We start from the raw sequence: 72,089 nt of genomic DNA, 5'->3' as shown, positions 1-72,089 counted from the left end.
CTCATTTGATAAAACCTGTGAAAACATAGTTGAGAAAAACTACCTTGCTTTGTATCCTGTATTTACTGTAATTAACTGCAGAGGTGGACAGGCTCACCATTGTGCCCATAATCACTTCGAAGGACAACAGCGTTACTGCCATAGTAACCATATGTTGTTGTTGGATGATTTAAATCTCCCATCATCCCCTTTCCCCTTACCTCTCTATCTCCTCCTCCCTCTTTGCTTCTCTCTATCGTTCAGCCTCATGAATACTGAGTAGCACATCAAATATTCATAGCACACGCACCCATGCACCAGGATACACGCACACACAGCGAGCCTGCACGCGGACTCTAACAAACGAATGGCACACACCCTCGCCCTCTCCGTCTTATGCACTTGAACGCACCCGTACACACATATACGTACGACTCTGCACTCATTCACATGCTGCGAGAGATAGAACCAGCTCAAACCAAGCGGCCATGAAAGTTTAATACCGGGTGTCCAACGGATTCACAAACAGACACACACACGCACAGATGCACGAGTGTGCACAGGCACAGACACACCACGTCTCTTTCTCTTTCACTCACAGCTATTAAAATTTAATCTAGGGGATGTCAAGTGGATTCATTTTATTGAGCTGTTTGTAGCACCTGTATTTTTACACTCCTTAAATATTTAAAGCATATTCATACTCCCGGATACAGCTGAGATCATCATCATAAGCCCACTTTAGGTTAGCCATGAGGACTGTTAGATGGATTCATATTCATCAACAGGGCAAAAAAGTAATATGGCGGAATTCATGGAGGAAATCCTTCAGGCACAAAGCTGCTCCAACTCATACAGTCTGTTGTACACACAGTTAACTTTTGCTCTACAAGTCAATTGTGCTTCCTCAGAGGCCTGTGATTAGTCAGTAGATCCACTATTAATGAACATGAACTTAACCATAAACTCACTAACCTGTTATTTAAAGGTTATGGTATTTGTATAATGCCGTGAGTGAGATGGCCATGTTAACATTTCACAAATCCACCTACCAACTCCTCTAGAGCTCACAAATTTACACATTGTATCTTGTTTGTTCAATCCGTATACAAACAGATGTAAAAACAAGATTTTTGTCTTTTTAGGGGAGTTATGTCACTATTTCTTAATGAATCCATCCGCGTTTCCAGCTGTAGAGCAGATTTCTAGATACAGTCAGTGAGCACAAACCCGGCATTCCGCTGTGACAATAAGATGTCAGGATGCTACGCACAGTCACTGCACCCAGCTGTTGTTCATCCAAAAATATTTCTAGTACATCATTCCCTCTGAAATCACAATTGTGATTTTTACATTTCTGTTTGTGTATGGATAAAAAGTGTTTGTATGTGTATTTTTGATCTTTAGAGAGAGTCTTTATGCTAAGTTAGGCTAACCACATTCTGACTCCAGCTGTCAACAAAACCCATAGAGATGAGATTGATATCAATCTTCCCATCTTCTCAGAGAGAAAGTGAAGCATATTTTTTTCAAAATGTTGTAAAGTAGAAGTATAAAACACAACCACAGTTGTGGTGTGAGCTGTAACAGTATTGATGCAATAGGTAAAAGCACAATATATGCATGGACTTTTACACAAATTTCTGCATAGGATCAAATCAGTATTATGGTCATATGATGTTCTTGCATGTGTGAAATGTTCAAATCTCTCATTACCAACAACAATGTGTGATTAATCAGAGTACCTTCTTCGTCACAAGACCTGTTGTTACACAGGAAAACAGGTCAGTGGACAATCTGCTCTGAGAAGAATAAATCAAGCACCATGTTCTGAATCACACCCTTATTCACCTAGCAGTAAATACAAAGTAAAGGTGAGGCTGATGGGAGTATCAGTAGTTTCGCAAGGAGACCTAAACTGAAGTATTAGACAAACTGAAATTTTGAAGCAATGATGGCACTAGATGAAAAGTCAAGGGACCCCCAAAGTCAGTAGGATTCATTCTCTGGAGACCATGAATATCTGTACAATGTTTGGTAATCTACAAATGGTAATCAATAGTTGTTGAGATATTTGAGTATGGACCAAGAGTGGTGGATCAACCGGACGACCGACATTGCCATCCCTTGAGCCATGACACTAGTATGGTTAAAAAAAAGTGTAAATGCTATGAAAATTACTTTTTGGGGACTTGTGGGAATTTCTGAAGGCACTTTATTACGGGTATATACACTCAAATAAAACAGCAGATTGTAAATATAGTGTACTGAGTAAAAATAGAAAGTGATTCTGAACACAGCCCACTTCTTTGTTGCAATCTACACAGCTGGAATAAGTAAGCATGTATTTAAAGCACAGGAGACATCTGCAGTTACAGCAGTATCCAAGCTTAAGTTATAAAGTTGCCATTTATTGAGTAAACAGAGGGCTCATCTGTGGACTTCCGTATGGACTTTTAAACAATTTGAGAATATTGATTTGTCTCAGTTTTTCATTCTGTCTGTCTATACACGAATGGAAAAAGTGGCATCCAGCCATGCACACAGTGGCTTGTAACAGCAGCATGCAGGATAAGTGGTAGAAATGTGAGAGACAGATATCTTTAACTATCTGCATGGCTAGCTATCACCAGAGGTAGGTGGGTGAGAATGTATGAGTTTTTTTGTGATAAGGGTGAAATGTCTCTTTAAAAAACATTACTCTAACTAGTAGAAATTTACCGTAATGACACCTTTTTAATAGGATTTTTTCATTTCTTCTAGTAATGAGTGGTGTAAGTATGGAGATGTCATCATTCAGCAGGCAAGTTCAAACACTTACAGTATATTAGCACACAGTTCCCCACACTTAAATGCCCTTGACAAGTTCTTGTCCCTACCAGTTCTTGGGGGCTGTTTGTTGCTACTGTCAACCTTCAACCTGAGCATATGATTTTCTTTGGGGAATAAAGAGTATCACTTAAAAAGAGGCAGGTTTCAGAGAGTCTCTGGTTTAAGTAGAAGACCGTAAAGGGTGCAAATGCAAGATCAAAGTCATGGACTGTGTCTGTTTGAAAAGGAGAGAAAGTGGGACAGAGGGGCGGCAATGCAATCAAGGCGAGAGGAGGAAGGATAAAGAAAAGAAAGGAAAAAATGAAATTAAGCGGATACAAAGTGAGACTGTAACACAATGGAATCAGTGCAGCCTTAACCTTAATTAGTGTACCACTTTTGAAGTATAGTGCTTCCATAAATGCAGATACCATGGCCAAAAGTATTTGGACACCCAAATCTTACATCCCTTTGTGGTGGTTGAACATCTTATTATGGAATTATAAGTATGGACCAGAAGGCTTTGCAGCAGATTTTGGGGTAAGGTCAGGGCTCTGTGCAGATCAGTCACTTTCTTCAAGTGGGAAAACATGTCTTTATGGACATGGCTGGAAGGACACTATTGTCTAATAAAATACCATTATGTAGCATTAAAATTCCCTTTAACTGGAACTAAGAGGCTTTACCCCAACTATGAAAACAGTCCTAGACTAAAAATACACTAAAGTATGTGGACAGGACTGTGTGCATATTTTTGGTCATAAACAGTGTATCTACATTTTTGATCTTTTCAACAAAACAAAAAAAAAAAAAGAACAAAATATGTTATACTGAATTAACTTTGCACAAAACTGCTTTTTTTTGGTTATGTTTTATGTGTAAGTGTGGAGTTGATGAGGCATGCAGTGAACTCAGTAAACTCAAATGAACTCTGCAGGCGCTTTCTCAGCATATTCCAGGTTTGAAGAACACAGGTATAATGAGTTTGCAAAAATATCCACAGAACTTCTCAGAGGGTATACAGCTACATATGGGATGACAATATGGCTCATTTTTGTTGTGTTCCACTGGTGTTGTTGATCTGGTGTTGTTTATGGATTTTTGCTGTTTTAATTAAAGTAGGGTCAGACAAGGTACCAGCTTTCAAAGTCTGTTTGAAGTGACTTTGTTTTTGTGTCTTTGGACTCAATATGATGTCCACTTGGTGATATTAAGTCTAGATTACTTCCAGTTTGTGTTACAGTAAGGACACACAGGTCTCTGTGGGTGGTTTTAAATTATCCCACACAGTCCAGACAGAACAGTCCACTGTTTCTCCTCTCCTTCTTTGTGATGTTTTGTGTATGTGCTCAGTGATTTACACCCATATGTACAGGTATATGAGCTGTTGGGGGATTTCTCTTTTGTGTATACAGCAATCTTCTCTCCACTTCCTACATATATACACTGACTACAGCTAGAAACACTGATAATCCCACAGTGCCTTATTCTCGCTTGTTTTTAAGATACTGACACAAATTTGTAGAAAATTCCTAAAATAAAAGGAAACTTTTGGAGCAATCCAGACCCCAATGTAGAGGTATGGCAAGAAACAGAGGATGGACTCAAAGCTAAGTACTATAATCTCAACCACATGACTACAACTGCTTAGACAGACTAAACTGCAGCACTGGCAATCTTCACAATAACAGCTCAGATATGCACTATGCTCTGAGCTCTGGAAGTACTCAGGTAGAATATGTCTGGCAAAAGCTCACTAGGAAATGGATCATCAACCAGGTGGACAGGATACTGTGAAACCTCAAAATGGAATGGAATGGATGTATTTGAGTGTAAACAGGGTTCAGTACCTTGGACAGCTCCTGTGGTGCTAAGTTGGGACCTTTGTGCATGATGCAACAACATGGTGATCCTGAATGGAACCACCATTGACTGTATATAAATATGGAGATCATGATGGCGCCCAAAAAATGAAGCCAAAATATCTCAATCGCCCTCTGGTGGCTGGCTGCACTATAGGTCATAAGTCCCGCCCCCTCAATGTTAGCAGATGGGACATGAGCCAAACCAAAAGAATCAAAGTATATGTCAAATAAATTTTTCCCAAAGATGGTTTCTGTCATTTTAGGTAGCTCTTGTCACACTGATGCTTGTTCAAGAGCTCATTTTCTGTTTTAAGTAATTTGACAATATAAAAAGGTGGTGTGACGTCACGATTGACAGCTGTGACAGCCGTACTCAAACCTCTGTCAGATGATGGGACGCCTGTGGAGGCATGTCCTGCGGGCTGTCATCCCGCCGCCCGACTCTACTACGCAGACTCTGGCTCCAAATGAAGTCACACAAGCAAGATGGCAGCTCCAAAGAGATATTTTGGCTTCACTTTTGCATAGTGGTAGGAAGTGGAGACACAATGTCAATATCTATATGCAGTCAACGAGAACAACTGAAATAACTTCACCCAATTGGCAGAGATTTTTCATGCTCAGTTTTTGAGGATGGATTGCTGCTGTCATACTCTTCCCACTTCTTAATGATTGATTTAAGTGTAATCCAAGGGATTTTCTTGTATCTATCCCTGACTTGTGCTTTTTGTGGAGTTGAGTGTTCCTTTGTCTTCATGGTGGATGTTTTGCCATAATACTCTCAAAAATTAGACCACCCAGATACACATGTGTTTATACTACAACAACTGAAACCCCTTGAAAACACACAGATTATCTCAATTTAACTAATTATGTGACTTCTAAGAACCAATTGATTACAGCTGGAAACATGATGATTCATATGTGTCCTATTAAAGGGGATGAAACAAGTATTTTGTATTTGTAATGAATTTAGATCACTTTCAATATATCTGTTGATCAGTGTTGTTCAGCATCATAAAAGCTATAATAGCATGAAAAATATTTTTTATAGGCACTGTATATTTGGTTTTGTCATGTTGAATGAGATCTCCTGTCAATTTTGGGACACCTGATGGAGTAGTTACTTCAGAATGAGAATGATGGTAAAGATAGTAACTAGCCTTGGTGATAGTGGTGCATCAATATCCATCTATTATTTAAGCCGTTTTCAGACCTGTGCAATTAAGTCTGGTTGAATTGGACTGAATAGAGCATGTCTGAACAGAGCAATTGTACTCAGGTGCCAGTGGTGCATCCAGGATATTTTGACTGGGGTGGCCAAGATGGAACACAGAGGTACTGTTGGATGGCCATGGCATAGCGAACCTTAATGAATGGCAGGTGATCAAAATAAGGAAATGCAGATGTTCAATGCATCACATTGCTTCAAACTGTGCACAGATAAAGTCATGTTAGCATCCATTGTAATGTTTGTACTGAAGGCCAGGTTGTTTTTATATTTTATAATACAGTGTTGAACTAAAGGTGCCATGCTGACCACCCACAACAACTAAATTTAATATTACAACCTAGAACAGCACTAATATACAGATACCATTCCATTCAGTTTTCTATTCCATGTACATTACATTTTCCATTTCCACCTGTCATAGTTTCTGGGAAGCAGTAGTTATTAAACATGTCTATTTTCAATCAGTAATTATGTTCAGGATAGGCTACATATTTTATAAGAGCCATTTCCCTGTAGTGGAGTAAATACACTGCCTGGCCAAAAAAAAAGTCACCACCTTAAAAAAAAGGTCACACACTCTAATATTTCATTGGACCACCTTTAGCTTTGATTATGGCACTCATTCGCTGTGGCATTGTTTCGATAAGCTTCTGCAATGTCACAAGATTTATTTCCGTCCAGTGTTGCATTAATTTTTCACCAAGATCTTGTATTGATGATGGGAGAGTCGGACCACTGCGCAAAGCCTTCTCCAGCACATCCCAAAGATTCTCAATGGGGTTAAGATCTGGACTCTGTGGTGGCCAATCCATGTGTGAAAATGATGTCTCATGCTCCCTGAACCACTCTTTCACAATTTGAGCCCGATGAATCCTGGCATTGTCATCTTGGAATATGCCCGTGCCATCAGGGAAGAAAAATTCCATTGATGGAATAATCTGGTCATTCAGTATATTCAGGTAGTCAGCTGACCTCATTCTTTGAGCACATAATGTTGCTGAACCTAGACCTGACCAACTGCAGCAACCCCAGATCATAGCACTGCCCCCACAGGCTTGTACAGTAGGCACTTGGCATGATGGGTGCATCACTTCATCTGCCTCTCTTCTTACCCTGATGCGCCCATCACTCTGGAACAGAGTAAATCTGGACTCATCAGACTACATGACCTTCTTCCATTGCTCCAGAGTCCAATCTTTATGCTCCCTAGCAGCACTGAAGCCTTTTTTACTTGTTCCCACCCCACACACATCTGACCAATGATGACATTCTCATGTGGCTTGTAGTGGTGCATTTTGGTTCACTTTTCTCTGTGTGAAAAGAAACCAAACCAAGGGGAAAAGACATCAGGTTTATCAACTCTGGTTTGGACCAGAGCAAACAAACTATCGGTCTAAAAACGCCTTTAGTGTATAATGATAACAGAATAAGCTGCAAATGGATTATTAATAGTATACCTTTGGCAGTTTTCTCTACAAAAATGTGTTTGTTAAATTTAATTAAATTTTTCACTTAAACATTATTCAACTTTATTGTCCATCTGTGATGCAATTTTATATACTGTATATTTGATCAAATGAATACTCACTTTAAGATCTGTTTTGCAAGAGCAAGTTTGAATGACACAGAAAATATAAACTCTGATAAGACTTTTAAACCTTTGTGGAAAACAACTGAGACTCAGTGCCTTGTGTTGAGTCATTTCAGGCTGGCCCTGGTTTTTTCTGTTCATCAGCAGGTTTCAGTGAGACAGACAGACATGCACGCAGTTGCCATGGGGAGAAATATGGGTAGACAGTGTTTGATAGTCTGCTCCACTCTCTCTTTTTTCTCCCTTTTCTTCACATTTCTCCTTCAGCCAGGTTGTATATTCCCCACCACCTTCTCTGTCTGTCCCCCCTTTGCTGTCACTGCCTTTCTTTCCCTGTCTTACATTTCCTGTCCCTCACTTAGCAAAGTGAAGAGCGACAACTCCACTACCTTGGCATTCCCTCCGGGGGCCTGTTGAAAAACAAGAACTGATATTGGTCAGATGTTGGCCTAGTGTAAGACAGTTTCCTCTCAAAACACTAAGCTATGAGTTATTACAGGCTCCCCACTGAGGCCCTGATATAAAATCCCATGACTTTTCAGAGCATGCAGCCTAAAAATATAATCCTATCCAGTTCTTTTAATGTTGTTCATGAGTTTAAAAGGTTGGAGGTAGTAAATAGTGAGGTTTTTACTCAAGTTGGCATGAAAATGACTAGTTAATGTACAAAAAATGTGTGGAAAAAGTAGCTCTAATCCCATATAGTGAATTATTTGTAGAATTTCCTATTTCCTATTTCCTTAGTGACGTTATTTAGTTTCCTGACCTTCACCATCTTAAACATGGTTTGCAAAACTCCATAATATTCCAGAAAGTCAATGACAAGGAAATGTCCTGTTATTAATACTTAAAGGGACCATATAAATCTGCCATTGGACATGCCTGTTATTAATTAATGTGCTAACCTGAGGGGTCTACCAGGGGGCCTTTTAGGTCACACCTGCATAAAACTGGTGTACTTTCAACCATATCCTGACATGATCATGAAAAGGCTGGCCTTGGATATGCCTTATTGGAATTAGTTAAACATTCACAGTGGTCATCCAAGGGGATCCCAGAAGCAAACAGAAGCTCCCCCTGGGACTTGCCTGACTGTAATTAGTGACCATAACATTAATAGCTCAAGGGGTCAAATAGAGGCTGTCTTACAACATGCCTGAATAATGTTGATGTAATATTCAAAGGGGTCATTCTGAGGGGGCTGAGGTCTTTGACGTCCAGGAAAATATTTGGGGTTATACCCATAGGGAGGGTCATTCTTGGGGCTTTACTGTGCAGAGGCTGTCCTGGGGCTGCCTATGAGATCTACAAGCAGGTTATAATTAATGTAACATCCCTTATATAGGGCCCACTGTGGAGTAAGAGCAGGAGAAGAAAGAGAGCCAGGTATAGAGAAGGTCTTTAAGCTTTCTCCACATCTTATTTCATTCCTTTTCTCTCTTAAACAGCTAAAAGGTCTGGTCTCAGGGGTGCTATAGGTGCAGAGATTAGCTTTTTAATATCACCAAAGTTCTGACTATTAAAATTGATTAAAGTTATCACTGTAATCTATCATTGATAGATGGGGGGGGGGGGGGCATTATAGGCCTGCCCTCATTAGCAAGTTAAGGGGATTCAGAGGGACAGGCAAGGAAGGAGAGCAGAGAGAGGGGTTAAAGAGAAAGTAAGAGAGTCAGGAAAAGTAGTCAAATGAACTGAGAGAGAGAGAGAGAGTGCTGTGTGAATTGGCTGCAAGGGAGATTATTTTTACACATTTGCAGTGTGCTTGAAAAAAGTGGTTCGCATGCTTTTCTGTACATTCACATGTTTCTAAATGCTTGTGCGCATGTGTTGCAGTGCTGAATCTATTATTTTAAAGGCCCTAGGCTTGATTCCTTTAGAGGCCCATTTTGAGTTAAAATAATACAGTTAACTTGATGCTGAAGCATTATATTGAATAACTGTTCAATTATTAAACAGGCAAACATGGTAACATATATTCATAATATATGAAGGTCAATGGTGTTCTAAAAACTGATTATCTCAACTATAGACACAAACAGCTGAAATCTTTGTCATCATTACTGGCATATTGTGCCAAAGATGCTTTGGATTTAAATATCAGTCAATTAGATTCTGCTTCTGCCATGTTATATCTGTAATATATATATGTAATACTGAACAGAGAATTCTTACATAAGCATACATACATAATGCTCTTCATTGCTCATCCAGTCCTTAAAGTCTCCCTCCCTTATTTTCTGTCCTTGTCTCCCCCCACACGGGTACGAAAACCAAAGGAGAGCAAAACTACAATACCCACACAAGGAAAAAAGGGGGGAAATAGGAACCTAAAAATAGCATCAGTCATATGTACCATAAACTACCAAAAATCAATACAGAGCATATCTGTTTCAGCAATGTTTCTCAGGAGTCCAAGTGCTGCTATTGATTAAAAACTACATTTGAAATTGAACAAATTCATTGATGCAGGCGATGAATAATGCCAACACTTTCCTGCCTTAACAGCTCCAGTCTGACACTGGTCTTTCCATGGATACTCACACACCCATAGCAAATGCCTCTTTTCAGGAACTGGGAATCATAAAAAACTACATAAGTTGTCTACCTACAAATGTAGACTATGTAGAATATGTATGACCAGCACCACTCATTTCTTTCTGGAGGAACGCTGATGAAAAAGTGTAACATGGCACATCCTATATCAGTAAAAATGGGGCCAGGAAAGCACACCTAGTTTACTTATTTTTAATTGCCACACGCGTATGCTACTTTTTTATTAATTTTAACTACTTTAAGGATTCAACACCCTGTGTTATTATTGTGAGTTGAGCACGTTGTATTATATTTTTCACAGCTCATATCAGGACAGTGAGGGTTCTCGCCTTAAATTCACTTGCAGCTAAAAGTTAAGAATTTAAATCAAATGAAATCAGGATGGAAAGTGAATACTGAACAAAGTCTTTGTCAGTGTTGAAAGCTAATGTGCCTCTCTTTTACATGCATTATTTTACATGTAATTTTCAGGAATTTTCCCGTTTCCATCATTCCTCTCCTGCCCACTGGTTGCCTCCACTGAGTATTTCCTCCTGTGAAGATCACCTGACCTAGATACCTGTCTACACAGCTGCGTCTCATCAGCAATCAGTCCGTGTGTTTACAGAGGGCAGTTCACAGCCACAGTAGACTCATCCTGAATCACTGAGATCGATTGATCACTCGCAAGTAATGCAACAAATTAAAAAAAGCACAACATTTATCTTATTATTAGATGGGAGCAAGAGTAAATGATAAAATCAATGATGACTGAATTCCATTTAGCTGCATCAGTTTCAGGGTCCTGGTCCTTGTGCATGCTGGCTCACTGTCACACTGTCATGGTTTATTGGGACACTTGAATACAACAGAGACATTGTTAATGCTATTAGTAACACATGAGCTTTTCCTACCATGAAAAGTGAAAATGTCTAATGTGAAAAAGGCCTCTAGTCCCTGGGCAGCTTAGAAAAAAGAAAAACAAACTTCATTTAAAATTTGTAGAAGAATTTTTCAGATTTAATTGTAATAAGGTCTTTTTTTTACCTCAGATGTTTATTCTCTAAGTAATTAATATGTAATGAACATCAGCTACTGAGTATTAAACATCATACCAACCGGTTAACCCATTACATGTCAAATGTTCTAATTTCTGTCACAAATGCTTTTACAATCATGCTAATGTGTCAGTATATCTTTTGTTATTTTACAATTAGGAAACAGGTCTTCCTGATTTCATCACCTATACTCATTAAAGCAGAAAGGCTGCACTGAAAAACTCAACTGAGGGTCTTTGTTAACATCATTATACAGTCTTACATCAATGTTACAACTCCTTTTTGAAAATTACTGCGCAGGCTTCAAAGCTTGTGCAAGATTATATATTTATTTTCCAAAACCTCAGGTTTACGTTGCAACTATGTTGATTATTAGTTATACATGACTGCCATCTTGTGGCAATATACTGTATGACACCATCTTTCAAATGCTGTCTGTTGTTCTACATGTGTCCATATTACCAAGACATCAAATAAAGAGGTGTTTTGCTTATACTTTCTGTGTCAAACACAATTAGTCATTCACTGAGTAAGGTAAGGATTGCTGATGAATTTAATAGACTGGCATCTATAAGTTGCTGACTTTTACTGTGTAAATGACAGCTGGAAGGCCAGTTAGTTTTTGCTATTACGTTCAAGGAAAACTTCAAGAGGTGTTATTGATTTTCTTTTGCACTGTAATTTATTTTTGGAAATTGTACAAAATTAATAAAGGCATACACTGCTTTCTTCATTCTGCTGGTTCATATCATTGATGCCTATAAATTATTAAAAACCAATCAATACTACACTAGTTGTCAATGAGAAACCTTTACTCTTGTGTGATTTTTTAATATTTTTTAAAAGACATAAAATTGGTCAGGTGTTAAAGCTGGTGAATTTCAGCAGGTTCAGCAGGTAATTTTTTGATGTAGGTCTCTGCCTTCAAAGTTTGTATTGATTGAATCCTGCTTACCAGCCTGTGGGCCAACACACCAGCATAACAGACTCAGGAGTACAGAACTTTATCAAAGTGGGTAGTACCTACATGCTCGAGGTAATGTGTGCATGTCTAGCGTGTGTGTGTACTGTCAATGAAATGCTTGTTGTTTTGTTTTTCACACATTACAATACATTACATTGCAGTCTTAAGTCATTTTTTGCTGTCTTATCTTCTCTCTCTTCACTTCCAAGAGTCAGTTGACTTTCCACAAAATACTCCCAAAGGAAAGAAACAGCTATTCCAGTCATACCTCTGCCCCAGAGACAAAGAGTGAAAGACAGCAGGGGGCAGAGACAGCGAGAGGGAAAAGGACAGGTATTGAGGGAGAGACAGGGCAAAGAAAGACACAAGGGAAGAGAGTAAAGAGAGAAACAGAAAAAAAGGGAGAAGCAGCAGACAGTGAGAGAGCTGATTAATTCCCCTGAGAACTAATTACACCATAACCACACAGCTCAGTTCAAGGCCACTTTAAAAAACTAATGCGGTGTCTTTTTTCCTCTTGCACTTTCTCTGCAACTGTTGATAAAACATACACAGCTCCTTTACACACACACACACATATCCCATGCTGACATCTAGTGTGGATTTTAAAAAGTTCATACATGTTACTGGTACATTCATAGAAAAGCTCAAATCTATCATCGCTGGAATAATGTCCTAATGTCAAATTTGAACAATAACTGCGCTCATAATTCAAGTTTTCAAAGCTTTGGAGCTCTAATTATTGTGCAGAGACTGGTTTGACTTTCTGTCCTTGCTGGATTTATAGCTCCTACTTGCCATTTTAAGTTCAAAACATTAATAATTAATGCAATAATCTACAATTCTAAACAGAGTGTATAAAAGCACTTCATAGTTCAGCTAATGTGATACTATAGCAGACTGTCATGGAGCATTTGAGTTGTTATTTAACACATTCACTATGGTTATTGTGAACATTTTCATGTAGCTATAAAGATTAAAAGTCTAAGCCTCTGTGACTGTATGGGTTATGTTATGTTCTACAGTCTGACAGTCCTCACCTGTCCACCATGTGCCATCAGTGTGTTTCTCTTGCTCTGCACACCTGTTGCTGATTGCCTCATTAACCCTAGTGGCCTCTTGTTTGCCTCCACAGCTGTTTTCTATCGTCTCGTTACCCTTGTTTTCCTGACCGTTCCTCACTGTGAAATGCTTCCAACCTGGCAAAACATTTTGTCTATGTTTTTGTTCTGGGTAAAGGCACCTTTAGACATCAATCGTGTTTTGTGCACATTGTGTGCAAGATGCCTCTGATAAAATCTTGGTCACAATCTGTATCAGACTGTACAATATCGATTTGAGGCTGTCAGATTGTGCAATGAATGTGTGGTGAATGTTAGCGCTATTTGTAAATAGGAAAAAGTTTTTGAAAGCAGAGAAATGTCAGCAGAAATGTCCTGTCCCTTGGCGCCCAAACAGGAAAAAAAAACAAAACAAAATTCCAGCCTCAAGTCTCCAGTTTTTAACATTACCTGACTGTTCCAATTCAGCAAAGGAGCTGGCATCTGATGTTTAACCATTAAACTTTTGTTTATACAGTAGTTTAAATATGCGCACTGGTCAGCCACATTGGTAATCAACGTTTTTTAGTTAGGTTAGCTCCTCTTGATTCCTGAAAGGTACGTTAAGCTAGTTAACAACTTACATTGTTTATGCTAATTAGTCAGCCAAAGGTACACTCATACTAAATTATGTGCATAAATTATGTGATTCCTCATATTCTCTTCTGTTTTGCCTTATAGAAAAATGACAGATTAGGTGAGTCTTTGCAGATGAGTATCACATCATGAATATGCACTTAACATGAGATTAAAGGTGTTTTCTAAGTGAGTGAGCGATAGGTTGTATTTATCAGAGCTTCCTAGAGCTGTGCCATGACTGAAATCTGGTATTTTATTTTCATTTCAGGTTTGTTTTATGCAAAACGGATAAATTATTAAATCAGGGCGCCATGGGCTTAAATGTATTGGTGCTTGTTTACTATTGCTGGCTTTGTTTTTCCAGTCATATGAGTTTTGTGATGCTGTTCGTGAGAACTGTTTATTGCAGAGTTTTTCAATCCTTGTCCTGGGGCACTCCTGCCCTTCATGCAATAGATGTCCCTGCTCCACCACACCTGATTCAAACGAATGGCTCGTTGTCAGGCTTCTGCAGAGCTTGATGATGAGGTTAGATAATGTATATAAAAATAATAGTTAATGTAAGCAGAGCAGCCAAAATGCAGGAAATGGACATAAATTACTTTATTTACTGGGGAATAGAAGAGCCAGTATAAAAACATGTATTTATAATATTGTGACACATAGCTAAAAATGCATGCAGGTGTTTATTATGGTCTATTATAGTGTATGGTGTTTATATTATAAGCCCCTGATGTTTCCACAAGCCACCGTTGATCTGGGATGTTTTATTTGTGCAACAGCAATGATGTAATTAACTGTGCAGAGAAAATTACCAGAGTAATGTCTGAAAGGTTTTTTTCATTTCGCCAATGAGCACACTATATAGAGCAGGGAGTAGTGAATGAGTGAATGACTTGGGGACACAGCCTTTTTGTTTACTCTGAATGCAGTTTACGCATGATGGTTGGCTGTTAGCAGTATTTCAATCAGGAGGGGCTTCATTAGATTGAACAATTATTTTATTGACACATGCACAATAATGATGAGAAATGTGAAAAAAAGTCTTTGGACTCCAGACTCCATTGTGTCATCATTGTATTTTTTATAAAGGGGGTAGTGAAGCTGTGAGTAGAGTAAGATATCCTCTGATGGACTCTAGACACTGGTGGTAGTGATGGATAAAAAAGAATGCTGAGATCTGGATGATGAGGAGAGAAGTGGGCTTCTGGTGAGCTCAGAACTGGTCCTGATGGGGTGGAGGAGGGTCACAACAATTCCCACTGAAATGACAACTGACAGCAACAGAGAGGAGAAAAGCTAATCAGCTTAATCAGCTCATAAGACAAGCAGGAAAAGAGGGAGAGAAAGAGAGAGAGAGAGAGAGAGAGAGAGAGAGGAACGAGAATGAATGAATAACATATAGTCTTCCTGTTTGAACTTACACTAAGCTTCATTTAAAATGCAAGAATATAAAAGACTTGCTATAAACTAAATGCTACGTATGCTAACCTTAAATCATGTGGTCAAGTCCTGCAGATTTGTAACAGAGGCTGGCAAAGTTGGCATTAAATATGTATGTCTCTGCTGTGACTTTGACACCACAGTAATTTTCATCAGAGCTCCCTGCATGCTAATCCACTGTTTAACAGGCTTGTATCATCAAAAAAATGTATTTCATACATATCACCACGTCAGTCAATAATACTGGCATATATCCTGTAATACTGATATATATCCTCAGGCTAGACGTGGTGCTGCATGTATGAATCTGTGATGTGATGTGATGTTCTCATGTCAGCTGCCAGTAATCAGTCCCTGGTATGTGTAGGTGTATGGAGAGGAACAGCAGCCCTGTTTTTGATCTGGAAATACTTTGACAAACTTGATGAATTGACAGACAAGGGGAGGCAGGCTGTGTCTGTGATGTGAAAATAAATTTCAGAAAAATATTACAGGTGAGAAAGTAAAAGAGCAGAGAGAGCAATGTCATAAGAAAGACACCAGGTTACTGACGATACCATCATTAAATCATTTATATACACCGTTTACTGTTCATGTGTGTACACATTCCTAGCATGTTAAGGCACCTGGGGAACATGCCACAATTTAATTGGTCATAAACAAAGCTGTTAATTAACATTATTGTGCAAATAATTATCCAATAAATAAACTGCAAATAGAGATTTCTTTATGCTAATTTAGCTTTGTGTATAATGATCGATGGAGTGATTTTAATGTGGATTCATATAACATCTGTGTAACACAATTATGTTTTTTTTATATGTATATAAATTATATGACCAAGGGAATTAACATTACTGTGGTTGGTAGGCTCAATCTTTACATACAGTATGAATGAAAAGGAAGAGAAGGAGAAATCCCATTTACATTGTGGTGACCCCATTAACCTCCATTAATAACATGAACCATGGGTTATTCATTAAGTTAATATCATTCACTATATCAAACAGTATAAAAAGCTTCACATTGTTAATGGAACACATCCTCATAATTAAACAACAGTATAGGTCTAAAATTCACCCAGCAAAAACAACCTGTAGTTACGTTTACACCATCGAGCAGTCATAGTAATGCACTCCAGAATGACCCATTGCACAGTAATATGCCACTTTCAAAAAATGTTACAAATCACTGTTAAAAAATAATGATGTTTCATGGTATGACATGCTGTGGTTAATGTCTGGTTAGGTTTGGGCACAAAAACCACTTGATTATGGTTAGAGAAAGGGTTTGGAATGTAGTTTATACTTCCTTAAAGTTGTCATGGCAACAGTTAACACCACAACATTATGGTTTTTAAATTTTATTAAGCCCTAAAGTTATGCATAATGAAGGACATGGCTGCTTTGAGTGACAGATCCGCTAACTGCTAGGTGGCTTGTTTCAGCCATTCAGCCCACCTCTTTGCCCATTTTGGATTGGCCGGGAGTTAGGCAGAGTCACACACTGCCAAGATGGCAACGACCGGAGCAGCTCACTTTGAGCTTCAAAACCCCTCGTTAGAAACCAATGGGTGACATCACGATGACTACGTCCATATTTTTATACAGTCTATGACCAAATCTGCTTCCCCCTAATAAGGCAAAATCATCTTATCAATTCACTTTATATTGACGTCATCTGAACTGAATCACTTCCATGGGTCATAATTATTATGGCTACTAGAAAGTGTAAATGTTACTAAAGGTCATTTTTGCCAGCCTGAATTTTGGACCTATACTGTTGATTTTCTTGTGAGGATGAACTGGTTAATGTTATAGAATAAAGGAGCATGAACAACACGATGGACATGTAATGGAATGATTAGAATATGATGCACAAAACTTCACATGAAGCTTTTATACGTGCCTTTAAAGTGAAAAATGATCAATTATTTTTGCCTGTAACTGCATTTTGTAACAGTATTTAGATAATGATAGCAGATATGAAGACTTTATCACTACATTACGTTTACAGCATTTAGCTGATGCTTTTATCCACAGCTACTTACTCTGAGTGCAAAAATAGATTAATCTGCTTTTCTAGAAACACTCAGGGTTTTAATGTTACAGTACTGTGACCATATGGAACAATCGTATGCTAACAAAGTGCTAGGAAAAGAATATTGAATCACATGGTAGATCAAGCTAATAATGGAATTATAGTCAAACTCTTGTGATTTTTGTTTTGTTGATTTATTTTGTGATGATTTATTATTATAGATTCAAGGTCCTGCATCCTTGTACAGGTGTCTGCTGTCATTGTGGCCGATTAGCCCTGCTCAGGTTAGAGTTGTACAAAGCCATGATGGGATTTACATGAGGTCATCAAACTGCCTGTGCACACCCACATGGTCATGAGAAAAGGTCTAATCAGGCAAAATCAGTGAAAATACCTGTGGTGGACTGCAGGGGCCAGATGCATACTCATAAAAACCTTGCATACGCCATTTCCGACACATAAACATCTTGTCATCTTGTTGTGCCCTCATCTCCCACAATGGTTCAATGCGCCCTGAGTGGAGAATTAGCACCAGCAGCTGTTTACCTCAATGACTGAACTCCTAATATTCACATAACGGCTGCGATTTTCTGGAAATTTGGTTAAAATTTGTGTTTCATTTGGATGGAAAACTAGCTACAGTGGTATTTTTTGAAATGTTGAAATGTGTCTTTTGGAATGTAGATTTTCACACAAACTGGCTGCAATAAATCAAATGTATGACTTAAACCGATCAAGTTATGGGAAAGGAATTAAAAAGGTGTGTAGAGAGACCATCATTTATCTGTCAAGACAAGTGAAAACACACATTTATCCATATACAGAAAATCTCCTATTGGTTTACAAAGTGATGATGTCTACAGTCTAAATACACTGTTGGTCACTTTGTCAGTGTGTATTTCTCCCACACTGTTGTCAAAGAAACATGATTATTCTTGTTATCTCTGTCAAGGCATAAATAATGTATAGATGTTGAATACAATCTGCCCTCTTGAAAATATGCAGTTCTGGGAAGAGACTGGTCATTCCAGGTCTGTTCTTGCTCTCTAAATCTGTCTTTCACTTTCTGTCTTTATATGTTTCTCTCTGTATGTAGTTTCTGTCTGTGCATGTAACATGAACGTGGTATCCATGGAGTTATTCTTTCCAGTAATTATACTTCAATCTCAGTTTATGTAATCCTTCACCTTCCAGTCTTGACCATTCACTATTTATCTCCACTACTGAGGAATTGGTGCATCCCAGATTGTTGTGTGTGTGTGTGTGTGTCAGTGTAAATGCCAGCAGCATCATTCAGACTGAAGGCCAGACTTTTACACTGACCTTTAAACCCTCATCAACATCTCTGTCTAACTGCACACACACTCTGTCTGTCTGTCTCACACACATACACACAGCCTTCCTGTGTAGCAGCTGAAAAGCCTCTGTTACTCTCAACTGTTTTCACCTCCACTTAACCTGGAGGTAAATATCACAGAGTCCACTAACAGTGCTTCCAGCACTCACTTGTCCTCTCCTCCTGTCTCAATTCAATTCCATTCAGTCTAATTCAATTTAGTTAAATTCAGTGTTCTGTCACCATAGAAACCAGTGGCTGCCAGTTTTCACATGCAATGCACGTGAAAATGTTCATTAATGTAAAGTTTAAGATGTGTAATTAATGGGCTAAAACATGCAAAACCACAAATATTGTCAACTAAGATTAAGAGTAATCTTTTTACCATAAGTGGACATTTATTAAAATTAAATGAACTTACTCATTTGCAAACAAAAATTAAAATCCACTTTCTCTCCTTTGATAACTACATTACAGAAAAACACTTGCAAATTCATTTATTCATCTGGATGATTGGGTTTATGTTTTTACAAAACAACATGCTGCTGAGTGGATTTTAACAATAAAATTGCTGTGTGTAAAGGACTGAGACAGCTCAGATGTACAAACAGTCATGCAGCAGATACTCTTGAGACAGTGTCTGTGTGTGTGTGTGTTTTGATTTACAGGTGAGCTAGAAAATGTAGCATGGGGTGGCAAGAGGTTTTGGCAGGGTGGAACGGGAGGGTGATGGGTGAGGGCCCTCAAATAAAAAAATCACCCTCTCTGGCCTGCAGTAGTCAAAATATGAAAGCATCTCTTGGTTAAAATCAGGGCTTTATACTATAGTAGATGGTCAAATCACTTAACAGTAGTGATACTTAGATTGTGGCTAATAAACTCTTAGTCTGACTGTGAAGGATGCAGCCTGCAAGTGCCATATCTACATTTTTTTGCCATGCCCTCCTCTAGTTTTTTCTTGTTTTACTAAGGAGGTCAGTCAGTATATTGGCTCCCAATATAGGTTAGCCTTTTTATAATTACTCTCTGTTCGCCTTTAGTTTTGATAATCTTGTTCGTATTCTTATTTCTTGTCTATGTATTAGGCATATGTATATGTATGTATGTGTGTATGTATGTAGGTATATTTATATTTGTATGTGTGTATTTTATCCTATATGTGAAGCACTTTGTAACTGTACGTTTTAAAAAGTGCTATATAAATGAAGTTATGATTGTTATTATCATTATCATTATCATTATTATGTTGCTGCTTCTTTGTCACCAGTCGCAGAAGAAAAGAAATCAGGAGGCTTTGAGGTGCAACAGAGTGAGATACTGTTCAGCAACACCAACCGCTACCTCGTGGATTTAAATGACAAGGGACACATCAGCAAAGTTGCCAAATGTGTGAATCTGATCACAGCACAGGACGTGGCCCTCAAGATCCTCAAAACTTAGGACAGCGCTGTCATAATAAGAGAGGTAGATCACTAATTATATTTACTTTCTTGCCTATATTATGTTTAGTTGTTTAATAAATGAACTGCGGATACCATGCTGTGTCACTTAATCATGTAATTTTCCCTCTTATATGCAGGTAAAAATTCTAGAGGTCGCGAAAGGTCATGACCCAGTCAAGACAAACGTTGTACAGTTCTTTGAGACACTCACGTACAAAGACATACTTGTCTAGCATTTGAGATACTAGACAGAAGCCTTCATCGGCTAGATACTACGAGCCGCTGTCTCTTAGTAAGATTCGGTCAATTACACACCAGGTAAAGACTATATGGCTTTAATTACTCTATTAACAAGTCATGGAAATACACTCAGCCAGTTGAGGAATGAGTTTGATATTTAAAATTCATAAATTAGAAACAGAATGTTAACTGTGTACATACACATAGAAAAATATTTAAAACTATATTTCTTGATCCTTATATGCCTGCACCCTGGTCAATCGTATCACTAACTGTCTATTTTCTTCCTCTGTCCCTGCAGTTGCTGGCGGCCTTTGATGCCCTGAAGGGCATTGGAGCCATTCACTCTGATTTGAAACCAGAGAACATCATGCTGGATAATCATGAAAACCAACCTTTCAAAATGAAACTCATAGATTTCAGCCTGTCCCTCACTACCTTTGAGGCGACACAGGCACATAGTTTCACCATTCAGCCTCTGGGTTACAGGTAGGTTCGATCTGCAAAGCTAATCGTTCAACATGTTTGCAGCTCAGTGTTTTAGCTGTAAATGATCTGTTAGAAGTCCTCCATACACATGCTGAATTTGATAATGCACTTCATAGCTCTTGTGAGTCTTGTACGCTACAAACAGGGTACCTGAAGTGCTTTAATAAATCTTGTTCCATATAATGTTGTGTTACATTAGTTTGTGGTCTGGGGAGGAAAATGTGTTCTTTAGGCCCATAGTACTGCAGCACTATGTTGCACTGTGGGTAAATGTTGACTCACTGTGCACAATTGTTTGGAACAGAGTTCCCCAGTAGGCACAGCAGCATTATCCCTTTGGGTTCTGCTGAGTTTGTCGGTTTTGCAGGCTGCAATAAACTTGGTTACAGCGGTTGCTTGGGAGCATGTCTGTAGCTCCAGGGAGATGCTAGATGTGGCTCTCCTGCACTATTGGGATTTGGTGCATAAGTAACTGCCGTGGACCTGCATGAAGATGGGATGAGTTTAGGTGGTAAAGTTTGGGATAATTAGACATTTAGAGGGAACAAGGTTCCTTATAAGGCCGTACATGCATGGTCGTCATTATTTACCTACAGGTTTGTTGTAACAAATTGTTGTGGGTCTTGTTTGTCAGAGCATTTTTTAGATGGGTGCCATTGCTGATTTTGTTAAAACTCCATCAGAGGGTTTTCTGGACAGATGTACCAAAGACAAGTTACTGAAAATTGCGGAACGTCATAAAATTGACATTAATGGCAAGACTTTGAAGGACAACTGAGGTCATTTTGAAGGCCTACTGCTGGGTTGTCTCTGCAGTTTTTGACATCCATAGGTTTGAGCAACAGAAACAATTACTCAGTTACAATTCGCTCATGGAAGGTGTGACAAAGTGGGTAAGACCACACCATTTGTCCCCATTACATTTTGATGTACAGACGGGTGACAAATTAAAGGAAAAACTGGCACAGGCCTGAATGCTTGACCCCTACAGTGAGGGGATCCAGTGGCTCTGTTATGCTTTGGGGGGCATTTTGCTGGCATGGTTTGGGAATGGTGTTCATCCCCCCAGAAGAGTTCCAGAGACCTGTAAAATCAATGTCACGGCTGAGGAACACCATTCTTCAAAAAGATATTCCCTCATTTGGTGTTTTGATGATGGTGCTGGAGAGCGCTGTCTAACACATCGGTCCAAATCTCCCACAGGTGTTCAATTGGGTTGAGATCTGGTGACTGCAAAGGCCATAGCATATGATTCACATCATTTTCATACTCATCAAACCATTCAGTGACCCCTCGTGCCCTGTGAATTGGGGCATTGTCATCCTGGAAGAGACCACTCCCATCAGGATAGAAATGTTTCATCATAGGATAAAAGTGACGACTCAGAAGAACTTTTTATTGATTTGCAGTGACCCCTCCGGTTTAATATTTGTGTGAATTTGTACTCAGTTTTGGCATATGGTGAGGAGTACTGGGTGGATAAAGTGTATAAACAATATTAATTGATACAAGTGACATTGTTATGTACCAGTTATTGGCATAAGGGAAAGTGGTTGGTTTGAGGTTGTTGGTTTGAGGAGAACAGAAAGACGATATGCATCTAGCTGTGTGCATGTGATCATACCTAAGTTTGTTGAGTTTTTGTTTTTTTCCGTTACACAGGTCACCTTTTTTTTAGAAATTCAACAAGTTTGAGTCTGCGTCCTGTCACCGTCCTTGACACTCTGGCTAAGCTCCCCCACAGACAGTCAAAACAACAGGCTGAAATTAGGTTGCTGTAGAAAAATTGCAGCAACAAACAGCAGGAAAAACTACATTTGCTGCAGTATAAACTTTATTTAATTTAGCATGGTAAAATGGTAGCTGAAAGTGCTGTAGAGCTTAACAATTCCTCCTCTCCCACTGAGTTCTCTGGTGAGAATTTTGATAATTTGGGTAATTTGTAGCTTTTTGCCTATAGGCTTAAACACACACAGGCAAGGCACAACAGGCCTACTTATCTTTTTCTTCTTCAGATTTTTAAAAGTATTCTGCTGTTAAATCAGCAGTACTGAAGGCATACGAGTTAGTTCCTGAGGTATACTGAGGTTCTGAAAGTGGGAGAAAGATGAGAAACAGGCACATCTTGAATTTGCTCACGATTTGACAGCTCATTTCTCTCGTGGCATGTCAGTACTTTTGATTCACTGTGTGACTTAGTAGTTTTAGAGCAGTTCAAAAATTCAGTACCAGAGAATATTGCTGTTTATATCATGGAGCATAAAGTTAAAAAGGTAACTTTAGCGGCTGCTTTGGCTGGTTTCGGTGAGCTTTACTCCAGTGGAGATAGCCATAGGTGAAGCTTATTGTTCTGGCGGTCCTGTAAAACCTTTCATGTCAGAGTCAAGAAATGGCCGTGGCATGCATGATGTAGACAAGGTTTGCAACTTTTATACAAGACATTTAAAATCAAATGAGTTGATTACTGTGAGATTCCCTTAGCAAATGCCCCCCATAGGATTACCCCAGTTCATTCCAGGCAACCCAGCAGCTTTCCTCAAAAAAAGAGAGAAGGCATCTAGACATTCCTTTTGTTTCCTACGCACTGAAACAGTTTACTGTTATTTTGAGCAGACATGGTAAATACTACCTCCCTACTACTAATTATTGCTTGTCCCCTGAAATGCATCAAGCATGTTTCTCACCATCAGGGGTGGGTCTAGACATGTTTAAATGTGGGGGAGCTAACTAAATGTATATTTAAAGTTAAACTGTTTTTTCACAAAAAACCATAAACCCTGAACGTGCTGTCAGTGGTAAATGATGTCCTTTTTTTAACTGAATCTACGCATCAGGAAACACTTCTGTTTGTGGACAAGGACAGATACTTGTGTAATGTAATGAGCAATGAAAATGTGTCTCCATTGTTACTGTCATTTGCCCTTATTATTAAGGCTATCTAAAGGGAATTTCTGGTTTATTTTAACCTGATATATTCCCATAAATGTGGCCTGCGTGGCTCTACGGCTTATGCCAACTTTGAATTCTCAAGCTCTATTATAAAGATTCAGAGAAACAAGTGTACCTGAGCAGAGGGCTCATAAAGACCATGTTTATTCAATACAATAAAATGACACAAAAGGAAATACAGTGACTTGAATGCTAGAAGAGGGGGATCACTTGATGATCTCAATAACTGTGCAACAGTTGTCATTCTCCCCCTCCACCTTCTCCTCAGCCAATTTTGCCACAGTGCCTTCTGGGAGAATGATGTACAGATGTAACACTCCCAATCTCTGCATTCCCATCATTCCCACTGTTAGCCTCCCTGTGGCGCCCCTCTTCCTGGTAACAGGGAGCCCGACCTTCCTCCATGTGCTGGTGCATGGTCTGGTCATAGTCACAGAAAGACCTCACAGAGATCACTTGATTGTTGTTGCTGTTTTCATTGGCACAATCAATAGGGTTTCGCAATTTGGCCTTTATCTTATGTAGCAATGACAATGAGCCCAGGAGAACACTCAAGGCAATCACAGCCACCTTCAAGTTCCTGACCACAGTTTTAGTGTCCTCAACCTGGATGAGGTACTGGACTACCATCTTGCGGTGTACTTTGCCATTCACCATTTCCTCTGTCTCACAGGTGTAAAGGTCAGCATCAGACAAGGAGGGTCTGATGATAAGGCCCTGGCTGAGCACAGTGTGACGGGGGCCAGGAAGGAGGGTGCTATTAGAGAAGCGCCAGCTGACTGGAAGGTTGGTCTCAGGGGAACATGGGAGAAACTGGGCTATCCCCATGATGAGATGGACGACGTCAGGTTTCCTTTTCACTTGAGGAAGACATCAAGCACACATCCATTCACACCTGGTCAATGTTTAACCTCCTTTCAAGAATATGTCCCGTACCATATAATTAATTTAAAACATCCTCCTCACTGTCACAGAGATTTTATTGTAACATACACACCACCTATTTTTATCAGCTTTAAATTCATATTTGATATTGTGTGCTGTAGTGGCATACAGGGAACTTACAATCAGAGATCGGGCACATCCTGATGTCTCCATCACTTAGACTCTGAATCCTGCAAGAGGATAAAAAACTTTCTTAAGCATAACAAACAATCACATTCTGGAAAGCAAAAGATCATAGGAGTTTCATCGTACATAGACCCAAGTGATGCGCCAACAACAGATGCACACTGGCCTCTGATCTTGTCCCAGCCACAGTATGGGTCTCTGGCAAGAAGGCAGTCATCGCACGATGTGTAGTGGCTGCATTCCCTTACATTAACCTGAACAGTGACATTATTGGCACCGCTGTACAGCTGGCCCTGCAGATATACAGCAGGGTTTAGACAAGTTGTCTCCCTACAAGGACGTTTTAATTATGATGCATCAAAGATCAGGTAAGGTGTTCATTAAACTAAAGTCATAACAGATCTGGGTAATTTACCAACTTGAAATTGCATTCGGAAAACAACACTAGTGAATCAGGCCTTACTGTTTTGGAGGAGAGCTGGAGAAAGTTGACAGGCTGAGGAATTTGAAACAGCTGCAGCTCCTCAATGATGCGGCCACCCTCGCCATCAAACCTCACTGCCTTCTGCAGCCAACCAGAGTCTAAGAGAGAAGAATTAACACAACATTGAATTCATCTGTCAGTGTACCTTGTGTGTGATTTGTGTTATTGATGTTAAGGCATGTCTGCACATGTGCTTCAACCTGTGCCAATAAGCATAATTTGATGCTGTCGCCCATCCAGTGATGCAACTTGATCCACAACAATTTTGGAAAATCGTGTCCCTATCTGGAACAGCAGAGGCTTGCCAGTTATCGGTGTAACCACGCTCTCCATCAGAGGGTGGTTCTTCACAAACAGCAGGGTTTCGTCTGAGAGGTCTAGGGAGGTCATCACACCTTTGGCCCGCATTTCATCATTAATGCACTATAACAATGATACGCAATGTTGTTTTAAATATTTAAACCAAAAGTAATCAACCTTAATAATGATGAGATATTTAATTCTTCTTGGCTTGATACTTACTGAACCAGGGTAAGGGACAGGCTCTTCTCCTGTGTATGTGTCCCACCTCCCAGCATCCTTCTCAGTCAAAAACCTCCCGCTGAACACCTGGCTGATGTCTGACAGCTTGTATGCACAGACAGCAGACTGGTTGCAAGCACCTGAGGACTCCCTGTCATAAAGGGAAACAGAAAATATATAATCCTTGTTATTTTCTGTTTCCACATATGTGTAACCTCTTTACATTTTACATATACACATGCATATACTGTACATAAAGGGTAGCTGTGGCTCAGGAGGTAGAGCGGGTCATCCACTAATCATAAGGTCGGGGGTTTGATATCTGGCTCCTCCAGTCTGCATGTTTAAGTGTCCTTGGGCAAGATATTGAACTCCAAATTGCTCCTGATGGCTGCGCCAGCGGTGTGTGTGTGTGTGTGAATGGGTGAAAGAGCTTTGAGTGGTCAATAAGACTAGAAAGGCGCTATATAAATGCACTCCATTTTCCATTTACGTAAAGGAGTTACATAGGTACATACTGTAGCTACACAAGTTGCAGAACATCTGTACAAGTTGTTGGGATGTTGCATAAAAACGCTAAATCCTAAATATCTTGACAGATTTGATGATATAAAGAAGCTTGGAAGAAGAATATAGAATAGAACATGAAATGTTTCAGTGAATAATGAATTAAATTTCAACGTACGAGTTGGAAGTGAACGTGGCATAGAAGATGCTATCCGTCCAGTTTTTTAGGTCTTGAAGGAGGAAAACGTCTTGGACGAGGGAGGGCAAGCCGACACCACCAAATGGACAGTCCAAACGGGCTTTCAAGAATGAAGTCCACTTTCTCTGCAGGGTCCTACTGCCCCCCAAGTCACTCTAATACACATATTAAATAACAACATTGATTTCCAGCCATATGAAGATGGTACGGGTATTTTAATGGGAGACATACCTTACAGACTCGGGCTATTCTCGACACCTGGATGTTGTCACGAAGTTCCTCTACAGCATTCTCAGTGAAGAACAAAAATACACTGTCGTCTTCACCGTTCTCACTGTCTTTGCTTGCTTCAACAAGCTTTATGGAAATCATGGTGGGCTCTGAAATCAAACCGTTTAGAATATGAGATCAAAAGGCACTGACATTTAACAAGGTCTGAAAACAAAAAATAACAGCAGAAAATTCTATGATTTTAGTTTTGTGCAGTGAAACAGACTGTTTACTGCATCTTAATTTAGTAACATGTTCCCGAATAAGACAGCTTACCATTGAACCAGGAATGTTTCATTTCAGTCTTGAGAGGGTTCAGTCCATTTCTCTGAAACACCAGCTCTGTGCCCAGAAAGTTGGAGGAAGAGGCTGAGTACAAAGTGTTTCCTGTGAAGTAGGGGGGAAAAAACAGTGTTGTATCATTATTGCTGTCATTTTCAACTTTTGACAGTTAAAGATTTATTGGAGGAGAGCAGACATGACAGACCAGTGATGAAGCGTTGAGAAATGGAGAATATGTTGATAGTTGTGTACTCACCAATCATAAGGGAAGCAAAGTGTTGGTCAGGGTCAAAAGGAACTATTCCTCTACCTACGTGCTTGTTTCCGTCCAGGGCAACTTTTCCATTTGTGAAAGTCTGGTGCAGTAGACATTCATAATCACTGTGATATATTTCCCATTATAAAAGCATTATTTTCCTAGAACTTATTACCATATTTGCTTTTTCCAGCTGTTTATTGATAACTTATTACACTTATACCAAGTGAAATATTGACAAGTTGTGTCCATTATTGTCTATCAGTGCGTACGAGGTTAAAGGGTTAAGAGGTCACTTACCATGTAGTCACATGCAGGATTGAAAGCGTTCGTCCCACAAACTAGCATTTTACCATCCTCTGTTGTGTGCAGGGTCCTGATGAAGTTATCACATTCCTTTTAGAAGAACAAATGTGATTAAAATTAATGACTTTATGAGCTGTGTGTGATGAGAAAAAACTGCACAAAAGTCTGATGACGTTCACTTCTACTTCACTTATTCCTGTACCTTAGTGTCTTTGCCCTTCCTCTGACAGAGGGCTTTGTCTGCTGGACTGACCATCCAGTTGGCCTGGAGGAATACAGAATTAGCAATGATGTGGAAACCCTCATGTGAAAATGTATAAAAAATATATATAAATATAGAAAATTATTCTGACAGCTATTAGTTGAATAGTTCTCACAGCTATTTTTGGTACCAAAAAACACCTCTTCAGAATGACTGAGAAGGTCACAGTTTTCAGTGGTGAAATATTTATTGGTCTGATTTAAAATAGTTCTTTCTACTTCTTGTTTAGGGGGTGTTGTGTATGTTTCTTTACCTTATATTATATTTCACAAAGACATTTGTTATGCAATTTAATAAACTTTACTTACATTTTAGGAGCCACTCTGGGTTTTTTATTCCAATGTGCCATTTAACAAATCATTAGGGCTGCAACTAACGATTCTTTTCATTATCGATTCATCTGCTGATTATTTTCTTGATTAATCATTTTGTCTATAAAATGCCTGAAAATAGTGAAAATGCCAGTTATAAATTATCAGAGTCCAAGGTTACATCTTTAAATGTCTTATTTTGTCCAGAGCCCAAAGATATTCTTACTATATATATTTACTATCATATATGACAAAGAAAAGCATAAAATAATGACATTCAAAAAGCTAAAAACAGCACATTTTTTAGCATATTTTCCAAAAATGTTTTGCCATATTTTAAAAAATGACTAAAACAATTATTTGATTATCAAAATAGTTGCGGATTAATTTTATGTCAATCAGCTAATTAACTAATTGTTGCACTTCTACAAATCATAGAACTTTTTTTAGTCATTATGGTTCTGTATGGACCTATTGTATCTGAAGAACTGATGAAGAGTCGATCTTTTTCTGTCATTCTAGATTTATTATTGTACTGGTGTTTGAACTTAAACTGCTCATTTTTTGTGTGTTGGGTACAACGGCCCAGTCCATCCAAACAATGTTCTTACCTCACTGGTCTTTTTGGTGATGTCATCCAAGTTGAGGGTGAGCACTTTCCCTCTGGCTCCGACAACAAGTAGACCAATGTCATCTCTTATCATCAAAGAGCTCAAACTGCTAAAGCCAGACTCTTTGAACTGTTTCAAGTTCATGTCTAAACCAGATAAAAGAACAAGAAGCTGGAGATTTCATTTGAAATCCATGTCTTCTATAAAGTTAAGATGTTCAGTGTTATTTTCACACTGCATACCTGGTCATTTTACGCTGCACATATAGTATGATTCATTTAATTACAGTATTATTTACTGCTGCTGCCTACTTTACGTTACTCCTAATTGTAAACCACTGTATTTGTTGTTTTGATCCTGTATTATTATAAAGGCAATGCACTAAGCCCAAACACACATCAGTATAGTCTAAACTGACAGTCTGCTGTACAATCCACTTTATATATGTTGTAATATGTGCAGAACATTATGTATGTTGAGATTATGCATAGTCTACTCTTAGTATAGGCCACAGTCTGTCTTTTGCCTGTTCATCTACAGTAGATGCTTTACCTTGGAAGGAAATGCTCCTGCGGGGTTTGTTGTTTGCTTCAACACCCTCACTCATGATGATGAGGAAATAAAAGAAGAGCACAGTAGGTCTCATCGTGTCCTATAAGATGGGGCAAACACATTTAGACACAATTGACATCATTTTTCAATGTTGTATAAGAAATTTATGTTGGCAGAAATTAAGGTAAAATATTCACCACTAAAGTACACAGCTTCATTTCATCAATTTTATGATTTTACAGGTTGTTCAGTTAGGATAACTGACAGCGATTCACTCCATCTGTGCTTCTCGTTTTTATTCTTACCTGATAGGTCTTGTTTTGTGAGAAGAAACTCGTGAATAAATCACAGGATTTGTTGTACTGCAAGGAGCAACAAATACCATGGCAACGGCAGTGCATGCAGATGAAGGAACCTATAAAAACACAAGACTCCAATAAGAGGAGAGGAGGTGGACTCTGTGTTTACATCAATGATGCTTGTTGCTCAAACGCAGTCAAAGTTGATGGACAATGTTTACCAGATTACCAGTTTTTAATGTTAAAATGTCAACCATATTATCTGCTCAGAGGATTCACCAGTGTGTTTGTTGTTGCTGTTTACATTCTTCCAGATGCAAATTCAAAAAATGCACTACAGGAATTGTATGAGGTCATTAGCATTCACATGACAAAACAACCGGATGGTATTTTTATTGTAGCTGGTGATTTTAATCAAACTGACCTCAGAACTGTTTTACTTAAATTCCACCAACATGTCCACATCCCCACCAGGGGAAGTAATACCCTGGACCATGTTAAACATTCCTGGCAGCTACAAAGCCCTCCCTCATTCCCATTTTGATCTATCAGACCATATTTCCCTGCTTCTCCTGCCTACTTACTTTCAGCTGATAAAAAGGCTCAAAATATCAGTAAAAACTGTTAAAGTGTGGACAGATGAAGTTATAGCAGCTCTACAGGACTGTTTTGAGTGGCACATGTTCAGGGACGCCGCCACACAGGGGAACCACATCAATCTTGAGGAATATATATCAACAGTGACATCACACATCAGCAGATGTGTTGATGATGTGGTGATCACAAAGACAATAAATTCCAAACCAGAGAGCCTGGATGAATGGAGAAGCAAGGGCTTTATCCTGAGCCAAAAAAGCTGCCTTTCAGTCAGGTGATAAGGAAACATACAACACCGCCAGAGCAAGACTGAAAGCTGGCATAAAGGAGGCAAAGCAGAGAGACATGAGCAGAGACTGGAGAGAGATTTCAACACCAATGACACCAAAGATATGTAGCAGGCAATCCAGAACATCACAGGCTACAAAAGCAGGAGTGCCCCCATATTGTGTGAGGCCACGTTGCCAGATGAGCTTAACTCATTCTATGCTCGCTTTGATATCCTCAACAAAGAGTCAGCTGTAAAGGCTACTCCGCCTCCAGAGGACCTGCCACTGTCAGTATCCACAGTGGATGTGAGAAGAATCCTGTTTAGAGAGAATATGAATAAAGCTGCTGGGCCTGATAACATCCCTGGCCGTGTACTAAAAACATTTGCCAACAAGCTAGTTGATGTTATAACTGACATTTTTAACATATCACTGTCACAGGAGAGTGTTCCCACCTGCTTCAAGACAGCCACCATCATCCCTGTACCAAAAAAGTCTGCGTCTGTGTCTAGTCTAAACGACTACCGCCCTGTGGCACTCACTCCCATTCTGATGAAGTGCTTTGAAAAACTGGTTTTCAAGCACATCAAAGACAATATCCCAGACAGCCTGGATCCTCACCAATTTGCATCCAGAACCAACAGATCCACAGAGGATGGCATCTCCTCTGTCCACCACTCAGTTTTCACACACCTTGAAAATAACAACACCCACATCAGAATGTTGTTTGTTGATTTCAGCTCAGCATTTAATATAATCTCCCCCATGAATCTGATTGGAAAACTTAGCACTCTGGACTTAAATACCTCAACTGGATACGGGAACTGGATATTGGACCTCACAAACAGACCGCAGACAGTTTTGATTGGTGGTCACACCTCCTCTACTCTCGTGCTCAACACCGGAGATCCACCAGGGTTGTGTGCTCAGCCCCCTCCTATTCATGCTGTACACCCATGACTGTAACCCCCAACATGGAGAGAACTCTGTTGTGAACTTTGCGGGCGACACCACCGCCATCGGCCGGATTTCAAACAATGATGAGAGTTCATATCGGGAGGAAATCAACAATCTTGCAGAATGGTGCACAGAGAACAACTAACTGCTCATTGTCAACAAAACCAAGGAGCTGATTATTGATTTTAGAAAAAGGGAGGTAAAGACACACACCCCTATCTACATCAGTGGAGCTGAGGTGGAGCAGGTGAACAGTTTTAAGTTCCTGGGTATCAGCATCACAGAGATCCTGTCATGGACATCACACATCTCCACCCAAAAAAAGCCCAGAAACGACTGTACTTCTTAAAGAAACTTAAGAAGGCAAAATTCCCATTTCAGATTATTGCTAACTTTTATAGAGGAGCAATAGAAAGCAACATGGAAACATCACAAATTGGCATGGGATGTGCAGCGGGTGATTAAAACCACACAGAACATCATTGGTACCCATCTACCAAGCATCAGTGACATCGGTGAGGTGAGGAGCCTGCACAGAGCCCAAAGGATACTAGAAGACAATACCCACCCCAACCACAGCCAGTTCACCCTGCTGCCATCTGGCAAGAGATACAGAAGTCTCTGCTGTCATACTACCAGACTACAGAGCAGCTTCTTTCCTCAGGCTGAGACTCCTCAATTCATCCTCTGCACTACAACATAAAAAATAGTTTTGTATTTGTGACTTGTTGTTTGTTGTTTGTTGTGTGGTTTCAGTTTTTGTGTGTAGCATTGGGAGGCTACAGACTACATTTCATTGTGCAACCTTCTGTTGTAAAATGATAATAAAAAATCTTGAATCTTGAAAAAAAAAAAAAACTTGTTTTCTGGTCTTGTTAACTTGAATCGTGGATCAGAGCTGTGTTCATTGGCTGTGGCATCACAAACAGCGGTGCAACTGCGCACCACAAACTCTCCAGGGCTCCATTTAGAGCTGAGGTTGTTTTTGATTTGCACTTTTTGATTAAATCAGCTGTTTCTATCAAGTTTTCAAGTCATCTCGCCAATAGGAAGTAAACAATTGGGACTGAAAACATGACCTCCCTGGCAGATCTAATAATGCTTATGGAAGTTTAATTGTAGCCTTCCTACTTGCTCTGTGTTAATGGCATATTAAACTGGCTTCTCTGTCATTAGTCCGCATTCAGCACTGAAGAGTGCTCATTGCTTCTCCCCCCAATTGCACAGCTCTCCTTAAAATATGTTGCTTTATTTTATTTAGTCGTGATCACATCCGTCAAGACGCGTTAGCTGCAAATTGACTCCCTCTGCTTTAGAAAAAAACAGCTGCCACAAAGTTTGTTGTTGAGGAATAGACATCTTGCTTTCTTGAGAGATGCCTCTCATTATTGACAAAATAATTTACCTGAAAACATGTTTGTGCCCCTACAAGGTTAATCTAAATTGGCAGATTTTTAAAATGATATTTACTTTACTTTCTCTGGAAGAAAAACACAGATACAAGGGGATCCATTACTCAATTTATTCTGTAGCAATTTACTATTTTAATCACTCTGGATAGCCGGGATTACAGTAAATATGCATTCAGTCAGTTTCAAAATCTGAGGGGAGCAGTATGTTTTCATGGTGGATTTTTGTGCATCACCTGAAAATCACATTTTCATTTTGAAAGCTCCTACTGTTACCATTTGCTATAACATTTCTTTTCCGGTGCTGCCCTTCACCTGTGGAGGGAAAGGGGCCCGCAAGTCTTCATTTCAACAGAAGGTAATCTCAGAGATTAGTCCCTTCCCCTGTAGTTTTTAGTTTAAATGAAAATGCATACATTTTGGGATCACTGGGACCTTGTGCCACCAGAGGGAGCAGCTAAACTGTGATTTCTACTACAGAAATAAAGAGTTCTGCCATGACTGCAATGTAAAGTCAAAATCTATCACCAGGAAAATTATTTTTCCTTATAAAGTGGATTGAGCTTTAGCTTCAATGCCACAGCAAGGTTTATTTGCTGTAAATGGGCCTTGATTTGAATGACAGTGCAACACAGTGAAAGAAACCTTCACTATGATGCCGGGAGACTTACACTTACACTACATTTTCCTCAAGTAGGCTACATGATCTTTGGACCACCTTCATATAACAGAAATAACTTTCCTCAAACCACTTGCTACAATTCCTTAATACCTTCATATAGTCAATACGAATACTGTATGTGCAGATAAAAATCCTTGCAAATAAATTAATTAACAAAGAAGCTTAATTAAGGCCCTCACCAACATGTCAAGTTATATCTAATACATCACAGTGCCATGGAGAAATATTAAGCATGTACGTGGCTTCTGGTTTGAGCAGTGTGAAAGAGTTTTTTTGTGGATTTTGCTTTAAAACTAAAAAGCTATAACCTGAAAACACATCTTTATGTAATTTTTTTCAAGATTACTCAACAAAATATGGCAGTCCCTAAAAAGTCATTTGGATATGAGAAATTTTCATTTTACCTAGATTTTAGTAGATATAAATACTTCCAAGTTTCCAAGTTTTCATGTTTAATGGTGTGTTTAAAGGACCAGGTGAGGTTGCAGATTGCAACCAACTGAATACCCTCCCTTCCCCTTCCCCTTGCAAATGTGTAGGAGAACCTACAGTGGCTGCGAAACTGCAAAAAACACGAAAGGCATTCTCTAGAGCCAGTGTTTGGTTTGTCCGTTCTGGGCTGCTGTATGAACATGGCGGTGCAACATGGTGGGCTCTGTGGAAGAGGACCTGCTCCCTATGTAGATATAAAGGGCTCATTTTATGTTAATGAAAACACAACGATTTTTATTTTCAAGTGATTATACTTGAATGAAAACATACTTATGAAAATATATTCCATTTCTGCCCAGTCCGGTCCGCTAGATGCCTCTTAAGCAATATTACACAAGAGGGTGTGCTTTACCATCATTGTTGGCACGACAGTGATGCAATCAGGAATGAGGCGCTTGACCGCATCACACGCATCACTCGTGTTTAACTATATATCTTCAAACGTTACAGTTACGGCTGAAAATGACAATGGAAAAAACAAGTTTGCCAACTTCACATATCTCTGCAATTCAAATCAACCACCAGTCGTCTACCCAGAAGTGACTGTTGTTAGCGCGACATCACAGTCTGTAGTTCTAATGAATGGCGGAGTAATATTTTTAGTGGTGAGGCTTTTTTCATTTGAGCACGGGTAGGTGTGTTGTCATGGTGATTTGAGTCGTCTACCCAGAAGTGACTGTTGTTAGCACGACATCACAGTCTGTAGTTCTAATGAATGGCGGAGTAATATTTTTAGTGGTGAGGCTTTTTTCATTTGAGCACGGGTAGGTGTGTTGTCATGGTGATTTGAGCACGTTCTAAATGTCTAGTTGACCAATCAGATTGCTTGGTTGGAACTACATGTTGTATAATAAATCTTACACACCGCACCCTTAAGGAGGGAAAATAAATATTAATTTCAGTTGCATTTTAAGCAAATAACAAAAAATAAAAATAAAAATAACAGGAATATTATGAGATAATCTCAAAATGTGGACTCAAATATTAAAATTTCAAGACCTATTTTTACAGTATGTGATGCCCTTTAATATTTAATTATTTCATTCTTCATTCTTGTGACGCCATAATAGTTTTGACTTAATTTACTCAATTTGCATGTTAGCTTTTGTTAGTTTGTTGCTTTTTAAAGGTACTGCACATGCCATTGGATTCTATTTTATTCATCCTATTTTTTTGGCTATTGAAATAGCCAGAAAATATGCATTTTATTGGGAAATTTCAGAACTTGTTTTTACAGTATGTACTTTCATAATTTTATTTCACTTCTTTGGTTGTATTTGCATTTGTTGTTTATTTGTATATTTATTTATTCATTTGCTTTTCAACATACCATACATGTTTATAATTTCATGAATGTATTTATCTCTGCTGTCAGGGAACTCTTGAAGCAAAGTGCAGTATTGAACTGTCTATTTGTCCCCTCTTAAAGTGCCATAAAGATTATTAGATAGTGATAAAATGGTTAAAACTGTCAATTGTTGGCAGAGTTCATGTTCACTAAGCCCCGCCTTTGTGTACATGTGAAACACATGGCCCCGCCCCCTCCTGCAGGCGTGATGTATGGGCGTTGATTTCCGGTATTTAGCGTCTGGATTTTCAGGTTTCACAGTGTGTGGGTCCTGTGTGTGTGTTGTCTGTGTGTATGTGTGTGTGCGTGTGTGTGAGAGAGGGAGAGTTTGTAGTGTGGTTGTAAACGTCCTCACCAGCTCGGATACTGTCACCGCTTTGCACCGCAGGCAGGGCTCCGTGTTTCCTACATATGCAAGTTACCGTCGCGGCTCCACAATCGTTGGCCAGCAATGACCGAGAGCCCTGCGACCAAGCCAGCCAACGGGGAAGTGTGTCAGCGTGTGAAGAACGGACTAAAGCCGGAGAGAAACGGCTGGGTGAAGAGCCTCCACCGCTGCCATGAGCGGCAGCCCGAGCACCACTGCCACCCCGAGGAGGAGGAGGTGAGGCCCGGGATGGGACGGGGAGGAGAGGCTGGTGAAGCCGGGAAACACCCGGACGATGCTGTCAGTGCTGTCATGTTCATCAGCTCCTGCTGCGTTATTAGGATATATGACATTATAATATCTTAAAGGCGGTAAATGCTTCTGACAGTTTGTTGTCATCGAGCAATGGTTCTCACGACCGCCTTTGCACAGAGTAAACGCCAAACTCCATAAAAAATATTCAAGTTTAAATAGTTATCGCGCATCCTTAATATCATATACGTCCTTAAAATATAAGTCAAAAGCTTTTTCTGAAACATGTCGAGACGCTTTTTAATTCGGCATAATTATATTTCACCAGGCAGCACCTGAATTTATTAAAATCTCAGCTTTATGAATGGGTTTACACTGTTCTCCACCGCCCCCTTAGTTGCATTAGAGGAGGGAGGTTGTTTAAAAAAGGCGGGTTGACAACTCTGAAAGTTGAAATTGCATTGAATTGTATCACCGTTTAGTTTATAATGTGTGTGCCGAATTTAAGGAAAGGTCTGAAGTCAAACAGCCAGCGAGATTTCAACTTTCTCTGCAGTAAGTTTGAGATTGCATCCTTATCTCATCAGTTGAGAGTGTGTTTACCTTAGAGGGAGTAGTGTGTTTAGTAGTGGATACTTCTTCCAGCATGTTGGCTACGCCTTACTCATTAATGTTCCCACCTCAGTGATGCTTGAACAGCACAGACTGAATTGAATCACTCCGGAAAATATCATATCAGTGTGTTTATTGGTTGCATTCTTTGCTGTAAAAGTTTGGAAAAACTCATTTTTCTCAGTCTCTGACTTGTAAACTCCCTATTCAACTGAGACTAAAACTGTGCTGGTCTGTAATCAGGAATACTCTGAACCAGTGCACCTGTTCAGTTAAAGCTGTCCTTTGAGACTGCATGCATGCTGCTGAACAGCTTTTTCCACTGTGGCTAATGAAATTTCCACCCTTGAGTGCATCCTGTCCCAATTAACGTGTCCCCTCAGACTATGTAATTAGATGCTGTCACACACACAAGAACATTTTACACTCACAAATATGTTATGCTACAGAGTTTTAGGGGTGGTAATGCTGGTCTGTTGGGCAGTCGGTTGATCCACCACTTTGGTCCAGACTGACATATCTCACTTAGTATTGGATGCATAACATGAAATTTTGTACAATAATTCATGGTCCCCAGAAGTCAGTAGGATTCATCTAATGACTTTTCCTCGTGTTCCACCAGCATGTTCATGTTTGTGGTTTTAGAGTGAGATATCCTGGATTGCCATGAAATGTACAACAGGTGTTTAAGGTCCCAAGAGGATAAATTCAAACGACTTTGGTGATTTCCTGACCTGCTGGTAACACTAGGGGAAAAGTCCGTTTACACTTCTATGAAATATCTCAACATCTACTTGATGAAATGGCTCAAACCTCTGTATAGACATCTACGGTTTCCAGATGTTTTTCAATGAATTTGGTGATCCTCTGACATTTCCTCGTGCACCACAGGGTTTTCTTTTTTTTTTAACTGAAATATCTTAACAGTTTGCAGTGAAATTTGGTTCCTAACCCCTAACCCTAACCCTCAGGATGAATTGTGATAACTTTGATCCGCTGCCTTTTTAACTACTAGTGCCATTATCAGGTCATTTATGACCAAATACCTGAAAAGCTAATGACATTCCCATAAGCCTTAGCTGTACTTTGTTTAGTGCTAACATGCAAAACTAAGATGGCGAACATGGTAAACATTGTACCTGTCAAACATCAGCATGTTAGCATTGGCATTGTGAACACAAAGCACTGCTACTACAGAGAAAAGTCAAACACAAACCAGTTGCTGTTGGCATCTTGATCACTGTGTTAGTTGTTGCCAAAAGTAAATTCTGAAGGAAAATAAGGGAGGAGACACTTATTGTAACCAGACATTGTGGTACTAAAACCACACAGACTGTTCTCTCTGCTGATGTTGGAGTAAACTGGGTTGGTAGGCTAAGAAACTGAGTGCCTGGTGACTGAAACTCAGCTGATTACGGTTCATGCAGATGTCAGCGTCGCTACTCCGTAAGGTATTTGAGAGAGAGGCATGACCAGTCACATGTAGCGCCTAATAGCCATGAGCCCAGAGACATGATGCATGATGGGAGGGTGAATTGCATAACACTTTAGAGTAGTAAGTTTCTCTTTCTGTCCTTCACTTATATCAAGATGAAAAAAATGGACATGTGAAGTTAATGTTCTGTGTCCACAAATCCATTTTTTTTAGTTGTGATTCTTATGTAAATTCCTTTTCAACTGAATTTTATGTATAAAAGATGCTATACATGTGCAAGTTTATACCAAGTTTATTCTAATTATAGTGTGGATATATCTCAGATTGCATGGATTTACATCAACACAACCGGCTCTTCCCTTATTTGGCAGTCAAATCCTCCGTCTCTGGCCTCTGTCACACAGTGTTTTCTTCCCTGTATAGCTGGTGTACAGCTGAACCAGAACTTACACTGCGCTGGTCTCCTTATCTTCCTTCCACTTGCAATTTGGCTGGACATAAGTCACCTCTAAGTGAGTTAGAAAAGCCTCAGCCAACTATAACAAAAGACTAACTGTGTTTTTTCTCATTAGGACAAAAGGCGAGGGAGTAGCAGGAAATCATACAGTACGTTTACATTATATACACAGTAATATGCAGCTTTATTCCAGCTAAGGTATTTGTTGTGAAAAAGTGTTTACATGGAATTATGAGTAATATCTTTTTATAGGCTAAACTTGTGAACATGAAGATAATGTAACCTTGTATAATTCTCCTGCTATGTTATACCAGAGTATAGCATATTAGCGAGGGCTGCAAGTAATATATGTTGTCATTATTGATTAATATCACAGTTAATCTGTTGATTATTTTGTCAGTTAAATCATAAATCAGTCAAGTCAGTCATTAAGCTTTTCAGCTCTGAAGCCGGTATATTTCAGCTGGTATATCTAGGTTTTTACTGTTTTGATATTCAGAGTTTACATGTGCCAACACACAATATTGTAATTGTCCAAATACCAACAAATAGTAATGTGCACTGAAATGCACTTTTATACCTGAGAGAAATTTTATTGAAACTCTTGATCTCCTGATCAAGACGCTCTGCTGAACCAAATAATTTCATAACTATGTGTTGATATGAATCTAGGCTGATAATTACTGATTAATCTGATTATTGTCTCGATTCATGTTGGGCAATAGTGAAAAATGTCAAAGGTCTTTACATGTCTTGTTTTGTCCGACCAACAGTCCAGAACCCAAAGATATTCAATTTACAAGAATTCAAAAGAGAGAAAAAGCAGCAAGTTCATAATTGAGAAACAATAACTAGTGGGGTGTTTTTGTATTTTTGCTTAAAAATGATCTAAACCATTGACTGATTATCAGAATAGTAGATTATTTTTCTATTGCTAGACTAATTGATTCATTGGCTTATTCCTTGAGCTGCATTATTTTCCTAATTCCTACATGACAAGGCTGCACACTGCATTAAGATGCCTGCATGATTCATTACTGCAACATGTTCTGATTTCCTTGTGCACAGGTTCTTGCAGCATCGGACCATGCCGGCCTGTACAGCCGGCCCTTTGTTGAGTCTTTCGAGGAGACGCCCATGCTAGTAGCTGTCCTCACTTACATGGGCTACGGCATACTCACCATCTTCGGCTACCTCCGCGACTTCCTCCGTCACTGGAAGATCGAAAGGTGCCACATCGCCAGGGAAAAGGAAGAACAAAGGGTAAGAGGAACGACAGGCTTATTCTCTCATTGTGACATAACATCTGGATTTGGCCAGTCACTCACAGCAGTCATGTGCTTATAAAGGTCATCATGCCAAGTCTGGTAAAGCTGTCACTGCTCTTAACAGGTTTGGAATTATGCTAGTGAGCCTGGCAGTGTTATTTGCTTGCAGAAATGTACACGGCATTCCAGGAAATAATTATGTTAGTTGAGTAACATGTCGTAATTTACACAACAAAAGCAGACACGTGCATTATACAGTCAGCATGCTGTCTTTATAATGGCTGGAATGTTATGATTGTTTTGGTTGTTCAGCAGATTGCACAGCAGTAACGCCGTGAGCAAAATTGCTGTCAAGGAAAAGAAAAGCCAGATGCATTTCAGGCACTGAATGGGACTGATTTGGTAGGCTGAGCTGTAATTACATGTTGCCTGGTGACCGAATGTTTGCCTGCTCTTATAGAAATGGTTGTGATGGCAGATGGAAAATTGGGCTTGTTCTATGTGTTGTTTTGTCTATCAGAATGGACCAAAGTGATATTTGCACTCTACGAAGCTTCCCACTGGAACACCGGAAGCTGTAGTACAGGCTCTCACATTTCAAACATTATGAACGGGTTAGCTTCAAGCTAAAGGAAGCAGACGTTTGGCAAATCAAACTTCAGATCATTGTAACATAATCTAGTCACCCACAATAATATTACAGTAGCAAACAGGAACAATACTGCAAGAACAATGTTTGTATTAGCATCCCAGAAAGAATGTGGCACCTCTCTAATCAACTGCAAACTTACAGAGGCAAATATAATATTTAAAATACCCTCCTTAAGATGTGATGGCTTTTCTTCACAGTACCGTGCAATGGGAATACTTACTTAAGACTGCATTTTTGTCAACGCACAGCTAATGTTGGAGTTATCAGCACATTTGGAACATGTCCTTGACAACTCACATTGTTTTTCAATGTGTTATGTAATGTTTGATAGTGAAGCCCATTGTTTTTAAGTATTTGGTTATGTTGAGGAAAGGAAACCAGTGGGAGAGATGTGGGGAAGTCATTATATCACCCATTACATCCCACGGATGTTTCCTCCAAAGACTCTGTTTCATTTAAAAGAAGAGGAAAGCTTTATGAGCTACCTGAGTCATGTGTTAAGATGTGTAAAGATTATATTTCCAGAGTTTAAATTCCTTCCTGCTCAGCTTTCCAAAAGTTTGAATGGCACGCAGTTCTTTGAAGTTACTAGTATTTTTTTTTTCTAACCGTACTGTACAACAAACACTCGGACTTGGATTGAAATTCCTGCATTCTCTGGCATTCAGGTCATGTGCCTCTCTCTGCTCCTCCTCATTATTTCCTCTGAATCCATCCATGTGTAGGACTTTGTGCCCCTCTACCAAGATTTTGAGAACTTTTACACCCGAAACCTTTACATGCGGATCCGAGACAACTGGAACAGGCCCATATGCAGCGTCCCGGGGGCTAAAATGGACCTGATGGAACGATCTTCCCACGACTACAATTGGACTTTTGAGTAAGAAAGACACATCTTTATTCCAGACTGTAAACAGTTTCAAACATCTGTACACTTAGACACGCACACACACACACACACACAGTACAGAGCAGGAGGCCTCGATGGGACACTAGCAAGGGGAAATGTGCTGTATAGCTGTAATTGTTCTAACATTCTTACCTCCTACAAATGCCAAGAAGAGTGACACATTTCACTTCAGACTCTCTGACCAAAACTCACCACATGATGCACCATCATGGGATTTGACGTTAAGTTGTATCAAAGAGGAAACTGGCACAAAGTGAAAGTGGCTTTTGAGTTTTGAATACGTAATATTGTAGTGCATGCAGGCATCATTTATTATTATGAAACAGTGATATTTTAGAAATTAAAATATGCAAAAATAGACAATTATTTCAATTAGTGCAGGACCTTATACAGTTATTTTATTAATTTCCTGATTATTTTCTCAGTTAGTCTTTTAATCTTTAAAATGTTGGGGTTTTTTTTAAAGTCCATCTCAGTTTTTCAGAGCCCAGAGCTAAAAATTTGCTTCACATGCTTCTCACATGTAGCATTTATTCTAGGGCTAGCGTATTGGATTGCATTAAATTATATAGAGTAGGTATTACCTTTACCCTGTTCAGCTTAGCATATATATTGTGATTTTATCTGTTTCTTTTCACATGAAGGAAAACAATTATTTTTCCTATCTATCTAGGTCAGTTACCTATATGGAATCCAATTATTTGATACTATTCTAGTGCACAAGATGATGGCATTGCTCATCCAACTGCACACTGATTCACACTTGACTTAAACCAGTTGACTCAAATCAAGTACAAGCCAGATATATTTTCAAAAATTGTAACCGCAAAATAAATAAATAAATACACGGGGGAGCCTGATCTCATTAGATCACATCCAGTCATGTTGAATTTGATACTTTCATTCTGCTTTAGGTCACTTTCACTGTGTAGTTTAATCTAAATGTGAAACATACTGTATCTTGTGACAATGAAACCTCAGCCTGAGCAGAGTTCATGTGACATTAACGTTTATCCTCATGACTCCTCACTGGTGTTTGAGGAAAGAGCGAGGCTGAGGTGGAGGTGTGTGAGGTCAGACATCACACACACACACACACACACAAATCAGAGAACATGGAGTGCTAGTGAGAGTGGGGGTGCAGCACCGTCAAACAACTGAACCAGAAATAGAAGATGTTTTGGTACAAATGCCCACCAAAATTTCCATGTTATTAGTGTGTTGAGATTGGAAAAACAAGAACACTTTCATGCCGTCCAGCCTTTCACTCCACTTCAGTCTTGTTAATTAGTTGTACCGATCACTATTAATTGTACCAATAAGCTTGCAAAAATATTAGCTTCCCCTCACTGATTGTTTCCTGTCTGTGATTACCTCCTCCTCTCTCTCTTACAGGTACACAGGTCGGGTGGTGCAGGATGTGATTAACTTAGGCTCGTATAATTATCTCGGCTTCGCAGAGAACACAGGTCCATGCGCTGACTCTGCAGCCGAGGTCACCATGAAGTACGGTGTCGGAGTGGCAAGCACCAGGCAGGAGACTGGTACAAACACACACCAAAACACAGACTCACCCACCGCCATTACCATCACCGGAACTTAACTGCAGGAACGTACATCGAAGTAAACAAAGCATCACCAACCAGATTGTTTAGTGGTGCAGTGGACACGATGGATCCCATCTGTACACACAGCGTTTTATTGCAATGCAAATATCACAAAACTTTGTTTATCTTGGCTTTATTTTTCCTGCACAGCAAACATTGGTTTTCCTTCACACAAAGGAGCTTTGAAATGAGTTAACCCTTATACACGCTTTGAAAAGACAGATCAAGGAACATGCTATTTTCAAATGTAGCAAGTTTACAAATGACAAAAGACAAGAAGAAAATCATAATTAAAACCAAATCAAGAAAAAAACAAAGAAAATTGCCACTTTAAAACAGCAATCAACCACAACTGCAATTCATTATGGGAAAAATCAGGGCTGCGACTAACACTTATTTTCATTATCAATTAATCATTTGATTATTTTCTCATTAAATTGATTAATTGGTGTAGTGTGGTTTATAAAGTTTCCAAAAATGGTGGAAAAGTTTGATCACTGTTTCCCAAAGCCCATGGAGGTGTCCTCACATGACCTGTTTTGTCCCAGCCAACAGTCAACAATCCCAAGATAATCACTTTACTATCAGTGAAGACCACAGAAACCAGAAAATATTCATTTGTATAATATTAATTCATGTCAGAGGCTGCTACCAGAAAATTTGTACTTTTTTTTCTTTGAAAAAAGACTAAAAATGATTAATTGAATACCAGCCAATTAATTGACTAATCGTTGTAGCTCTAGTCAAAATATGTCGTTCAAGAATAAAAATGGGTTGTAAATAAATTCTAGAGGATGGATTAAATCTTAAAGCAGCCAGTCAAAGGGTCTGTATTTACATTAGAAATCAGTAGCTAAAGTCAGTCTGCAGAGCAAGTCTGATAATATGCAAGTCACCCTGGAGGAAGTGAAATAAGATAAAGAGGTAGTATGTTTAGCATCTTAGACAGAGAAAGCCAGCCCACCATGCAAGTGATGCCTGCATATAATATACAGTGGATGGCAGATAGTCTAGCACAGAGACAAAGACTGACTCCCCTACAGCTCATGGAGGTTTTATGAAATTTAAATGCTTTGGAAGATGAGAGTTGTCTATGTAAAGGTGCATTTGGGACTGATTAGTATGTGTTTATGGTGACTTCCTGTATGTTCGCATCTTAGGTAACCTGGACAGGCATGAGGAGATGGAGAAACTGGTGGCTAAGTTCCTGGGTGTAGAGTCAGCCATGGCGTTCGGGATGGGATTCGCAACCAACTCCATGAACATACCAGCACTGGCTGGCAAGGTGAGACCAGAGGTGACAGATGTTCCTTTGTGGAGCTGTGATTTATTCTTCTTATCTCTACTCTTTGGCTTCACCTTTATTTCCTTGTCAGATTTCCTTTATGTTGTCACAGCACATTTTTTCCTTTCACTCTGTCTCACTGTCTGTACTGTATATTATGTAAATGTTTAGTGTGTCTCAGTGTTTGCACTCATTTTTTAAATCACAGTAGATGAAATAAGTTTACTCCCAATCGTTTTTCTTTGAGCGCAGTTGGCTCTTCCAAAAACGTTTCATAACATTGCGCTATCACAGGTCACCAGTAGCACAAGAGACACAAAACCACACTCTGGCCTCATATCAGGAGGAAACACTTCCTGTTGGCATAAGCGATTGGCGGCTCAACAGCGTGTCAGAGTGAAAAGATAACAAAGAGTTCAGACCAGTCTGTTTTGTCACATGCTGATGATGTTGTTTGGCAGGTAGACGCCACATAGTTGGCTGTTTAGAAATCTGAAACTGCTGCTTTAAACTCTTTTGTTCCAGTGAAATGATACAAACTGGGTGAAAAGGTGCACATTTTCTACATTGGAGTAGTCACTCAATGGCTTCTCTCACATTAGAGTACCAGAATTTTATGTTTTAATTCTAGCTTTGGTGATAGGGTAGGAAATCCTATGGCCTACTGATGAATGAATTTGAATCTCTGCGTGTAATCAAAACAACATTCTCAATGTAATTATCTCAGCATAGATCAATACACCATTAAAATGATACTCCACCCTCTCATCAACCAGTAAAAAATGTGTTAAACGGATGTTTTGATGCATAAAAAAAGATCTAATATTGTGTACATGTGTATTTGTAACACTATCTGCTGCCTTAAATGGATAAAAACAAAAATGATATGTATGAATCAGTCATGCATATTAAAGTTGGTCTGCTGTCTTGCAGGGCTGTCTGATTCTGAGTGATGAACTGAACCATGCCTCTCTGGTGCTGGGAGCCAGACTCTCAGGTTCCACCATCAGAGTCTTCAAACACAACAGTGAGTCTGTGCCCATAAATACAGTCTGACGGCTACCTGCTTTTATTGGTCCATTTATTTTTTTCTGTCTACCTGGATCCTTGTGTTCATCCTTCAACCATCTCCTAATTGTTCCTGTGTTTCCCAGATGTCCTTCACCTTTTGTCTATATACAGTAGCTTTTATTGTCCCATGTCATTGATGTAGCTAGAGCAATAACGTCCCTATTTTGCCTTGCGTGCTGTGTGTTGTCAATATGTGGTGATTTGATCTCATTACTTTCCCTCATACAATGAAAAATCAACATTACAACGGGTCATAGGCACAAATACTGAATATTCAATTGTTGGGGAGCTGTTTTAGTTACAGATAGTAATTTGATGCCCAAATTGTTTTAGCTTCATTTTGGAAGTCTGATATTTGAAGTGTTAATCCTGAAGGATTAACCAGATTTTTTTTACAGTAACTGGCACTCTGTTAACACCTCTATTTAAGCTAGTGTCAATTGTTGACAGGATCAGCCAGCTGCTAACAGTGGCTCACATGGTTAAATTGGAACGACTTTATGTGTAGTATATTTTTAAAGTGGCTCATAAAACAACTTTAGCTCTAATATAACATGTGATACAGGAGATATAATGTGTACTTTTTTGTGTGTAGTTCATTTTTGCAGTGAGAAATGATTAGCCGCTGATTGCTTTGTATAACCATTAGGCTAACAAGCTGCAGCTTGGCTTCACAGCTACACCCATATACAATTAACAGATAATAAGGTTGGATTAGTCGATGTGATATTTAGTGGATAATCCAACTGAGTCAGTTTCAATGTATAATACAGTAATGAACCAAAACTTAGCTCCTCAGTTTGCCACTATGAGCCAGTTGCTTGTCTGTTCATACTGCATAGTCAATTAAATGGCTTATTAAATTTAGCTTGTCATGTCAAAAACAATCCCAAAGCGCATTTTGTTTTATTGTTAATGATGGAAAAAGACAAGCCACTGGCCATAATCTCTCGCTAAAATACAGGGTCGCTGAACAGTTGAACACATGCTAATAAGCTGAAAACAGGAGCAAATTTACTGAAGAATCTGCCTATGTTCAATTATCATGTGTTCATTAAAGATCTCAGTATTCAGTAATGTAGGCTTGTCTACACTTTGTTTGGGGGTCTACTGTAGCTGTGTGAGTGTCTCTCTTCCTGTGGTTCTGTGGTTTTCAGCCTCCACCGTTGATTCCACAACTGTCATTTTGAATGTAATCTCCTGATTTTCCTATCAGATATGCAGAGCCTGGAGAAACTGCTGAGAGAAGCCATAGTTCACGGCCAGCCCAGAACTCACAGACCATGGAAAAAGATTCTCATAGTGGTCGAGGGCATTTACAGGTAGTTTAATCACTTTCTTCTAGATACTTAAATAAACCTTTTAGGACACTGAAAGACATTTTGATTTTGTTGTACTTTATTCTTTGGTTTCTGACCATGTGAGTGTGTTTTGAAGTAACTGAATTGGTTTAGTGTTGGTGCAGAACACAACAAAGTAGGAAAGTCTTTGCACTTAGCCATGCTAAAAGCAGTAAAACAATGTGTGTTGCCCACTGAAATGATTTCCTTCCTGGTTTCAACATGAACACTACCTAACTTGGTCGCACACGCAATAGTTTCATCAGATTTGTGTAATGGTGAAAGCAACTGATTTCCGTTAAATGTTGTGTATTGAGCAAAAACGGGTTGTTAAAGCCACAGTTTAGCTATTTTAGATGTGACACTCAAATTCAGTCTAATTTTGTACTAATTTAAGCTAGTTTTCTGACTTTTGGATGTTAATAATAATCAGGCATAGCATGTATGTCATGAGTCTCACATAAACAGCACTTATCTTCTATCGATGGACAGTGTGGTTCCATTTGGTTCAACAGTATCAACACTCCTTGGACTGGATTGTTGGTTGTCAGAGCTGATTCAGTGCTTGGTTAGCTCTTACTGGTTTACACAGAGTTGTGTACAAAGAGAAACTTTAGTGGGTTATTTTATTCTGCCTGACTGGGTGCAGTGCTTAATGCTCCTCTTGGACCTATATAATGATCTGCATATAAAAAGCTTTGAACAAGTAAATCATGTTTTTTGTTGCCTGTCATAGCATTTGTTTTAACCAGTTTTACATAACTGCAGCTACATGTAGCTAGCAATTACTGTTTAGGTTTCATGGACTTGAGGGTTTACTGTCAGTTGTTAATGCAGGCATAATAATTGGGATGTCAAGATGTTGTTCAAATAAATGTTGAAGTCTGTTCGACATGATGTCATGAGCTTAGACCTTGAGTGGGGAACAGCTGGTCCTCCCAGGGGCACCACACTGGCTTAAATGTCCCTGGTTGTCAGCAAAGAAATGAATGTGAACACATCAGGACATCTCCTGCAACACTGACACTGCTGTAACACCTTCTGCTCTCTGCCTCTTTCCTCCCTGCAGCATGGAGGGCAGTATAGTGCGCCTGCCAGAGGTAATCGCCCTGAAGAAGCGCTACCGGGCCTACCTTTACCTAGACGAGGCCCACAGCATAGGGGCCCTGGGGCCGAGGGGAAGAGGCGTGGTTGATTACTTTGGCCTTGACCCCTGTGATGTGGATGTCATGATGGGCACCTTTACCAAGAGTTTTGGCGCTGCAGGGGGATACATCGCAGGGAAAAAGGTGAGGATGAAGGATTGTTGGTTTATTTTATGGGCATTTCATTTTTTATGAGTTACATATATGAAATTATTTGAGTTATAAAAAAAGATTTGTACTTGAGAGACACCAGTGACAGCAAAGAATGAGCTGGTTTAAAGCACATGACGTGTCAAGCTCTAGTAGTCACAAGACATGGATAATTCCCCAGTTAGGCACTAAGGTTGCAACAGTAACCCGGTGTAGATTGAACACTGATGTTAACTGTATCTGTGTTCATCTTAAATCTGAGTTTAAGATGTGTTATGAGTAGGATTTTGTGACATCACAACCAGTTTGGAAGCCAATCCCTGTCCAATGTGCTACTTAAACAAGTGTGATTTGGAAACGTGAAGCCTTCAGTGCACATACACTGAGAATGGCCTTTTCAGTGAAGTAGGAGACATTCTTCGTCCATCAGTTAAACTTTTGAAATGAAAATTATCTGCATATTTATTGATTTTTGATTTATCAATGTGGAAGAGGAAGTAGAAGTCAAGAATTTCTCACTAACTGTACGTTTTTATTACTATTCAAAGCAGAGTATTTTGGTGTCTTAAAATATGTCTGTAGGGGGCCTTTAAACAATTTTTGTCTCCGGGAATGCAGAAAAGATTGTGACAAAAAATTGTTTGAGTAGATGTGTAACCAGTGTACAATGCATCAATATGTTTAATGGCTTACCACCTACTCCACCATCTTTTCTTCATTCTCACAGTGACTTTTTAAAAAAAAAAAAAAAAAAATTAAGAAAGCCAGCATAAGGCATGAATCACTAGTATAAGAATGTGCCATCAAGTTACAGGATGTAGCTTACAATAAAGTGTTAATAATCTGCACATTGTAACAAAACAATAAAGATGGATGGCAGTTTAAAACTGTTGTGCCAAACCCCTCCTGGCTGTAGAGTAATCAGAGCGATGTTGTTCATGTATATCTGCTTACATCTCCTGTGTATCTGCTGCGTTTAGGACCTCATTGAGTACCTGCGCTCCCATTCCCACAGTGCAGTCTACGCCACCTCCATGTCTCCTCCTGTGGTGGAGCAAATCATCACTTCTATGAAGTGCATTATGGGAGAGGATGGCACAATGTTAGGTGAGTCAACATTGGCACTGTAACACTTGACTTCATGGTGAGAGAGATGCTGAGATATAATGAAAAGTCTACTCACTGCATTTTTACATCTTGTTTAGCGAGGGAGTGTAAAAATGTGTTTACCCTAACCCCTCCATCATTCACATGGAACAAGAGCTTATTTGTACACCAAACCAAAAATGGGATTTCCAAAGCGGGGAGTGTAGAATTACAACTGAGACTTCAGTGTATTATCTGTCTTAAAATAGTAGCAGCATGCAAACAAAATGAGACATTTGGAGTTTTCCACCCCAAACATAAAAAAAAAACCTTTTCAGAAAGAAAACTCTCACACTCAGCAGAATCCTTTTATTGAAATAGTATCTGTTCCTTCAGATGTCCAACTCGCTTCCTACATAGCAATAACATTTAAAGCACCTGTGACATATCAAAAGATATAGAGCAGCAGCTCATGACAAAGTCAGACGTTTTACTCAGATGGATGATGCAACTGACAGCTAAACAAAGGAAGGAAAAAAGACGTCAGACACGTCGTGGCTGAACACTGAAAAGTGTGTCACACATCAGACTTGCTTTTCCACTTTCTTGTTTGACAGTTGAATGGATCGTTTTAGCTGCTGTAGTTCTCATCAGTTGCCACCAGATGTCAGTGCACACAAAGGCTGCACCGGTTGAAAATAGTGTATAAACAGTATCTCTCTTCCAATTGTGGAAAATGTTTAAATAAATGATGACGTTTTAAACTGCTGTTATGATGCATGGCAAGCCCTTTGTGCATTTTTGATCACCTGATTTGAATTACACTGCTGTGACTTCTAATTGTTTATTAGTATAGTATATTAATTATAAGTGTCATAAAAGTAAATTGTTCCTCTGTCCTTTTTGCCCTGAGCTGAGCCTCCCAGGCTGTGAACAAATCCCATCTGCATTGCTGCAATTTGCAGAAGCACAATTTGAGTAGCTCAATTCAAGTATTGCAGTTAATTGTGTGCACAAAAACACACCATGTACCTGAGAGAGATATGAGATAGATATAGTAGATATGTATGATCTATATGGTAAACAGTGTATTGTGGTCTTGTGTTTGCTGTAAATCTAGCTTTTCCCAGCGAAAAGATCTTGTGTGGGAGAATGAAAAACATTACAGAGAAACTGGAGACTTGATCTCCACATGGTGCCTGGATGCTGTAACACTCAGATGTTTTCTCACTCATGAATGTGATTGTCTGCAGCTGCTTGTCAACCTTTCTTTTTTCATCTTTTAAAGGCATCATCAACCTACAATAACTCTAAATAATTCCCCTGTCAACACGTTTGGAAAGGAAAATAGTCTGTTTAACAGTTCATATACATTCTTATTTAAATGCAGTATTTTTGCACTCTGTCTGCTTTTTTCTCCAACCCCCAGTCTGCGTTTTAACACAACAAATGAAAACATTTACAAGAATGCTGTATGTGAGCATCTGACATACTTTGCTGTCAACTCACAAGTTTCAAAACATAACCCCCACCCCCCCCCAGGCTGTGAACGTGTGCGACAGCTGGCAGAGAACACAGTCTATTTCCGCAAGAGGCTTCGAGAAATGGGTTTCATCATCTACGGCAACAACGACTCTCCTGTTGTACCCATGATGCTCTACATGCCAGCAAAGATAGGGTGAGCCTCTGACTTTGGCTGGTTGCTGTTACTGGTCGTTATCCACTAAAACCCCAGGAGCATTAAAATTAATTCTGTGTGATGCATCATACTGTACAAATATTTGATTTATGATTCTGGCAATATCATGATTAATTCATTTGTCTGAAACTTTAAATATTGGTATATCACAAGTATAAAATTACAATTACCTAGTCTGCCTTTAAAAAAAAAAAAAAGAAGTTCTTTTTCATGTATAATTTTATCCCTACAGAGGCGGATTTCATATATTTTGATCAATGCAATAGCTGGTACTTAAGGTGGATTTTACATAATCATATTAAAAACTTTACATAAATTTATGATCCCACTTGTACTAGGAAAGTTTTATGTTTTATCTTTAATTCTTTTTCCGGATCTTTCAACCACCTCTCATGGTCTTTCCAGCGGATGGGTTTTAATCAGTTGTCAACACATGAACTAAATGTGGGAACTTTAATAAATATGTATTCAATCAACTACTCATATTCATCCCATCCACTCAGTGAACTTAGTGCCTTTAAGGTCAATATTGAACTGATAATGTCAAAATGTTTCTGGGCCCTCGTACCTTTCTTGACTGTGTCTCTCAATCTTTGTCCCTCTAGAGCATTTGGCAGGGAGATGCTGAAGAGGAACATCGGGGTGGTGGTGGTGGGCTTCCCCGCTACGCCCATCATTGAGTCCCGGGCACGCTTCTGCATCTCAGCTGCCCACTCAAAAGACATGCTTGACAGGGTAACTAATTACTTTTGCTATGTTAAGACAAATGAGAAAAAGGATATGTCACGTAAAAAATGTCTTTTGAAGTTCTTGAGGCAAACCAAGAGATCTTAATTTAATTAATTTTTTATTGAAAACATACTTTCTTCTCAGCAATATACCTTATACTTAAGGCTGTACTGTATATGTTGCAAATGTGTCTACAGTTAACTCTATCAAAAAGCACAGTGGGGGGCAGAAAAAGGGGAAAGTTTGAGGTTTTCTTTAGACCAAAAAAGAAAAACACTCTTACACACTCCTCAACATTACTAAAATTACTACCTTGTTTTTGTGGTTGTGCAAAACCTGCATCATTTTACTTTTCAAAAAACAAATAAAATAAAGATTGCAACCCCCGTTGGTACAAGGATATTGATGTTGACTAGTCTTGCATAGCCAGCTCTCATTGTGCCCACACAGGAGAAAGGTCTGGCCTCACTGAATCATTATTCAGTGAAAAACACACTCTGGATTGGTAGAATTTCTTAATTAATTAGAATTGTCAGTCTCTAACCGGAGCTGCATGAACAGTCACTGGTGCTTTTGCTAAATATAGTTCCAGGGGACGATGACTAATTACTACACTTAAGCACAAATCAAGTGTTGCCCAAGATTTTCCAGCATGTAGCTTATTAGCTACATTGGCTGATTATTGGTGTTGTTATTCATTAAAAACAGCAACAGATTCCAGAGGGAGGAGCAGAGGAAAGCAGAGCGCAAATGCCAATATTCCACCATTGGCATGCTTATCTCTGTGGTGCTGACTGGCACATTTTTTCAAAGTTATACTACTTAAATTTATTTAAGTTCTTCATTTCCCAACTTGGTGTAATGACCCTCAAGTTCTTTGACATTAAACCAAAAGGTGACATGTCATTACTGTGACTAGAAGGACTACAAGAGGTCAGTAAAAAGCCGAGACTGTCACTCCAGGATGAGCAGAGAATCACGTTAAGTTCAAATGATATGACTTATCTAAAAACTACAGTGAAGTGTCAGCAAGTGAACTGTGCAGTGTATTTGTTGTCTGTTCCAAGAGTTGAGACCTCAGCACTTACCCATCCTCTTTACTCATTGTGTTGGTCCATGTAAGTGCAGATCGTACAGCTTTAAATTGCCCTTGGCAGCACATCAAAAAGCCACCCACTCTTCTCAACGAGTGCTTTTCTTCTACTATACTGAAGTGAGGTTACTGAAGACTTGCCAGCTCTTCCTCTTCCAGAACTGATACTCTCCACTTTTACATAAACTCACAGTGGGTGAACTATCTCCTGGCCTCCATATCTAATTGGGGTGTGCTTGTGGCTAGTTGGCGGGGTCTGGTATTGGTTTCTATTCTTCTTTCTTGCTTTTCAAAAAAAATCAAATACAATAAATTGAAGACAGGGAGTGGGAGTATTGTAGTGCTGTACTGCTTTTATCTGTCATGATGTTAAAACCTCTCCCTGTTAGCCTTCCTCTCTGTATCATTCTCTTGTACTTTGATGTGTCATGTTGATTTGTGTTTCTTTTATCTGCTGGTGAGCTTTCGCAGTTTTCCTCTCATTCACACACCCACACATATACATATAAACCTATATTCTTGTATTTTTGGCAACCTTCCACTGACCTCATTAAAGGTCTGTGGAGTTTTCCTGTGTGATTACATTCAGTGTTACTCACCAAAACGTGGTGTGTATCTCTGAGTTCTAACAAATGTTTTGAATGAATTTTCTTCTTCATAAAACATTTGCAAAGACAATTTTTAAGTATTTTAAATCCTGCATTGTTTACGTCTATGTTTACCAGCTAGTAGTCGTCTTCTTTCCTGCCTTTGCTGGTGAATTTCTGCATGTTTGGGGTTTTGTAGATCAGTGAAATACTGTGAAACTGTTGGCAGGACAATATATCAAGCCTTAATCTAATGTCAAATCGTTACTAATCCACTCTAACTTCTGGAAGAAGTATGAATGCATACAAAGTCAGTGGAAAGACAAGAGTGGACATGTGAGAATGCATCAGCTTAAAGCTGCACTAATATATGTTTTATTAGTTTTTATACCAATAAAGGATCAGATGACTGCATGGATTCATGCATGTAATGTAAGAGGTGTTGCCAAAAAAGTAACAAACCCAGATAATTATTACCCAACTCTGTAGTTCCACTCAGCTCTTTGGAGCATCTTAGCATCTTTAAGCTCATTGTTTTGGTTTTCCAGCCTGGATCTTTACTGTTTTATGCCAGTCTGGCAGCAGCAGACTGCTGTTTTCAGTGAAAAGGCTCTGATAGATCCATTGTACGCTACTTACCCAACAGCAAACACACAAAGTAGGAAACTCTCTGGTGAACATAGTGGAGCATTTAGCAGCTAAAGAGCCAGATTTTTTTCTCAGGGGTTGGTGGAGATAAAAGAGGAGTGAATATTAGATTTACATTCATCAGGTGGACACAAACACAACTCCAAGTGAATGCCAATTTAGTTCTGTGTCTGCTGGATGTGTAAAAACAGTTTGCTACCACATTTCCCATATCAACCATATGAGGGAATATGTCAATGTTGTGTTCATAGCATGTTGCACTGTCCCAATTTCCAGGTGCCAGAAACGTCAGACATCATTGGATAAGAACAATTACATGATAATGACACTTAATCACACTTCAAATAAACTTATTCGAAGACCAAATATCCTCTTCTTCAGTGAAGAGTGAACACTCACTGCTGTTTAGATGACATATCTGTTTTAACTAATCACATCCTGTGCTCTTACAACATTTCCTGCTGGTGACTACACCTCACACTTAAGTAATAGAAATGATAAATTGATCGGGTCCAGCTGCAGCATTTCAGTTGGTGTTCGTCTCTGTTTCAGCCCAAGTTTGTCATTTAATTTTACAAGGCAGGTGCGTTTTTCCATAAAAATCTTGTTTTTAAATGTCTTTGAGCCACATATTACCCTTCATGTTGACAGCTTTTTTTATTATACAAATGTCTCTGCAGGCGCTGAGTGTCATCGGTGAGGTAGGAGACCTTCTTCAGCTCAAGTACTCCCGACACAGAATACACCCGTCTTTGGCTCGGCCATTTGACGATAATGTGTATGAAGACATTGACGACTGATGAACCACTCCTCTTCTAAAGTGGTGTGAACCAGAAAAACCCCAGAAAATACAGAATGGGTCAAGATGGATCACAAGTCTTCCACAAGGACCGAGATGTGCACAGGTGCCCCTTGTCACTAGCTTGCCATAATGTAACCTCCCCAACAAAAAGGAAAACACTTACAACCATCATCTAATTCTACTTTGCCTTACCTAAACATGCAGAACATGTGGTGAACACACTGAAAAACAACAACTGCTTTTTCATGTGTACTTTTTTTTTTTTTTTTTTATCATTTTGTGTCTTAAGAATGTTTTCGTTTGGTAGTATGTGTGTATGTTGTGTGTTTGTAGTGCTTGCAGCATTGGTAACGTTAAGCTTTTTGATTATGTATGTGAAGTGGACAACTTTCCAAATGTTTCTAAAATTGTGAGCTGCTGGGATTTTTTCCACTATATGGATAAAGTGAACTTTAATGAGGTAAAGTTAGCATTTAATCATCAATCAAAAGAACAAGACTTGTTCCATCTTTCATCCAGAAAAGTTCAGATTAGGTATTAATGCCATAGACTGAAAGCAGAAAGCACTGGATGTTGCATTGTTTGCACAGGACCACTGAAGTCCCCCGATTTTAATTAATTAATTAAAAAGTTTTTTATCCCTGTCAGTCTGTTAGCAAGCCGATTAGCAAGACATCATACAAAGCGGCATTCACAGTCTCCTAGGTGCCTTCTGGTTTTCTAGAAGGAGGTTTTGTATGTTCAAACCAGTAGAAGTTTTCTCCATTCCTTTTTAGGGAACAAGACGAGACTAAAAAGTCCTGATAACGTAATTTAGAAGCTGTAGTGCTCATTAAACCAGGCTTGATCAGACATTTTTTGAACCAAACAATCAATTTTGGCCACATTATATTGTTGTCATTCCATCCTTGGCTTTCCTAGACAGGCTGAAAATATGGAACCTCTAAGTTGAGCATAGCACTTAATGAATAGTGGTGTTGATGTAATACTACAAAAAGGTTGCCAAATATTAGAAAATAATTACTCAAATTAATACAATGACTTGTTTTAAAGTTCAACATTTTGGGAAATGTGCACATATGCTCACTTGCTGAGAGTTACATGAGAAAAATCATTATTTAAGTCCTTACACTAAACATGAGGCTGTAGTTTCATATTTAGCAGGCGATTAGCTTAGCCTAGCCCCGAGATAACAAGTTTAGATAACAGTCTGTAACTCCCTGTAACACCAAAAACTGTTGTTTTGTACAGAATAAATAAACAAGATGTTAATAAGTGAGCTGTAGAGATGTGGGCAGGTGTATTTTTGAAACTTGAACAGAGCTAGGCTAGCTTTTTCCCTCTGTTTCCAGATTTTAAGCTAAGCTTTAACCTAAACTAAGCTAGCTGGATCTAGCTTCATATTTAGCGTACAGACATGAGAATGGTATCAGTCTTCTCATCTAACTCCCCACAAGGAAGCAAATGGATGTATTGCCCAAAATGTTGAACCATGGCCAAATGTCTAATGTTTGCAATAGAAAGCTAAATTACTTAGGATAATGTTTTATTATTCATTCATTAAAGTCATGGAAAACTTGTAAAGCTTGATAGTTGCCTCAACTGGAACCAGCTCTGGGACAGTCAGTACAGCAGTGCCAAAACAGATATTTATCTAAAGTACTACTAAGAATCCCAATCATACCAGTCAAATAGCCTAAATTTGATTGGTGTCTGATAGCACGCTATTCACCATGTTTAATCCTAGTGTAAGAGAGTAAATTGCCCACACACAGAGGACAACCCGATGCTCCATAGTTAATGCAGAATTTCATCAATATAAAAATTCTCTGGCAGCTCCAACAATCAGAGGTTGATTGTTGAAATTGGTAGATATCCTCTTATGTATATACTGTATGTAATATGTAATACCATGTCTGTATCCATTCTGAACGCAAGAAGAAAAACACTTTTTAACACACACAAATCTATAAGATAAGATATACTTTATTGTCCCTAAGGGGCAACTTGACTTGGGCAATAGTGCTACATACAGCTGCAATCAACCTAAATACACTATGTAACAAACAATACAATGGTACATCAAAGACACAATAAACATTTACATACAACAAATTAGAAAATATATGTAAATATTGCACATGCCCAGAGAGTTAAAGTATATAAACACCTAAACATTATAAAATGGGGAATGAACTAACTCAGTCTTTCAAGCATTTAATTGCATCTTTTGTTCAGTAATTTCATGATTGGATAATCTTGCTACATTTATTTTCACATTTTCCAGTGACAAAATGTACATACACAATGAAATTAAATGGCATTATAGCTACGCCAGGTCTGACACATAATGGCTTTACCTGACATAATTCCCACTACTCAATACATATGGAGTATGATTCCAAAAATAGAACAATCCCCAAAGCCCTGAACAATAGTGTATCTAGCTGTTGTCAGTGGCAAAACCATGAAAAAATCTGTTTTTTTTTATTGACCGATCAAATTTTTTTCATAAATGATAATTTAAAAAAGCAACATTCGATTCAAACTTATAGTAAATCACTGTTTTTGGAAATAAAAATCCCCCAAAAATGTCTACTGAAACTTGAATGGGGAATTTAACCCCGAAACGCTTGTTATACATGGATTTGGCCGCCTGTGTTTACCTCTTCATCCCATCATCACCGGCATCCTTCAGTGTGATTGTATGTTTTTTTTTTGTTGTTTTTTTTTTTACTTGACCATATTAGTATGCATTTTTACTAACTTTTAAAGTCTTACAGATGACCTCAAAGATTAAGTTAATATGACTCACAGGACACAAGGCCAGAGTTGTGATTGTCAAATTAGTCTTAGTTCTATTTTGCAATATTTTCCAACATTTTTCCAGTTGTGCAAAGCTGTTCTCTAGTAAAGGTTAATCTCCAGGCCAGACAAGAGAATACCTAAACTATTAAGACTAAACTAGTCTGGACTGATTCATCATTGTTTGTAATCTCCTTCTTATCCGCCCTACCTCTTGGGTGCTTATTAGTAATAACGTAATTGTTTTGTGTCTGATAACGTCAATGCCTTGTAAACAAAGTGTTATCTTTGTTAGAGCTGAAATGTGCAGTGACTCAGAAGTCATCAATAATCATATATCAGTCTGTGACTGGGAGTGGGTGTCCGCTTGCTTGCATGATTTGGGCTATTAATGTGTGTTTTCTGCACTTTTACCTTGCTTTTCTTCCACATACACACCTGTCTTTTGAACCCTCAGTTTATCTTGACATTGTGCTACTGACACTTGGGACAACAACACTCCTTGATGAAGGCAGCTGTAAAAGCTTACATAAAAGCTGTATAAAAAATTTAAAAAAAGAAAAAGAAAGAAAGAAATCCTACATGCAAACAGTCACACCCTGCATGTATGCACACTGACAAGTATTCTGTAACCACTCGTTCCTCATACTAATGCATGTACAGTAAGAATTAGTCATTGAAGCTGCTCTGCACCACAGCCTGTGGTGCTCAATGATAAACACTGTTCTGCTAGATGTGACTTTTTTGAATGTTGTCATAAACCACTTCATTCCAGAAAATAGTTTGAGTTAACGTATCTTTGTGGGGTCTAGGGAGGTTTTCTTTTTCTCTTCCATATTAATGTTTTTCTGTTACTGTAAATGAGAGATGTTTGTGTAATGTGTCTCATAGAAAATCTATCTGTAGAAAAAGTTTCAAAAGCTGAATCTTTGAATTACAAATGATTGTCCATGAGCTAAGCTAAGAGTTACATTATTACTCACATAGATACAGAATGTCTTATATTTTTGAAGTTACTTTGCACGCAGGAGAGTCATCAAATGATACTTGATACTAAAAGCAGGCCTTTGAAACTTATTTTAATATTAAAACATAATCATGTAATACCCCAAAACCAGAAGGCCTTCACGATGCTGTTTGACCAAATTGTTTTGTGAGCAGCCATTCAGCTGCTTTTATTATATAAATTAGATCTCTACAGTACCCTTCAGAATAGCTGGTACATGTTAAATAAAAACCAGATGTACTGTTGGGAAACTTTACAGAGTAAACCATTTGGTCCTGGATGTTCTATCAGTAAATATCAATATGTTCCCTTAATGATCTCAATGGATAAATCAGCTTTGATCTCTTTGAACTTTGTACTCTTCATGCCTTTTTTCTAAGGTCTATGAGCTTTGTTGGTGTAAGACGACATGAAATGTGTAAAATGAAATGCTACTTTTGGAAGATGGTCCCAATATTTTGGAGAAAATAAGATGCAACGCGCTCAACTCACGATTAGACCTTGAAGACTAAGTGCTGGATCCTTAATGTAGTTAATCATAAAAAAGAGAGACTAGGACAGAACTCCAATTTGACTTTTTAATATTTAACAAAGCTCATAGAGCCACATGTGGAAATATGGAAAGGTCAAGCTGGAAAGCTGTCCTAGTCCCCCAATATTTTGTACAAAGTTTATATATTGTTTCACTGAAATGGAGCTGTTCAGAATATTTTGTTTACTATGGAGAAACCTGGGAAAGTTGGATATCGCTATTGCTGGCAGCCTTTTGTTGAAAGCACTCGAGTGTGCCAATAATGGAGGCAATCATTTCAAAAGTCGAGTGCAAGTTACCACACATCAGAGAGAATTATTTTCTGATATAGTGCCTTTTGAAGCAAATGATTTTCTATGAATTCTGATGAAAGTAAGTGTCATAACTTGGATTGTTCCTCTTTTACAGTCTTATTTGACTTCTTTTACTACTTTGTCTTCAACAATAATCAGCACTGGGTGTGTCTTCTATGTTTACTAATTGCCATGCATTTGATCATAGAAAATGCACTATTTGCAACATATCAGCAAATTATTAATGTGTAATGTGTCACCCATGTCAGTGATATCAGTAGATCATTAAAACAATAAAAACTATGCTATTTTGGATTGCCTTCAATTTTGTTACGACTCTTCTTGTAAGCACATAAGATAAGCTGATAAACTAACTGCATCTATCCCATATTGTCTTCAGTCCTCTTTTTTGTCTGACCACCATTCAGACTCTACTTTATTATTATTATTATTATTATTGTTATCATCATTATTATTTTTAAATTTAGACACTTATCAAAACCACAGATTACAAAGAGCTTTACATAGAAAAAACATCTTTCATGCCTTTTTCTAAGGTCTTGTTGGTGTAACAACATGAAATGTGCAAAATGTATTTATTTTTCATATATTAAATATAATATATTTATATATTTCATTTATGATTGTAATATTTTGTATGAAGTTTATATATTGTTTCACTGAAAAGGAGCTGTTCAGAATACTTTATTTACTATGGAGAAACCTTATAAAGTTTGTTATTACTATTGCTGGCAGCCTTTTGTTGAAAGCACTGGAGTGTGCCGATAATGGAGGTAATCATTTCAAAAGTCGAGTGCAAGTTACCACACATCAGAGAGAGAATTATTTTCTGATATTTTCAATTCAATTTCAATTTTTATTTTGAACATGTTAATATATATATATATATATATATATATATATATATATATATATATATATATATATATATACATAAGCAAGAAGCAACGAAATAAAAAATATATAAACAAGAAAACAAAACATCTGCAAACTTTTTTCCTTTGCTTTAACAATGAACTTCATGATTAATTTGAAAACTCAACTATCCGCCACCAGTGTCCATGATATCCACAAAAACAAAACATTCAGACAAACAAAAAATAACAAACAAACCAGTCAGAATAATTACAAACCAAACAAACAACACAAGAACAAAACAATCCCATATCTGTTTTTAAATTTGATTAGTGTTCCACATGTTCAAATTCACTGCAGTTGGTCCATACATTAACTCCGTTGATTGTGACATAATGATATTTTGCATTTTTCCTTACTAAATGCTTTTTGAACATACAAATTCCTTTCAGGTCATGTTTACTTTCTCTCACTTGAAACAATCCTTGGATACTGTTAGGTAATTGCTGATTTTTTACTCTGTACATGATTTGGGCAGTTTTGAAGTCAACCAGATCTTTAAACAACAAAGAATCTTTGTTTACAATTCTTATGGCTCTTTTATGAAGGATGAAGATTGGATTAGTGTGTGTTTTATGTGTATTTCCCCACACAGTAAGTTATATATGGGAGTATAAAGGAACAGTATAAGGTGTATAACAAAGCTTGATTTAGAAGATCTTTGGCTTTTTATAGTATTATAATTGATTTTGATACTTTAACATTAATATAATTTATATGTAGCTTCCAGCATAATTTATTATCTATTATCACTCAAAGAAATTTAATTTCAGTCACTCTTTCCATTTCTACATCATTTATTATGAGTTTCTTATTGGAGTTATCTGAACAATTACCAAAGATTATAAATTTCATTTTACTTAAATTCAGTGTTAGTTTATTTGCATTAAAGCAACTCTTTAGCTTTTACAGTTCCTTTTCCACTGTATCCAAAAGTTGTTCCAAGTTGTCCCCACAACAAAGAAAATTTGTATCATCTGCAAATAGAATAGTTTTCAGTGTTTTGAACACGTCACATATATATTATATTCATAGATATGAAAATGAAGTTTGACATTTTGGGAAATACAGTCATATGCTCACTTGCTGAGAGTTACATGAGAAAAAATATATATATATGTGTGTGTGTGTGTGTGTGTGTGTGTATTTTTCTTTTTTTCTTTTTATCTTAGCTTGAAGGAAAGTGTTTTACCTCAGACATGGAAAGTTGCCAAAAGCATCCAGTATCGAAGAACTGTAGGATTACCTTCAGTGGAGTGAACAGCAGACCCATTAGTATTCTCCCTGTTCTTAGTAAACTTATGGAAAGACTAGTCTTTGATCAAATTTTGAATTACTTTTTCTGTAAATGGGCTTGATTCTTAGTTTCAGCATGCCTATAAAGAAGGACATTCACCCTGTACTGCCTTAACACATATCACTGATGATTGGCTGAGTCAAATTGATCATAAAAAAAGTTTTTGGTGCTGTCTTGCTTGACTTCAGTGCTGCTTTTGATGCTGCTTTTGATTGACCATGAACTATTACTGAAAAAACCTTCAGCATGTGGCTTCAGTGCAAGTGTTGTCAGCTGGATGAATAATCACTTGAATAACAGAATGCAGTGTGTTTACTTTAATAGTAGTTTTTCAGCTACAAGAAATTTAGAAATGTGGGGTTCCCCAAGGAAGTTGCCTGGGTCCTCTCCTCTTCTCAATGTTTACTAATGACCTACCCCTTGTTTTGAATAAGGCAGTTATGACGATGTACGCTGATGATTCAACATTATATATTGAATAAAGTGTTGAAGAGTGAGTTGTTTCTCTCCCTCTCAGTGAAGAGTACAGCTTTGGAACAAGCCCATGAAGCAAAACTTTTAGGTGTTACCTCAGATGAACAGCTTACCTGGTGTTGTCACATTGATAAGACCGTAGCTAAAATGGGAAGGGCAGTGTCTGTCATTAGGAGATGTGCTTATTTCCTGACTGATCACTCTATTAGACAGGTTATATAAATGCTGGTTTTGTGTCATTTTGACTCTGTTCGGTATTTTGGTCAAGAGCAACAAAAGGAGATTTGCACAAACTTCAACTTTTGCAGAAGAAAGCTGCATGTCTAGCTCTGCACTTTTCATCAGGGCGAGTGTTGTCGAAGATTTCATATAATAATGACAGACACGGTCATACTACCAGACAAGTAACACAAGGTCATGTAGTAGTTCCTTCACCTAGAACTGTACAGAGCTATCACTCAATGGAATATGCTACCATATTCCTTTAAAAAGCAAGTAGTAAAGCTTGTTTCAAAAAGCAGCTAAAAAAGTTGATTCTTTCAAGAGAAGTAATGTGATCTTTCTTGTTTGTTTAATTATGAACGTGAACTGTTGTCTGATGTATGATGTGTAAGTGCTTTTCTTCCAACTCGTAAAAACAGAGTTTTGTTTTGTTTTATTGTATTTCGTTTTTTCTGTTTATTGGTAGTATAATTATCACTGTTGCTGTGATTTTATTTTGAAGTTGGGATGGTCTGTGTGGGTATGGGGTGATTTTGGGGAGTGCTGGGTGTGTGGGGGGGGGGAATCTGGGTTTTGGGTGAGAGGTAGAGTATGTGGGATTGTTCATGTATGATGTGTTTTGGTGTTATGTGTTTTTATGTGGACCCCAGCAAGATTAGTTGCTATCCTGGTAGCAACTAATTCGGATCCAATAAACTAAACAAGCTTTACAAATACTCTTCAAACCTTGTGCGAACACTCAGTAACCATGGGTTCCTCTAAGCAGCTGTGTGAGACTCTGAAAATGAAAGTTATTGGTGCAAAATGTAATTAAGAGATGGCAGTTTAGGGCAACTGTGGAGATCAAGATGAGATCTGGAAGATCAAGAAAACTCACCGTGAGAAATGCTCATATGCTGGTCAGAAAGGCAAATCAAAACTCCCATTTGACTGCAAAAAAACTGTAGGAAGATTTAGCAGACTCAGGAGTGTTGGTGCACCGTTCCAATGATCCTAAACATACCTCGAAATCCACCGTGGACTACCTCAAGAGACACAAGCTGAAGGTTTTGGAATGGCCCCCACAGTCAGCTGACTTAAATATAATTGAAAATCTGTGGGCAGATCTTAAAAGAGCTATGCATGCAAGACAGCCCAAGAATATTGCAGAACTAGAAGCTTTTTGTAAGGAAGAATGGGAGAAAATCACAAATACAAGAATTGAAAGACTTTTAGCTGCCTACAAGAAGCCTTTGCAAGCTGTGACATCTTCCAGAGGTGGTGTTACTAAGTACTGACTATGTAGGGTGCCCAAACCTTTGCACATGCCACAATGATGTTTTTATTTTATTTCCGTTTATGACATAAAAAGTAACTATGCATTGTTTGCTGAAAATATTGTGTCTTATGTTCCATATCCTAGAAAGACCGTGTTTACATTTTTCAACTAAAAAATCACCAAAATATGTTATTTGTCAAGGGGTGCTCAAACTTTTGTATACAACTGTAACTGCTACAGCTACAGGTTTCAGCTGCAACAGACCAGCTGTGTGGTTAAATATTGTTCCAGAGAGAGTTGCCAAACAAATTTCACGCCAAATGTCACTCCTTGATGAAGAATGCTTTGAAGGTTATATAAGCTACCTCTGAATAGAGGACAATGTATGAACATCATGGACATTTTTCCTCATTTCAGCACCAACACTGCTCTGTAATAAACAAAGAGAGCAACTGAAATGGTTTCTGTCCTACAGATAACCGATACCCCCGCCAGTGTGGATAAGGCACTGACAGACGGCTGTCCTCTACCTCTGACCTAGGTATCGAACACAGTTCCCAAAATCTACACTCGCCAGGTTTTTATAGGGCAGCCTCAGAGCCCTAGCCCTAACAGTTTAGCCAATTAGACTCCTAATTATAAACCCTCAACCCAATATTGTATTGAAATCCTACCTCTAACACATGCACAACTGTATGTTAGTATTTGTCACTAAACCTGAACCATTATTACACAATCATTTAATACACAACTTTAATTTTTTTCTTTTTTTCTTTTCTTACCTTAAAGGAAAACCAGAGAACCTCAGGGATGAGCATGAGTCAGGAACTTTGGTTGGTGTGTATAAAAATACAAACCAGTTTTATTTGGTTTTACAAAGCAAGCTATCTAAAACTACAAAAATAGTAAAATACAAAAAAAAAAAAATTAAAGAGAGGGATCTCTCACAAGGGAAAAGCCTTGTCCTCTTCTCCCAAAGAATTCAGGAACCCCCCTTTCTCTGGGCTTTTGCTATCACTTCAACATCCTCTTCCTTGCATTACCACATATTGTCTATCTACAAAACATCTAACAATGACTTAACGCAAAATAGGGGGCTTTTCTTTATCTGTCACGTACAACAGAGTACATGGAACTTTTGAACTTCTTCTTATTCAAATTTTGAGAGTGTTATCAAACGATTTTTGCAAGATGCATGAACACAGCTCCTGTATTGCCTCAGAATTTCAGGTGGTTGCCTAAGTGTTGTGATGTTTGTATGTATTTGTATAAACTAGGGATGTGCAGGGATCCCAGTAGCACCGACAATATCATTAATTATTTCAGTCTTCCAACAGGGGGACAGAATCGTTAAGGATCCAACAGTAAGTTTACCAGTGAAATCATTTGTAACCTAACAGTAGTCTGCAGGATGACCCCTGAAGTCCATCAGAGCTGCCTAGACATGTTTATTTTATAAGTTAACATTTTTTGCAAAAAATGTTAGTCTCAGAAGCTAATTTAAAGTCTAATGTGTTTTGGTGGTGGTTTCCAAAATGTTTTACAAAGAAAATGTTTCACCTTGAAAACAGTGTATTTGCATGATTTATAGTCATCATTTGTAATGGTTGCTGCTTGTTTGTGCAGAGCTCCACATCTGTTCTGAAACAAACAATTTGACCATCAGCAACTGATAACATGCCTGCAATTGTGTGTTTTTACAGTTACTGATAACTAGTGAGTCCCTGCCCATCTGAATGTTTGCGTAACTGCTTTTTATTGCAACAGTATTTAAACCTCAATCTGAGTTCTCTCCTCCTCACTCTCAAGTCTTGCAGCTTATTCTCTCTCAACTCCTCTCTCGTTTTTGCAGCAAAAATGGCCACAGCTGGTAAGGTAGGTATAATGCAATATGTGAGTATTCATATTTACAACTGTGATGTTTTTGTTTTTTTTTAAATAAATAAATATATAATATATAAAAATAAAATATCACATGTTCTGTTTGGACTTGTAGTTTGAGACTATCTAGACTGTTTTGCATAACTGCTGATATTGGCAAGGATGAGAGGATAGTAGGCCAAAAAAGACAATGGTGGAAGTCCAGAAATCTTCTGTAGTTCCACAGTGAAATAAATTTTTAAAAAAGGGTTTTTTAAATGTCCAAGGAAAAACCATTTGATTCATCAAATCTGAGGACAACAGATTTACTCAGTGGTTCACTCGGAGGTGCAAAGTTCTCTTTCATTAAATTATATTGTTTCAATAAAACTCATGTTTGCCAAATGGCTCATGTGTGGACTTCAAACATTTGCTTCTTAATGAATGTTTGCGTTTTTCCAGGAGCATCTGACATTGAGGCTTTGAGACCACTGTACTCTATAGTTAAAATGTAGCTTAAAAAATGTGCAGTGAATGTACGAAATTCAATACTTTAATGTTTGCTTTGACGAAAATTTGCACAGTGGCATGTATGTCAATTTCACGCCTCTAGATGAGTACTTCTCTTGAAATTATAACACAGAGGATATAAACATTATGTTATGGTTCTGGCTTATGTGGCATGTTGCCTTTTATTGCTTTACCCACCTCCTTGTTTGTTCAGATCAGTGTGACATGCAGAAGAATTGAGTACATAAAGAGTTCAACAAGTGTTTTCAGAGTTTTTCTTTTTCCTTGGTATTATGGCCAATACAAAGAGATGCTTGATATCTCTCAACCTGTGCCAGGTTGATGTACGTCAATGCACTTGAAATTACACTTGCCACTTGAGTGGGTGCTTGAAGGGTTTCGATGAACTGTCATAGTACCTCTACCTCTAAGCTCATCCTAGTATAGGTTAACTGTGTCCTTCCTGAAATCTCGTGCTGGGGAATTTCATGTGGTTTGTCTGCCTTCTAGGTCATCAAGTGCAAGGCAGCAGTGGCCTGGGAGCCCAACAAGCCTTTGGTGATTGAGGATATTGAGGTAGCCCCACCCCAGGCCAACGAGGTCCGCATCAAGGTGAGAGATGTCCACTGTCAAGACACACCCACTTACATACACATACTGCCTTATACTGATCCCGTGAATAAGAATTAGTGAATGAATGTAATTTTTAGCAGTGAGAGGTCACTGCAAATTTTTAGATCTTCACTACCCAGAAATTCTATATAGAGATATCATCAAACTAAATATCATCTGATGTGTGGTTGAGGTGGTGAACAGGTTCCAGATATATCCTCAGAACATGAATTAGTCTGTCTTGCTTAATACAGCTCTGAGGCTACATTAACTGATATTTTTGACATTAACATTAAATCATATGTTTCAATGTAACGTAAAAGGGTCACTAATACTATCGAACCCACTGAGAGTGAACACCTAATTCTGCCGTTCTATGCAGATTTTGGTTTCTTTTACTTCATTCTTTTGGATGTACAGTCTATGTGGGCAAGAGCCATATATAACCATATAAAAACCATATGAGTAGGTAAACAGTGAATGTACTGTGTGGCCAAAAGGCCAGTGAACATTGGGATAATATTCATTATGAAGCTAGACACGGGACTGTAATGGGATAATTGTGTTTCTGTGTCTGCCGGATGTGTAACAAGATAAGCTTACATTGTATTAAGGCTGCATTTGTTTGGTTGCTGTCCTCACTGTAGATCGTGGCGACCGGGGTTTGCCACACAGACCTCTACCACCTGTTTGAGGGTATGCATAAAAAGGGTTTCCCAGCAGTCCTTGGCCATGAGGGAGCCGGCATCGTAGAGAGTGTGGGGCCCGGAGTCACTGAATTTCAGCCAGGTCAGTTAAAGCTTACAACCTAAACAATTTAATTTGTGTAATTGCTTGTGTTTCTATCCCTGTGAGACCAAGGGTTATTTAACAAATCTGTCTCACATTAGATTTGTTTGTCATTTTGTATGATGGCCTAAAATTTATTTGACAGCCACTTGACAACATTTTTTTTGTCTTCAGGAGACAAGGTGATCCCTCTGTTTATCTCACAATGTAAAGAATGTCGCTTCTGTAAGAGTCCTAAGACCAACCAGTGTGAGAAAGGATGGTGAGCTCAGTCAACGTTCATCTCCAGTCATAATCTCTTCCTTCTCATCTTTTATTTCATTCATCCAGAATGTGTTCATGAGGTTATAGGCTCATTTGATGGTTTTTATACTATGGATTTTATCTACCATGTCTCTGACAGTGGAGCAACTTTACTGTAGGTGCTGTCAGACGACACCACAGGATAACATCGGTTTGAATCTTTGGATTTGCTTGTGTTCACAAATACTCGTTGCACAATGTACAAGATTATTCTCAGGTTGTATTTTTACCTCAATAAATTATCTTCTTCAGGGCTTCTGATCGTTATGATGTGATGGCAGCAGAAGAATCCAGGTTTACCTGTAAGGGCAAGAAGGTGCTGCAGTTCATGGGAACCAGCACCTTCTCTCAGTACACTGTGATTAACCAGATTGCTGTGGCGAAGATCGACCCTGCTGCTCCTCTGGACAAAGTCTGTCTCCTCGGCTGTGGGGTCTGCACAGGATTTGGAGCAGCAGTTAATACTGCTAAGGTGTATATGTTTGACTGTTGGAGATAGTCTAACATGTATTGTTAAAAGTTAATATCCACACTGAAGCAATATTACCAGATTAAGCATTTGAGACAGGTTTCACTGAAGGTTTTAACGGCTGTAATAAACTCCTCCCAAACCACTGTGTAATAATTTCTTAAGTCAGACATGTGAAATGGTATAGCACACTGACTGTGGCTACACAGTAAACTGGGAGAGCTAATGTATGTTACTCTATGGTGCAGTAAGGAAATTCAACCCAAAGTGCCATGTTGACCAGAGTCTTTGTCTCTGCAGGTGGAACCGGGCTCCACATGTGCTGTGTTTGGTCTGGGAGCTGTGGGTTTGGCTGCAGTAATGGGCTGCAAGGCTGCAGGAGCCAAGAGGATTATTGCTGTCGATATAAACCCAGAGAAGTTTGAGAAGGCCAAGGTGTTTGGCGCCTCTGAATTTGTGAACCCCAAGGATCACAGCAAACCCATTAGCCAAGTGCTGTCTGAGATGACCAATGGAGGAGTGGACTACTCCCTGGAGTGTGTCGGGAATGTGGGAGTCATGGTAAGGGAGACAGTGAGGTTTGCATAGAGATTTGATGTAATCTAGTATAAGAAGTTTAATTATATTGAGGATTCTTTCCCATGAAGAGGTGTTGTCTAACTATCAAAACTACAACTTTTATTCAGTTTCCTCAGCTGCTCTAGAGATTTGAAACCTTGTTCTTACGCACCCTCTGACTCAATTCTTTTTCTCCTCATCTAGCGCAGTGCATTGGAGTCCTGTATGAAAGCCTGGGGTGTCAGCGTATTGGTTGGCTGGACAGACGTAGCCGACATTACTGCCCGACCCATTCAGCTCATCGCTGGACGCACATGGAAGGGCTCCCTGTTTGGAGGTGAGGCTCCCATCAGTCAAATTTGAGAATCACCATTGACTGATTACAATGACTCACCCTCCTCCTGAAATTAAAAGGCTGTAGGCTTGATCTCTATAATCATTCAACCTGGAGTAAGATTTATATGAGCTCTTATGTTGAGATGTGTGTGTTCTCTGTGGCTCAGGCTTTAAGAGTAAGGATGGCGTGCCCGAGATGGTTAAAGCCTACCTGGACAAGAAGGTGAAGCTGGATGAGTTCATCACTCACAAGATGACCTTGGACCAGGTCAATGATGCCATTGAACTGATGAAGCACAGCAAATGGTAGATTTATATACTTTCTACACTATTTATGATTTACTCACTAGCTTCACAGATTAAGAGTTAATAAGAGCAAGTCTTCTGATTTCTTCTGGTTTTGTTTTTGCTCTACAGCATCCGGACAGTCCTGAGTGTTTCTCCACAATAAGACTATTGTGTTGCTCAAATGACCTCAAATGCACACAATAAAGAGATCTTTCAAATTATGCATAATATATATGCTTGACCTTGGACACTCAACAGTATTGAGTGGATGATGTGCAGATTTTGATTTTGAGAATAATCTGCAGTTTTCATTCAAACAAAAGATAAACATAATAAAGTGTGTAATGAGCAAAATAAATGGTCCAAACAGATGAAATGGGTGGCTTCCTTTTTTTCTGTTCTGGTTTTGCTGTTTTGCATGTCATAGACAAAGCATTTGTGTGTCTACAAAATTGTCTGTCATGTTACTGAATTTTACTGTATTGTGTTTAAAGTGACAAAAAGGGTTCTTGTTAGTCAATCAGTTTTAGCACATATTTACTAGGGGTGTGCCCGAATACAAATAAATTATTCGGCAAAGCACAAATAGTGGGTTTTTCACGAATATTTGTTTCATACAAATATCTTTTAAATTATTTGTTTTTGGGAAGAAAAAAACAAAACATGTCAAATACCAGCGAGCAGGTCAGTTATAGTCACTATCTACTATCTCTCTCCTCTGCTCCGCTGTTACGTCTATCGGCAGGTCTCAATGAGGGGAGTCACATCCACCTGCTACATGATGCATATTTCTTAATTTAGACATCACTTTAATTTTCATCTTTAATTTTCTAAAATTATAAGCGTAATAAAAACAAAAACCTTTTTAAGGATTTTTAAGCCTCTTTCCACTTTTATTCAAATACAAATACAAATACAAATACAAATAATTTTGCTGCCTCAACAAATACAGATACAAATACAAATACTTCGCCCTCTGCACATCTCTAATATTTACACAGACCAGCCGAATTATATCAGTATTTGTTCAATTTGGCAGACAGTGTTGTAAGTATTCTGCCAAGACAAACTCCAAGATTTGTCCCCCACAAGTGCCTTTGCATTCTAGTCTAAGATTTCAAAGGAGACAATATTTAAGGAGTACCAGGGGCATATACTTATAAAGAATCCCCCGAAAAATTTTCCTGAAAACCCTTTTTCTCAATCAACTTTTAACTATGAGCAATAGGATCTGTTATGTTACTGAGTGAATCACAGAAGACGAACGAACTGTCGAGCAACTTTACTCAGTCCTCAGCAACAGCTAACATCGGTAGCATATATGGCTTCTCATACAGGATTCACGGCTCCCTCGTTCTCTACTTCTGTCATTCTTACAGCACTCTATATCCTATTCACCCCCTAACAGAGCCACCTACTGGTGGGGGAGCATAGTGTCTATGATCAAAAGTCAAAGGCATCAGAGTCTATCTCAGTTGCATATGTGTCTATAAACACAACAGGGTCCTATGTGAATACACTGGTTTCTGCCATTCCTGTATTTGTATCATGGGTGGTCCAGCGCAAAGCTGCAGTAGCATGGGGGGCTGGGAAAACCCTCTGATGAAGGAGGTGAAGGTGCACTTCAAGTTAAGATTACTTCACATTCACAAATTCAAATAAGATTTTATTGGTGCACAAGATAAAATGCTGAATTGAACTCTTCAGTCTCTACTTAAAAGTTAAATTATGATCAGATAAAGGCAATGCTGCAATCATAGAATTTGTAAAACTCCTTTTTCTAATAAAAATGACAGCTCAGATAAGTTACTGTAGTCATGATCCATATATGCAGCATGTAATGACCAGATCCTCTAGAAAGCCCTGTGCTTTTGCCACTTATCATTTTGTATTTTTACAGTGACTGCCATGTACTTTGCACTCTTAGATATTCCTGGTCACATGTGAAAATATTTCCATTTACATTGTGCAAGGCAAATAGTAGCATCAGTAAGTTCTAAATGGATTCAGCGTGGGTCAGGTCACAGTCCTTAATTGAGGGAGTCTTCCCTGTAGTGCTTGTTTGTTTAATTATGAACGTGAACTGTTGTCTGTTGTCTGATGTATGATGTGTAAGTGCTTTTCTTCCCTCTGGTAAAAACAGAGTTTTGTTTTGTTTTATTGTATTTCGTTTTTTCTGTTTATTGGTAGTATAATTATCACTGTTGCTGTGATTTTCTTTTGAAGTTGGAATGGTCTGTGTGGGTATGGGGTGATTTGGGGGAGTGCTGGGTGTGTGTGGGGGGGGATATGGGTTTTGGGTGAGAGGTAGAGTATGTGGGATTGTTCATGTATGATGTGTTTTGGTGTTATGTGTTTTTATGTGGACCCCAGCAAGATTAGTTGCTATCCTGGTAGCAACTAATGGGGATCCAATAAACTAAACAAGCTTTACAAATACTCTTCAAACCTTGTGCGAACACTCAGCAACCATGGGTTCCTCTAAGCAGCTGTGTGAGACTCTGAAAATCAAAGTTATTGGTGCAACATGTAATTAAGAGATGGCAGTTTAGGGCAACTGTGGAGATCAAGATGAGACCTGGAAGATCAAGAAAACTCACTGAGAGAAAAGCTCGTATGCTGGTCAGAAAGGTAAATCAAAAATCCCATTTGACTGCAAAAAAACTGTAGGAAGATTTAGCAGACTCAGGAGTGTTGGTGCACCGTTCCAATGATCCTCAACATACCTCGAAATCCACCATGGACTACCTCAAGAGACACAAGCTGAAGGTTTTGGAATGGCCCCCACAGTCAGCTGACTTAAATATAATTGAAAATCTGTGGGCAGATCTTAAAAGAGCTGTGCATGCAAGACAGCCCAAGAATATTGCAGAAATAGAAGCCTTTTGCAAGGAAGAATGGGAGAAAATCACAAATACAAGAATTGAAAGACTTTTAGCTGCCTACAAGAAGCCTTTGCAAGCTGTGACATCTTCCAGAGGTGGTGTTACTAAGTACTGACTATG

At 38.7% G+C, this 72,089-nt stretch overlaps 3 protein-coding genes across 5 annotated transcripts; 2 read left to right on the top strand and 1 right to left on the bottom strand.

Moving 5' to 3' along the window:
• Window positions 1-23,767: 23,767 nt before the first annotated feature.
• Window positions 23,768-29,877, bottom strand: LOC121880810 (semaphorin-4E-like). Its single transcript, XM_042388341.1, has 16 exons — window positions 29,867-29,877; window positions 29,594-29,703; window positions 29,289-29,388; window positions 28,737-28,882; window positions 27,755-27,817; window positions 27,547-27,642; window positions 27,247-27,346; window positions 26,985-27,095; window positions 26,670-26,818; window positions 26,418-26,593; window positions 25,733-25,883; window positions 25,411-25,633; window positions 25,190-25,308; window positions 24,853-25,019; window positions 24,721-24,770; window positions 23,768-24,515 (listed from the first exon to the last, which is right to left on the bottom strand). Exons 2-16 carry the CDS (start codon window positions 29,687-29,689, stop codon window positions 23,920-23,922), a joined length of 2,343 nt encoding a protein of 780 aa, XP_042244275.1. The 5' UTR covers window positions 29,690-29,703; window positions 29,867-29,877; the 3' UTR covers window positions 23,768-23,919.
• Window positions 29,878-35,572: 5,695 nt separating this feature from the next.
• LOC121880811 (serine palmitoyltransferase 2-like) lies at window positions 35,573-59,485 on the top strand. 2 transcript variants are annotated; one of them, XM_042388343.1, is made up of 13 exons: window positions 35,802-35,945; window positions 38,580-38,613; window positions 39,533-39,727; window positions 41,110-41,264; window positions 42,690-42,838; window positions 44,062-44,186; window positions 45,120-45,213; window positions 46,474-46,579; window positions 47,667-47,886; window positions 48,873-48,999; window positions 50,521-50,656; window positions 51,283-51,412; window positions 54,415-59,485. In XM_042388343.1, exons 1-13 carry the CDS (start codon window positions 35,902-35,904, stop codon window positions 54,532-54,534), a joined length of 1,635 nt encoding a protein of 544 aa, XP_042244277.1. In that variant the 5' UTR covers window positions 35,802-35,901; the 3' UTR covers window positions 54,535-59,485. The 2 variants fall into 2 exon arrangements, with proteins under 2 accessions (XP_042244276.1, XP_042244277.1); XM_042388342.1 differs by lacking the exon at window positions 38,580-38,613 and having other exon boundaries at window positions 35,573-35,945.
• Window positions 59,486-64,718: 5,233 nt separating this feature from the next.
• Window positions 64,719-69,439, top strand: LOC121881540 (alcohol dehydrogenase 1). Of its 2 annotated transcripts, XM_042389388.1 has the most exons (10): window positions 64,719-64,723; window positions 65,212-65,234; window positions 66,240-66,341; window positions 66,989-67,130; window positions 67,305-67,392; window positions 67,686-67,905; window positions 68,203-68,463; window positions 68,665-68,797; window positions 68,964-69,102; window positions 69,214-69,439. In XM_042389388.1, exons 2-10 carry the CDS (start codon window positions 65,217-65,219, stop codon window positions 69,245-69,247), a joined length of 1,137 nt encoding a protein of 378 aa, XP_042245322.1. In that variant the 5' UTR covers window positions 64,719-64,723; window positions 65,212-65,216; the 3' UTR covers window positions 69,248-69,439. The 2 variants fall into 2 exon arrangements, with proteins under 2 accessions (XP_042245322.1, XP_042245321.1); XM_042389387.1 differs by lacking the exon at window positions 64,719-64,723 and having other exon boundaries at window positions 64,996-65,252.
• Window positions 69,440-72,089: the final 2,650 nt, after the last annotated feature.

The sequence above is a fragment of the Thunnus maccoyii genome, chromosome 16, assembly GCF_910596095.1.
Source record: "Thunnus maccoyii chromosome 16, fThuMac1.1, whole genome shotgun sequence".
NCBI lineage: Eukaryota > Metazoa > Chordata > Actinopteri > Scombriformes > Scombridae > Thunnus > Thunnus maccoyii.
Note: the sequence above shows the minus strand (reverse complement) of the source record. Positions and strands in the feature narration are given on the sequence as shown.

Bases quoted from the DNA above. Each gene is read 5' to 3' on its own strand.
- LOC121880811 (XM_042388342.1), top strand. From the start codon at position 35,793: ATGACCGAGAGCCCTGCGACCAAGCCAGCCAACGGGGAAGTGTGTCAG. The intron at 41,265-42,689 runs GTAAGAAAGACA...TCTCTCTTACAG, and splicing joins GACTACAATTGGACTTTTGA to GTACACAGGTCGGGTGGTGC. The intron at 45,214-46,473 runs GTGAGTCTGTGC...TTTTCCTATCAG, and splicing joins CAGAGTCTTCAAACACAACA to ATATGCAGAGCCTGGAGAAA.
- LOC121880810 (XM_042388341.1), bottom strand. From the start codon at position 29,689: ATGCACTGCCGTTGCCATGGTATTTGTTGCTCCTTGCAGTACAACAAA. The intron at 27,818-28,736 runs GTAAGAACATTG...GTATTCCTCCAG, and splicing joins TCACCAAAAAGACCAGTGAG to GCCAACTGGATGGTCAGTCC. The intron at 26,594-26,669 runs GTATGTCTCCCA...TATGTGTATTAG, and splicing joins GAATAGCCCGAGTCTGTAAG to AGTGACTTGGGGGGCAGTAG.
- LOC121881540 (XM_042389387.1), top strand. From the start codon at position 65,217: ATGGCCACAGCTGGTAAGGTAGGTATAATGCAATAT. The intron at 67,906-68,202 runs GTGTATATGTTT...TTGTCTCTGCAG, and splicing joins CAGCAGTTAATACTGCTAAG to GTGGAACCGGGCTCCACATG. The intron at 68,464-68,664 runs GTAAGGGAGACA...CTCCTCATCTAG, and splicing joins TCGGGAATGTGGGAGTCATG to CGCAGTGCATTGGAGTCCTG.